The 72,089-nt window shown below is 46.1% G+C and overlaps 2 protein-coding genes across 2 annotated transcripts; both read left to right on the forward strand.

Annotated features, from left to right (window-relative positions):
• The first annotated feature begins 2,135 nt into the window (after positions 1 to 2,135).
• On the forward strand, positions 2,136 to 3,268 carry LOC130298349 (uncharacterized). Its single transcript, XM_056551277.1, has 2 exons — positions 2,136 to 2,420; positions 2,507 to 3,268. The coding sequence occupies exons 1-2, from the start codon at positions 2,296 to 2,298 to the stop codon at positions 3,105 to 3,107; spliced, it is 726 nt and encodes a 241-aa protein (XP_056407252.1). The 5' UTR covers positions 2,136 to 2,295; the 3' UTR covers positions 3,108 to 3,268.
• Positions 3,269 to 21,048: 17,780 nt separating this feature from the next.
• LOC130298345 (uncharacterized) lies at positions 21,049 to 22,118 on the forward strand. The gene is made up of 2 exons (XM_056551274.1): positions 21,049 to 21,297; positions 21,384 to 22,118. The coding sequence occupies exons 1-2, from the start codon at positions 21,173 to 21,175 to the stop codon at positions 21,982 to 21,984; spliced, it is 726 nt and encodes a 241-aa protein (XP_056407249.1). The 5' UTR covers positions 21,049 to 21,172; the 3' UTR covers positions 21,985 to 22,118.
• Positions 22,119 to 72,089: the final 49,971 nt, after the last annotated feature.

Genomic DNA, 72,089 nt, shown 5'->3' on the forward strand with positions numbered 1-72,089 from the left:
GAGAGATACTGCACAGGACACGGAAAACATCTAAAGAAGAATAACTGGGGGACTACATATGGTGCCAGTAATCATGACACAATAATATGAGCTGGTGATATTACCTATACAAAAAAAAAAAAATTATAAAAAAATATTGGTGTGTGAAGTGTAATACCTAGTTAGAAAAACAGAATCAAATTCATCATTATAACCCCCCTCTGCATTACCCTGTTTATTATTTTTCAAGCAAGCACTTTGTTCTAATTCGTCCACTCTCTGGCGTGCTCCTTGTATAAGGGGTTTGGGATACCCTTTTTGTTTAAAACGATCCTCCAGGTTCTCTAGTTGTTGTAGGTATTTTTGTGTGGAAGAACAATTCCTTCGGATTCTTTTCATTTGACCGAATGGAATGTTCTTCTTCCATTATTTAAGATGGCAACTGTTAAAGTCGAGGTATCTGTTTGCATTCACCTCCTTAAAATAGTTGGCAGTATGCGAACAGCCATCCTGAATATAGATATTTAAATCCAGGAACTCACATTTTTTGGGGGACTGATGCAGCGCTGCCTTTGGCAATTTCTGGCTCTGCTATAGCGCTTTTTTTGAGGGGGCGTGTCGGCTGCCCCTTCATCTGGCGGTCAACCTGCGCCGCCGGGACGCAGCGCCGCCGGGACCGCCTGGAGGACGTCGCTCGCAACGGGACCACTCGGGACACCGCATGGTCGGGTAAGTGATGCCGGGGGATGGGTAAGGGACACTTAGCAGAGCGGTGTGTGTCCCGATCCCCGTGATCGGGACTTACACACCGCGCTGCTAAATATTCTGATAGCGAAACGCTGCTATTAGCTAGTCAGAGTTGACCAGCTGATAGCAGCGATCGCTGGGGGGGGGGGGGGTGGGGGATGAAACCCCCCGTGGTCGCATGGTAAGATGGCTGGCTATCAGTGATAGCCACCATCTTACCGGGCGCTGCGGGATGCCGCGAGTAGCGGCAAAAATGTTCATGACGTACCTGTATGTCATGGGTCGGGAACACCTTGCCACCCATGACGTACAGGTATGTCATAGGTCGGGAAGGGGTTAATGGTATAGAGAACTGTGTCTAGTGCATTAACTCTGATTTTTTGCCCATTGAAACCAGTAGGCCCATTGTGGTCTATGGGGAAAGCTGCTGAGTTGCCCATAGCAACCAATCAGATCGCTTCTTTCATTTTTGAAAAAGTCTCTGAAAAATGAAGGAAGTAATCTGATTGGTTGCTATGGGCAACTCAGAAACTTTTCCAGGAAAATATGCTGAGTTGCCCATAGCAACCAATCAGATCGCTTCTTTCATTTTGCAAAGGCATTGTGAAAAATGAAAGAAGCAATCTGGTTGCTATGGGCAACTGCACAACTCTTCCTCTACACTGGTCTTAATGAATCTCCCCCATAGAGGGAGATTTATCAAAACCTGCCCAGAGGAAAAGTTTCTGAGTTGCCCATAGCAACCAATCAGATCGCTTCTTTCATTTTTGAAAAAGCCTCTGAAAAATGAAGGATATTTTTGAGATTTTGGAAGCTGGGATACTCACTACACCCATGCATATCTAGATAATTAAGTATGGGGGGAACTTAAATTTATTTTTTAAATCACATGGAGTTTTGACTTTACTTCATTATGGTCGAATAAAGCACTTAAAGAGTTCCTTAAAATTAAAGATTCACTCTTTTGGATGAAAAGGGGCTTATTTATGTAAATCAATTATACGCTTTAGGTCAAATAAAGTCGTTTGAAGAGATAGCCCATAAGTGTGTGGGGGGAAGACAATCACAAACATTGTTTTTTACAAATAAGTAACACAGATCATAAAGCAATAAAAGGAGAGATTGGAGATTTCAGGGATTCTATATATAAGAAAAGTTTAATTAGACTATTTCCTTATGCAAAGTTGCTGTCTGGGCATGCTGGGAGTTGTGGTTCTGCAGCGGTTGGGGGTTCACAGCTTGAAGACCACTGCTATAGAGGGTGCAAATGTATCTGAGCCCTGGAACTCAAATAATGTGAAATATGAGATGATCAAAATGGAGCCCCTGCACTAATTACTTGGGTTCTGAGGTCTGTAAGGTCCATAGTAAAAACATCAGGTTCTGTCTATAGCAGATACTAAATCATGGCAGCTCAAAGAAACAAGCAGTCATTCTGACATGTCACATGTGATGTCATAGACAGCTGGAGGCCTGACATCCCACTGACAGCCGCCCGAGCCTTCAGTCTGTTCCAGTGCGATTAGTGAGAATAGTGAGATTAGCGTCTTCTTTTTCTACTTGTCTGAAATGGAGCTAAAAGGACTGGGGTTCGTCCCCCTCCTGTTGGCGTTTTGGTGTGCGGCCTGGCTTGCCACCAGCTACATCATGACGGTCATCCTCGGCCATGCAGCCTCGCCACTGATGAGCATCAGGTAAGATAAACAAGCAAATGATTCTTATTTCATGGGTTGGGAGTGAGGAAATATCCATAATAACATTGGTTTCTTTTCCTTCACAGTGACGTGGGAAATGTCTTTCCCGAAAGCATATTATTCAGAATTGGATTTATAGGGTCGTCCATTGGCACTTTGGTACTAACCTTTCTTATTTATAAGTATATGGTTATGCATACTGAAGAGTTCAGGGGTCATCAGGTCCTGATCCAGAGGATCCTGCTGGCCATTGTGTGGGCCTCCTGTTTTTCCACAGCTGTTATGCATGTATTGTCCCCCGAAGAATATCCCAGGATACACTTTGTCAGCACGATAATTTCCATTACATGTGAAGCCTTATACTACCTTGGGCAGTCCATCCAGATGTATAAATTACCAGGAGCAAAAAAAGTCATCCACCATAGTAGATGCACCTGCTGTGGCCTGACTTTTGTCTGTGTAGTTTTCTATTTTGGATATGAAACATTAAAGGAATTATTCCATAATGATGAAGACTGGGACGAGATCCGTGAAATCCCCATCATAATCATCGAGTGGGTGATGCTTCTACTGATCCTGATAAACATCGTGACCTATTATTCCACCATGCAGAGGTTATTGTTGACCGTCTCCAGAAACAGCTGCACACTCTCTCTTAGAGTAAAAATTGATGACTTCGGGGTGTAGACCACCACGGGGGCCATCAAGTGGACTTCTGGGAGAGATACTGCACAGGACACGGAAAACATCTAAAGAAGAATAACTGGGGGACTACATATGGTGCCAGTAATCATGACACAATAATATGAGCTGGTGATATTACCTATACAAAAAAAAAATAAAAAAAAATTATAAAAAAATATTGGTGTGTGAAGTGTAATACCTAGTTAGAAAAACAGAATCAAATTCATCATTATAACCCCCCTCTGCATTACCCTGTTTATTATTTTTCAAGCAAGCACTTTGTTCTAATTCGTCCACTCTCTGGCGTGCTCCTTGTATAAGGGGTTTGGGATACCCTTTTTGTTTAAAACGATCCTCCAGGTTCTCTAGTTGTTGTAGGTATTTTTGTGTGGAAGAACAATTCCTTCGGATTCTTTTCATTTGACCGAATGGAATGTTCTTCTTCCATTATTTAAGATGGCAACTGTTAAAGTCGAGGTATCTGTTTGCATTCACCTCCTTAAAATAGTTGGCAGTATGCGAACAGCCATCCTGAATATAGATATTTAAATCCAGGAACTCACATTTTTTGGGGGACTGATGCAGCGCTGCCTTTGGCAATTTCTGGCTCTGCTATAGCGCTTTTTTTGAGGGGGCGTGTCGGCTGCCCCTTCATCTGGCGGTCAACCTGCGCCGCCGGGACGCAGCGCCGCCGGGACCGCCTGGAGGACGTCGCTCGCAACGGGACCACTCGGGACACCGCATGGTCGGGTAAGTGATGCCGGGGGATGGGTAAGGGACACTTAGCAGAGCGGTGTGTGTCCCGATCCCCGTGATCGGGACTTACACACCGCGCTGCTAAATATTCTGATAGCGAAACGCTGCTATTAGCTAGTCAGAGTTGACCAGCTGATAGCAGCGATCGCTGGGGGGGGGGGGGTGGGGGATGAAACCCCCCGTGGTCGCATGGTAAGATGGCTGGCTATCAGTGATAGCCACCATCTTACCGGGCGCTGCGGGATGCCGCGAGTAGCGGCAAAAATGTTCATGACGTACCTGTATGTCATGGGTCGGGAACACCTTGCCACCCATGACGTACAGGTATGTCATAGGTCGGGAAGGGGTTAATGGTATAGAGAACTGTGTCTAGTGCATTAACTCTGATTTTTTGCCCATTGAAACCAGTAGGCCCATTGTGGTCTATGGGGAAAGCTGCTGAGTTGCCCATAGCAACCAATCAGATCGCTTCTTTCATTTTTGAAAAAGTCTCTGAAAAATGAAGGAAGTAATCTGATTGGTTGCTATGGGCAACTCAGAAACTTTTCCAGGAAAATATGCTGAGTTGCCCATAGCAACCAATCAGATCGCTTCTTTCATTTTGCAAAGGCATTGTGAAAAATGAAAGAAGCAATCTGGTTGCTATGGGCAACTGCACAACTCTTCCTCTACACTGGTCTTAATGAATCTCCCCCATAGAGGGAGATTTATCAAAACCTGCCCAGAGGAAAAGTTTCTGAGTTGCCCATAGCAACCAATCAGATCGCTTCTTTCATTTTTGAAAAAGCCTCTGAAAAATGAAGGATATTTTTGAGATTTTGGAAGCTGGGATACTCACTACACCCATGCATATCTAGATAATTAAGTATGGGGGGAACTTAAATTTATTTTTTAAATCACATGGAGTTTTGACTTTACTTCATTATGGTCGAATAAAGCACTTAAAGAGTTCCTTAAAATTAAAGATTCACTCTTTTGGATGAAAAGGGGCTTATTTATGTAAATCAATTATACGCTTTAGGTCAAATAAAGTCGTTTGAAGAGATAGCCCATAAGTGTGTGGGGGGAAGACAATCACAAACATTGTTTTTTACAAATAAGTAACACAGATCATAAAGCAATAAAAGGAGAGATTGGAGATTTCAGGGATTCTATATATAAGAAAAGTTTAATTAGACTATTTCCTTATGCAAAGTTGCTGTCTGGGCATGCTGGGAGTTGTGGTTCTGCAGCGGTTGGGGGTTCACAGCTTGAAGACCACTGCTATAGAGGGTGCAAATGTATCTGAGCCCTGGAACTCAAATAATGTGAAATATGAGATGATCAAAATGGAGCCCCTGCACTAATTACTTGGGTTCTGAGGTCTGTAAGGTCCATAGTAAAAACATCAGGTTCTGTCTATAGCAGATACTAAATCATGGCAGCTCAAAGAAACAAGCAGTCATTCTGACATGTCACATGTGATGTCATAGACAGCTGGAGGCCTGACATCCCACTGACAGCCGCCCGAGCCTTCAGTCTGTTCCAGTGCGATTAGTGAGAATAGTGAGATTAGCGTCTTCTTTTTCTACTTGTCTGAAATGGAGCTAAAAGGACTGGGGTTCGTCCCCCTCCTGTTGGCGTTTTGGTGTGCGGCCTGGCTTGCCACCAGCTACATCATGACGGTCGTCCTCGGCCATGCAGCCTCGCCACTGATGAGCATCAGGTAAGATAAACAAGCAAATGATTCTTATTTCATGGGTTGGGAGTGAGGAAATATCCATAATAACATTGGTTTCTTTTCCTTCACAGTGACGTGGGAAATGTCTTTCCCGAAAGCATATTATTCAGAATTGGATTTATAGGGACGTCCATTGGCACTTTGGTACTAACCTTTCTTATTTATAAGTATATGGTTATGCATACTGAAGAGTTCAGGGGTCATCAGGTCCTGATCCAGAGGATCCTGCTGGCCATTGTGTGGGCCTCCTGTTTTTCCACAGCTGTTATGCATGTATTGTCCCCCGAAGAATATCCCAGGATACACTTTGTCAGCACGATAATTTCCATTACATGTGAAGCCTTATACTACCTTGGGCAGTCCATCCAGATGTATAAATTACCAGGAGCAAAAAAAGTCATCCACCATAGTAGGTGCACCTGCTGTGGCCTGACTTTTGTCTGTGTAGTTTTCTATTTTGGATATGAAACATTAAAGGAATTATTCCATAATGATGAAGACTGGGACGAGATCCGTGAAATCCCCATCATAATCATCGAGTGGGTGATGCTTCTACTGATCCTGATAAACATCGTGACCTATTATTCCACCATGCAGAGGTTATTGTTGACCGTCTCCAGAAACAGCTGCACACTCTCTCTTAGAGTAAAAATTGATGACTTCGGGGTGTAGACCACCACGGGGGCCATCAAGTGGACTTCTGGGAGAGATACTGCACAGGACACGGAAAACATCTAAAGAAGAATAACTGGGGGACTACATATGGTGCCAGTAATCATGACACAATAATATGAGCTGGTGATATTACCTATACAAAAAAAAAATAAAAAAAAATTATAAAAAAATATTGGTGTGTGAAGTGTAATACCTAGTTAGAAAAACAGAATCAAATTCATCATTATAACCCCCCTCTGCATTACCCTGTTTATTATTTTTCAAGCAAGCACTTTGTTCTAATTCGTCCACTCTCTGGCGTGCTCCTTGTATAAGGGGTTTGGGATACCCTTTTTGTTTAAAACGATCCTCCAGGTTCTCTAGTTGTTGTAGGTATTTTTGTGTGGAAGAACAATTCCTTCGGATTCTTTTCATTTGACCGAATGGAATGTTCTTCTTCCATTATTTAAGATGGCAACTGTTAAAGTCGAGGTATCTGTTTGCATTCACCTCCTTAAAATAGTTGGCAGTATGCGAACAGCCATCCTGAATATAGATATTTAAATCCAGGAACTCACATTTTTTGGGGGACTGATGCAGCGCTGCCTTTGGCAATTTCTGGCTCTGCTATAGCGCTTTTTTTGAGGGGGCGTGTCGGCTGCCCCTTCATCTGGCGGTCAACCTGCGCCGCCGGGACGCAGCGCCGCCGGGACCGCCTGGAGGACGTCGCTCGCAACGGGACCACTCGGGACACCGCATGGTCGGGTAAGTGATGCCGGGGGATGGGTAAGGGACACTTAGCAGAGCGGTGTGTGTCCCGATCCCCGTGATCGGGACTTACACACCGCGCTGCTAAATATTCTGATAGCGAAACGCTGCTATTAGCTAGTCAGAGTTGACCAGCTGATAGCAGCGATCGCTGGGGGGGGGGGGGGTGGGGGATGAAACCCCCCGTGGTCGCATGGTAAGATGGCTGGCTATCAGTGATAGCCACCATCTTACCGGGCGCTGCGGGATGCCGCGAGTAGCGGCAAAAATGTTCATGACGTACCTGTATGTCATGGGTCGGGAACACCTTGCCACCCATGACGTACAGGTATGTCATAGGTCGGGAAGGGGTTAATGGTATAGAGAACTGTGTCTAGTGCATTAACTCTGATTTTTTGCCCATTTAAACCAGTAGGCCCATTGTGGTCTATGGGGAAAGCTGCTGAGTTGCCCATAGCAACCAATCAGATCGCTTCTTTCATTTTTGAAAAAGTCTCTGAAAAATGAAGGAAGTAATCTGATTGGTTGCTATGGGCAACTCAGAAACTTTTCCAGGAAAATATGCTGAGTTGCCCATAGCAACCAATCAGATCGCTTCTTTCATTTTGCAAAGGCATTGTGAAAAATGAAAGAAGCAATCTGGTTGCTATGGGCAACTGCACAACTCTTCCTCTACACTGGTCTTAATGAATCTCCCCCATAGAGGGAGATTTATCAAAACCTGCCCAGAGGAAAAGTTTCTGAGTTGCCCATAGCAACCAATCAGATCGCTTCTTTCATTTTTGAAAAAGCCTCTGAAAAATGAAGGATATTTTTGAGATTTTGGAAGCTGGGATACTCACTACACCCATGCATATCTAGATAATTAAGTATGGGGGGAACTTAAATTTATTTTTTAAATCACATGGAGTTTTGACTTTACTTCATTATGGTCGAATAAAGCACTTAAAGAGTTCCTTAAAATTAAAGATTCACTCTTTTGGATGAAAAGGGGCTTATTTATGTAAATCAATTATACGCTTTAGGTCAAATAAAGTCGTTTGAAGAGATAGCCCATAAGTGTGTGGGGGGAAGACAATCACAAACATTGTTTTTTACAAATAAGTAACACAGATCATAAAGCAATAAAAGGAGAGATTGGAGATTTCAGGGATTCTATATATAAGAAAAGTTTAATTAGACTATTTCCTTATGCAAAGTTGCTGTCTGGGCATGCTGGGAGTTGTGGTTCTGCAGCGGTTGGGGGTTCACAGCTTGAAGACCACTGCTATAGAGGGTGCAAATGTATCTGAGCCCTGGAACTCAAATAATGTGAAATATGAGATGATCAAAATGGAGCCCCTGCACTAATTACTTGGGTTCTGAGGTCTGTAAGGTCCATAGTAAAAACATCAGGTTCTGTCTATAGCAGATACTAAATCATGGCAGCTCAAAGAAACAAGCAGTCATTCTGACATGTCACATGTGATGTCATAGACAGCTGGAGGCCTGACATCCCACTGACAGCCGCCCGAGCCTTCAGTCTGTTCCAGTGCGATTAGTGAGAATAGTGAGATTAGCGTCTTCTTTTTCTACTTGTCTGAAATGGAGCTAAAAGGACTGGGGTTCGTCCCCCTCCTGTTGGCGTTTTGGTGTGCGGCCTGGCTTGCCACCAGCTACATCATGACGGTCGTCCTCGGCCATGCAGCCTCGCCACTGATGAGCATCAGGTAAGATAAACAAGCAAATGATTCTTATTTCATGGGTTGGGAGTGAGGAAATATCCATAATAACATTGGTTTCTTTTCCTTCACAGTGACGTGGGAAATGTCTTTCCCGAAAGCATATTATTCAGAATTGGATTTATAGGGACGTCCATTGGCACTTTGGTACTAACCTTTCTTATTTATAAGTATATGGTTATGCATACTGAAGAGTTCAGGGGTCATCAGGTCCTGATCCAGAGGATCCTGCTGGCCATTGTGTGGGCCTCCTGTTTTTCCACAGCTGTTATGCATGTATTGTCCCCCGAAGAATATCCCAGGATACACTTTGTCAGCACGATAATTTCCATTACATGTGAAGCCTTATACTACCTTGGGCAGTCCATCCAGATGTATAAATTACCAGGAGCAAAAAAAGTCATCCACCATAGTAGGTGCACCTGCTGTGGCCTGACTTTTGTCTGTGTAGTTTTCTATTTTGGATATGAAACATTAAAGGAATTATTCCATAATGATGAAGACTGGGACGAGATCCGTGAAATCCCCATCATAATCATCGAGTGGGTGATGCTTCTACTGATCCTGATAAACATCGTGACCTATTATTCCACCATGCAGAGGTTATTGTTGACCGTCTCCAGAAACAGCTGCACACTCTCTCTTAGAGTAAAAATTGATGACTTCGGGGTGTAGACCACCACGGGGGCCATCAAGTGGACTTCTGGGAGAGATACTGCACAGGACACGGAAAACATCTAAAGAAGAATAACTGGGGGACTACATATGGTGCCAGTAATCATGACACAATAATATGAGCTGGTGATATTACCTATACAAAAAAAAAATAAAAAAAAATTATAAAAAAATATTGGTGTGTGAAGTGTAATACCTAGTTAGAAAAACAGAATCAAATTCATCATTATAACCCCCCTCTGCATTACCCTGTTTATTATTTTTCAAGCAAGCACTTTGTTCTAATTCGTCCACTCTCTGGCGTGCTCCTTGTATAAGGGGTTTGGGATACCCTTTTTGTTTAAAACGATCCTCCAGGTTCTCTAGTTGTTGTAGGTATTTTTGTGTGGAAGAACAATTCCTTCGGATTCTTTTCATTTGACCGAATGGAATGTTCTTCTTCCATTATTTAAGATGGCAACTGTTAAAGTCGAGGTATCTGTTTGCATTCACCTCCTTAAAATAGTTGGCAGTATGCGAACAGCCATCCTGAATATAGATATTTAAATCCAGGAACTCACATTTTTTGGGGGACTGATGCAGCGCTGCCTTTGGCAATTTCTGGCTCTGCTATAGCGCTTTTTTTGAGGGGGCGTGTCGGCTGCCCCTTCATCTGGCGGTCAACCTGCGCCGCCGGGACGCAGCGCCGCCGGGACCGCCTGGAGGACGTCGCTCGCAACGGGACCACTCGGGACACCGCATGGTCGGGTAAGTGATGCCGGGGGATGGGTAAGGGACACTTAGCAGAGCGGTGTGTGTCCCGATCCCCGTGATCGGGACTTACACACCGCGCTGCTAAATATTCTGATAGCGAAACGCTGCTATTAGCTAGTCAGAGTTGACCAGCTGATAGCAGCGATCGCTGGGGGGGGGGGGGGTGGGGGATGAAACCCCCCGTGGTCGCATGGTAAGATGGCTGGCTATCAGTGATAGCCACCATCTTACCGGGCGCTGCGGGATGCCGCGAGTAGCGGCAAAAATGTTCATGACGTACCTGTATGTCATGGGTCGGGAACACCTTGCCACCCATGACGTACAGGTATGTCATAGGTCGGGAAGGGGTTAATGGTATAGAGAACTGTGTCTAGTGCATTAACTCTGATTTTTTGCCCATTGAAACCAGTAGGCCCATTGTGGTCTATGGGGAAAGCTGCTGAGTTGCCCATAGCAACCAATCAGATCGCTTCTTTCATTTTTGAAAAAGTCTCTGAAAAATGAAGGAAGTAATCTGATTGGTTGCTATGGGCAACTCAGAAACTTTTCCAGGAAAATATGCTGAGTTGCCCATAGCAACCAATCAGATCGCTTCTTTCATTTTGCAAAGGCATTGTGAAAAATGAAAGAAGCAATCTGGTTGCTATGGGCAACTGCACAACTCTTCCTCTACACTGGTCTTAATGAATCTCCCCCATAGAGGGAGATTTATCAAAACCTGCCCAGAGGAAAAGTTTCTGAGTTGCCCATAGCAACCAATCAGATCGCTTCTTTCATTTTTGAAAAAGCCTCTGAAAAATGAAGGATATTTTTGAGATTTTGGAAGCTGGGATACTCACTACACCCATGCATATCTAGATAATTAAGTATGGGGGGAACTTAAATTTATTTTTTAAATCACATGGAGTTTTGACTTTACTTCATTATGGTCGAATAAAGCACTTAAAGAGTTCCTTAAAATTAAAGATTCACTCTTTTGGATGAAAAGGGGCTTATTTATGTAAATCAATTATACGCTTTAGGTCAAATAAAGTCGTTTGAAGAGATAGCCCATAAGTGTGTGGGGGGAAGACAATCACAAACATTGTTTTTTACAAATAAGTAACACAGATCATAAAGCAATAAAAGGAGAGATTGGAGATTTCAGGGATTCTATATATAAGAAAAGTTTAATTAGACTATTTCCTTATGCAAAGTTGCTGTCTGGGCATGCTGGGAGTTGTGGTTCTGCAGCGGTTGGGGGTTCACAGCTTGAAGACCACTGCTATAGAGGGTGCAAATGTATCTGAGCCCTGGAACTCAAATAATGTGAAATATGAGATGATCAAAATGGAGCCCCTGCACTAATTACTTGGGTTCTGAGGTCTGTAAGGTCCATAGTAAAAACATCAGGTTCTGTCTATAGCAGATACTAAATCATGGCAGCTCAAAGAAACAAGCAGTCATTCTGACATGTCACATGTGATGTCATAGACAGCTGGAGGCCTGACATCCCACTGACAGCCGCCCGAGCCTTCAGTCTGTTCCAGTGCGATTAGTGAGAATAGTGAGATTAGCGTCTTCTTTTTCTACTTGTCTGAAATGGAGCTAAAAGGACTGGGGTTCGTCCCCCTCCTGTTGGCGTTTTGGTGTGCGGCTGGCTTGCCACCAGCTACATCATGACGGTCGTCCTCGGCCATGCAGCCTCGCCACTGATGAGCATCAGGTAAGATAAACAAGCAAATGATTCTTATTTCATGGGTTGGGAGTGAGGAAATATCCATAATAACATTGGTTTCTTTTCCTTCACAGTGACGTGGGAAATGTCTTTCCCGAAAGCATATTATTCAGAATTGGATTTATAGGGACGTCCATTGGCACTTTGGTACTAACCTTTCTTATTTATAAGTATATGGTTATGCATACTGAAGAGTTCAGGGGTCATCAGGTCCTGATCCAGAGGATCCTGCTGGCCATTGTGTGGGCCTCCTGTTTTTCCACAGCTGTTATGCATGTATTGTCCCCCGAAGAATATCCCAGGATACACTTTGTCAGCACGATAATTTCCATTACATGTGAAGCCTTATACTACCTTGGGCAGTCCATCCAGATGTATAAATTACCAGGAGCAAAAAAAGTCATCCACCATAGTAGGTGCACCTGCTGTGGCCTGACTTTTGTCTGTGTAGTTTTCTATTTTGGATATGAAACATTAAAGGAATTATTCCATAATGATGAAGACTGGGACGAGATCCGTGAAATCCCCATCATAATCATCGAGTGGGTGATGCTTCTACTGATCCTGATAAACATCGTGACCTATTATTCCACCATGCAGAGGTTATTGTTGACCGTCTCCAGAAACAGCTGCACACTCTCTCTTAGAGTAAAAATTGATGACTTCGGGGTGTAGACCACCACGGGGGCCATCAAGTGGACTTCTGGGAGAGATACTGCACAGGACACGGAAAACATCTAAAGAAGAATAACTGGGGGACTACATATGGTGCCCAGTAATCATGACACAATAATATGAGCTGGTGATATTACCTATACAAAAAAAAAATAAAAAAAAATTATAAAAAAATATTGGTGTGTGAAGTGTAATACCTAGTTAGAAAAAACAGAATCAAATTCATCATTATAACCCCCCTCTGCATTACCCTGTTTATTATTTTTCAAGCAAGCACTTTGTTCTAATTCGTCCACTCTCTGGCGTGCTCCTTGTATAAGGGGTTTGGGATACCCTTTTTGTTTAAAACGATCCTCCAGGTTCTCTAGTTGTTGTAGGTATTTTTGTGTGGAAGAACAATTCCTTCGGATTCTTTTCATTTGACCGAATGGAATGTTCTTCTTCCATTATTTAAGATGGCAAACTGTTAAAGTCGAGGTATCTGTTTTGCATTCACCTCCTGTAAAATAGTTGGCAGTATGCGAACAGCCATCCTGAATATAGATATTTAAATCCAGGAACTCACATTTTTTGGGGGACTGATGCAGCGCTGCCTTTGGCAATTTCTGGCTCTGCTATAGCGCTTTTTTTGAGGGGGCGTGTCGGCTGCCCCTTCATCTGGCGGTCAACCTGCGCCGCCGGGACGCAGCGCCGCCGGGACCGCCTGGAGGACGTCGCTCGCAACGGGACCACTCGGGACACCGCATGGTCGGGTAAGTGATGCCGGGGGATGGGTAAGGGACACTTAGCAGAGCGGTGTGTGTCCCGATCCCCGTGATCGGGACTTACACACCGCGCTGCTAAATATTCTGATAGCGAAACGCTGCTATTAGCTAGTCAGAGTTGACCAGCTGATAGCAGCGATCGCTGGGGGGGGGGGGGGTGGGGGATGAAACCCCCCGTGGTCGCATGGTAAGATGGCTGGCTATCAGTGATAGCCACCATCTTACCGGGCGCTGCGGGATGCCGCGAGTAGCGGCAAAAATGTTCATGACGTACCTGTATGTCATGGGTCGGGAACACCTTGCCACCCATGACGTACAGGTATGTCATAGGTCGGGAAGGGGTTAATGGTATAGAGAACTGTGTCTAGTGCATTAACTCTGATTTTTTGCCCATTGAAACCAGTAGGCCCATTGTGGTCTATGGGGAAAGCTGCTGAGATTGCCCATAGCAACCAATCAGATCGCTTCTTTCATTTTTGAAAAAGTCTCTGAAAAATGAAGGAAGTAATCTGATTGGTTGCTATGGGCAACTCAGAAACTTTTCCAGGAAAATATGCTGAGTTGCCCATAGCAACCAATCAGATCGCTTCTTTCATTTTGCAAAGGCATTGTGAAAAATGAAAGAAGCAATCTGGTTGCTATGGGCAACTGCACAACTCTTCCTCTACACTGGTCTTAATGAATCTCCCCCATAGAGGGAGATTTATCAAAACCTGCCCAGAGGAAAAGTTTCTGAGTTGCCCATAGCAACCAATCAGATCGCTTCTTTCATTTTGAAAAAGCCTCTGAAAAATGAAGGATATTTTTGAGATTTTGGAAGCTGGGATACTCACTACACCCATGCATATCTAGATAATTAAGTATGGGGGGAACTTAAATTTATTTTTTAAATCACATGGAGTTTTGACTTTACTTCATTATGGTCGAATAAAAGCACTTAAAGAGTTCCTTAAAATTAAAGATTCACTCTTTTGGATGAAAAGGGGCTTATTTATGTAAATCAATTATACGCTTTAGGTCAAATAAAGTCGTTTGAAGAGATAGCCCATAAGTGTGTGGGGGGAAGACAATCACAAACATTGTTTTTTTACAAATAAGTAACACAGATCATAAAGCAATAAAAGGAGAGATTGGAGATTTCAGGGATTCTATATATAAGAAAAGTTTAATTAGACTATTTCCTTATGCAAAGTTGCTGTCTGGGCATGCTGGGAGTTGTGGTTCTGCAGCGGTTGGGGGGTTCACAGCTTGAAGACCACTGCTATAGAGGGTGCAAATGTATCTGAGCCCTGGAACTCAAATAATGTGAAATATGAGATGATCAAAATGGAGCCCCTGCACTAATTACTTGGGTTCTGAGGTCTGTAAGGTCCATAGTAAAAACATCAGGTTCTGTCTATAGCAGATACTAAATCATGGCAGCTCAAAGAAACAAGCAGTCATTCTGACATGTCACATGTGATGTCATAGACAGCTGGAGGCCTGACATCCCACTGACAGCCGCCCGAGCCTTCAGTCTGTTCCAGTGCGATTAGTGAGAATAGTGAGATTAGCGTCTTCTTTTTCTACTTGTCTGAAATGGAGCTAAAAGGACTGGGGTTCGTCCCCCTCCTGTTGGCGTTTTTGGTGTGCGGCCTGGCTTGCCACCAGCTACATCATGACGGTCGTCCTCGGCCATGCAGCCTCGCCACTGATGAGCATCAGTAAGATAAACAAGCAAATGATTCTTATTTCATGGGTTGGGAGTGAGGAAATATCCATAATAACATTGGTTTCTTTTCCTTCACAGTGACGTGGGAAATGTCTTTCCCGAAAGCATATTATTCAGAATTGGATTTATAGGGACGTCCATTGGCACTTTGGTACTAACCTTTTCTTATTTATAAGTATATGGTTATGCATACTGAAGAGTTCAGGGGTCATCAGGTCCTGATCCAGAGGATCCTGCTGGCCATTGTGTGGGCCTCCTGTTTTTCCACAGCTGTTATGCATGTATTGTCCCCCCGAAGAATATCCCAGGATACACTTTGTCAGCACGATAATTTCCATTACATGTGAAGCCTTATACTACCTTGGGCAGTCCATCCAGATGTATAAATTACCAGGAGCAAAAAAAGTCATCCACCATAGTAGATGCACCTGCTGTGGCCTGACTTTTGTCTGTGTAGTTTTCTATTTTGGATATGAAACATTAAAGGAATTATTCCATAATGATGAAGACTGGGACGAGATCCGTGAAATCCCCATCATAATCATCGAGTGGGTGATGCTTCTACTGATCCTGATAAACATCGTGACCTATTATTCCACCATGCAGAGGTTATTGTTGACCGTCTCCAGAAACAGCTGCACACTCTCTCTTAGAGTAAAAATTGATGACTTCGGTGTGTAGACCACCACGGGGGCCATCAAGTGGACTTCTGGGAGAGATACTGCACAGGACACGGGAAAACATCTAAAGAAGAATAACTGGGGGACTACATATGGTGCCAGTAATCATGACACAATAATATGAGCTGGTGATATTACCTATACAAAAAAAAAATAAAAAAAAATTATAAAAAAATATTGGTGTGTGAAGTGTAATACCTAGTTAGAAAAACAGAATCAAATTAATCATTATAACCCCCCTCTGCATTACCCTGTTTATTATTTTTTCAAGCAAGCACTTTGTTCTAATTCGTCCACTCTCTGGCGTGCTCCTTGTATAAGGGGTTTTGGGATACCCTTTTTGTTTAAAACGATCCTCCAGGTTCTCTAGTTGTTGTAGGTATTTTTGTGTGGAAGAACAATTCCTTCGGATTCTTTTCATTTGACCGAATGGAATGTTCTTCTTCCATTATTTAAGATGGCAACTGTTAAAGTCGAGGTATCTGTTTGCATTCACCTCCTTAAAATAGTTGGCAGTATGCGAACAGCCATCCTGAATATAGATATTTAAATCCAGGAACTCACATTTTTTTGGGGGACTGATGGCAATTTCTGGCTCTGCTATAGCGCTTTTTTTGAGGGGGCGTGTCGGCTGCCCCTTCATCTGGCGGTCAACCTGCGCCGCCGGGACGCAGCGCCGCCGGGACCGCCTGGAGGACGTCGCTCGCAACGGGACCACTCGGGACACCGCATGGTCGGGTAAGTGATGCCGGGGGATGGGTAAGGGACACTTAGCAGAGCGGTGTGTGTCCCGATCCCCGTGATCGGGACTTACACACCGCGCTGCTAAATATTCTGATAGCGAAACGCTGCTATTAGCTAGTCAGAGTTGACCAGCTGATAGCAGCGATCGCTGGGGGGGGGGGGGTGGGGGATGAAACCCCCCGTGGTCGCATGGTAAGATGGCTGGCTATCAGTGATAGCCACCATCTTACCGGGCGCTGCGGGATGCCGCGAGTAGCGGCAAAAATGTTCATGACGTACCTGTATGTCATGGGTCGGGAACACCTTGCCACCCATGACGTACAGGTATGTCATAGGTCGGGAAGGGGTTAATGGTATAGAGAACTGTGTCTAGTGCATTAACTCTGATTTTTTGCCCATTGAAACCAGTAGGCCCATTGTGGTCTATGGGGAAAGCTGCTGAGTTGCCCATAGCAACCAATCAGATCGCTTCTTTCATTTTTGAAAAAGTCTCTGAAAAATGAAGGAAGTAATCTGATTGGTTGCTATGGGCAACTCAGAAACTTTTCCAGGAAAATATGCTGAGTTGCCCATAGCAACCAATCAGATCGCTTCTTTCATTTTGCAAAGGCATTGTGAAAAATGAAAGAAGCAATCTGGTTGCTATGGGCAACTGCACAACTCTTCCTCTACACTGGTCTTAATGAATCTCCCCCATAGAGGGAGATTTATCAAAACCTGCCCAGAGGAAAAGTTTCTGAGTTGCCCATAGCAACCAATCAGATCGCTTCTTTCATTTTTGAAAAAGCCTCTGAAAAATGAAGGATATTTTTGAGATTTTGGAAGCTGGGATACTCACTACACCCATGCATATCTAGATAATTAAGTATGGGGGGAACTTAAATTTATTTTTTAAATCACATGGAGTTTTGACTTTACTTCATTATGGTCGAATAAAGCACTTAAAGAGTTCCTTAAAATTAAAGATTCACTCTTTTGGATGAAAAGGGGCTTATTTATGTAAATCAATTATACGCTTTAGGTCAAATAAAGTCGTTTGAAGAGATAGCCCATAAGTGTGTGGGGGGAAGACAATCACAAACATTGTTTTTTACAAATAAGTAACACAGATCATAAAGCAATAAAAGGAGAGATTGGAGATTTCAGGGATTCTATATATAAGAAAAGTTTAATTAGACTATTTCCTTATGCAAAGTTGCTGTCTGGGCATGCTGGGAGTTGTGGTTCTGCAGCGGTTGGGGGTTCACAGCTTGAAGACCACTGCTATAGAGGGTGCAAATGTATCTGAGCCCTGGAACTCAAATAATGTGAAATATGAGATGATCAAAATGGAGCCCCTGCACTAATTACTTGGGTTCTGAGGTCTGTAAGGTCCATAGTAAAAACATCAGGTTCTGTCTATAGCAGATACTAAATCATGGCAGCTCAAAGAAACAAGCAGTCATTCTGACATGTCACATGTGATGTCATAGACAGCTGGAGGCCTGACATCCCACTGACAGCCGCCCGAGCCTTCAGTCTGTTCCAGTGCGATTAGTGAGAATAGTGAGATTAGCGTCTTCTTTTTCTACTTGTCTGAAATGGAGCTAAAAGGACTGGGGTTCGTCCCCCTCCTGTTGGCGTTTTGGTGTGCGGCCTGGCTTGCCACCAGCTACATCATGACGGTCGTCCTCGGCCATGCAGCCTCGCCACTGATGAGCATCAGGTAAGATAAACAAGCAAATGATTCTTATTTCATGGGTTGGGAGTGAGGAAATATCCATAATAACATTGGTTTCTTTTCCTTCACAGTGACGTGGGAAATGTCTTTCCCGAAAGAATATTATTCAGAATTGGATTTATAGGGACGTCCATTGGCACTTTGGTACTAACCTTTCTTATTTATAAGTATATGGTTATGCATACTGAAGAGTTCAGGGGTCATCAGGTCCTGATCCAGAGGATCCTGCTGGCCATTGTGTGGGCCTCCTGTTTTTCCACAGCTGTTATGCATGTATTGTCCCCCGAAGAATATCCCAGGATACACTTTGTCAGCACGATAATTTCCATTACATGTGAAGCCTTATACTACCTTGGGCAGTCCATCCAGATGTATAAATTACCAGGAGCAAAAAAAGTCATCCACCATAGTAGGTGCACCTGCTGTGGCCTGACTTTTGTCTGTGTAGTTTTCTATTTTGGATATGAAACATTAAAGGAATTATTCCATAATGATGAAGACTGGGACGAGATCCGTGAAATCCCCATCATAATCATCGAGTGGGTGATGCTTCTACTGATCCTGATAAACATCGTGACCTATTATTCCACCATGCAGAGGTTATTGTTGACCCTCTCCAGAAACAGCTGCACACTCTCTCTTAGAGTAAAAATTGATGACTTCGGGGTGTAGACCACCACGGGGGCCATCAAGTGGACTTCTGGGAGAGATACTGCACAGGACACGGAAAACATCTAAAGAAGAATAACTGGGGGACTACATATGGTGCCAGTAATCATGACACAATAATATGAGCTGGTGATATTACCTATACAAAAAAAAAATAAAAAAAAATTATAAAAAAATATTGGTGTGTGAAGTGTAATACCTAGTTAGAAAAACAGAATCAAATTCATCATTATAACCCCCCTCTGCATTACCCTGTTTATTATTTTTCAAGCAAGCACTTTGTTCTAATTCGTCCACTCTCTGGCGTGCTCCTTGTATAAGGGGTTTGGGATACCCTTTTTGTTTAAAACGATCCTCCAGGTTCTCTAGTTGTTGTAGGTATTTTTGTGTGGAAGAACAATTCCTTCGGATTCTTTTCATTTGACCGAATGGAATGTTCTTCTTCCATTATTTAAGATGGCAACTGTTAAAGTCGAGGTATCTGTTTGCATTCACCTCCTTAAAATAGTTGGCAGTATGCGAACAGCCATCCTGAATATAGATATTTAAATCCAGGAACTCACATTTTTTGGGGGACTGATGCAGCGCTGCCTTTGGCAATTTCTGGCTCTGCTATAGCGCTTTTTTTGAGGGGGCGTGTCGGCTGCCCCTTCATCTGGCGGTCAACCTGCGCCGCCGGGACGCAGCGCCGCCGGGACCGCCTGGAGGACGTCGCTCGCAACGGGACCACTCGGGACACCGCATGGTCGGGTAAGTGATGCCGGGGGATGGGTAAGGGACACTTAGCAGAGCGGTGTGTGTCCCGATCCCCGTGATCGGGACTTACACACCGCGCTGCTAAATATTCTGATAGCGAAACGCTGCTATTAGCTAGTCAGAGTTGACCAGCTGATAGCAGCGATCGCTGGGGGGGGGGGGGGGGGGTGGGGGATGAAACCCCCCGTGGTCGCATGGTAAGATGGCTGGCTATCAGTGATAGCCACCATCTTACCGGGCGCTGCGGGATGCCGCGAGTAGCGGCAAAAATGTTCATGACGTACCTGTATGTCATGGGTCGGGAACACCTTGCCACCCATGACGTACAGGTATGTCATAGGTCGGGAAGGGGTTAATGGTATAGAGAACTGTGTCTAGTGCATTAACTCTGATTTTTTGCCCATTGAAACCAGTAGGCCCATTGTGGTCTATGGGGAAAGCTGCTGAGTTGCCCATAGCAACCAATCAGATCGCTTCTTTCATTTTTGAAAAAGTCTCTGAAAAATGAAGGAAGTAATCTGATTGGTTGCTATGGGCAACTCAGAAACTTTTCCAGGAAAATATGCTGAGTTGCCCATAGCAACCAATCAGATCGCTTCTTTCATTTTGCAAAGGCATTGTGAAAAATGAAAGAAGCAATCTGGTTGCTATGGGCAACTGCACAACTCTTCCTCTACACTGGTCTTAATGAATCTCCCCCATAGAGGGAGATTTATCAAAACCTGCCCAGAGGAAAAGTTTCTGAGTTGCCCATAGCAACCAATCAGATCGCTTCTTTCATTTTTGAAAAAGCCTCTGAAAAATGAAGGATATTTTTGAGATTTTGGAAGCTGGGATACTCACTACACCCATGCATATCTAGATAATTAAGTATGGGGGGAACTTAAATTTATTTTTTAAATCACATGGAGTTTTGACTTTACTTCATTATGGTCGAATAAAGCACTTAAAGAGTTCCTTAAAATTAAAGATTCACTCTTTTGGATGAAAAGGGGCTTATTTATGTAAATCAATTATACGCTTTAGGTCAAATAAAGTCGTTTGAAGAGATAGCCCATAAGTGTGTGGGGGGAAGACAATCACAAACATTGTTTTTTACAAATAAGTAACACAGATCATAAAGCAATAAAAGGAGAGATTGGAGATTTCAGGGATTCTATATATAAGAAAAGTTTAATTAGACTATTTCCTTATGCAAAGTTGCTGTCTGGGCATGCTGGGAGTTGTGGTTCTGCAGCGGTTGGGGGTTCACAGCTTGAAGACCACTGCTATAGAGGGTGCAAATGTATCTGAGCCCTGGAACTCAAATAATGTGAAATATGAGATGATCAAAATGGAGCCCCTGCACTAATTACTTGGGTTCTGAGGTCTGTAAGGTCCATAGTAAAAACATCAGGTTCTGTCTATAGCAGATACTAAATCATGGCAGCTCAAAGAAACAAGCAGTCATTCTGACATGTCACATGTGATGTCATAGACAGCTGGAGGCCTGACATCCCACTGACAGCCGCCCGAGCCTTCAGTCTGTTCCAGTGCGATTAGTGAGAATAGTGAGATTAGCGTCTTCTTTTTCTACTTGTCTGAAATGGAGCTAAAAGGACTGGGGTTCGTCCCCCTCCTGTTGGCGTTTTGGTGTGCGGCCTGGCTTGCCACCAGCTACATCATGACGGTCGTCCTCGGCCATGCAGCCTCGCCACTGATGAGCATCAGGTAAGATAAACAAGCAAATGATTCTTATTTCATGGGTTGGGAGTGAGGAAATATCCATAATAACATTGGTTTCTTTTCCTTCACAGTGACGTGGGAAATGTCTTTCCCGAAAGCATATTATTCAGAATTGGATTTATAGGGACGTCCATTGGCACTTTGGTACTAACCTTTCTTATTTATAAGTATATGGTTATGCATACTGAAGAGTTCAGGGGTCATCAGGTCCTGATCCAGAGGATCCTGCTGGCCATTGTGTGGGCCTCCTGTTTTTCCACAGCTGTTATGCATGTATTGTCCCCCGAAGAATATCCCAGGATACACTTTGTCAGCACGATAATTTCCATTACATGTGAAGCCTTATACTACCTTGGGCAGTCCATCCAGATGTATAAATTACCAGGAGCAAAAAAAGTCATCCACCATAGTAGATGCACCTGCTGTGGCCTGACTTTTGTCTGTGTAGTTTTCTATTTTGGATATGAAACATTAAAGGAATTATTCCATAATGATGAAGACTGGGACGAGATCCGTGAAATCCCCATCATAATCATCGAGTGGGTGATGCTTCTACTGATCCTGATAAACATCGTGACCTATTATTCCACCATGCAGAGGTTATTGTTGACCGTCTCCAGAAACAGCTGCACACTCTCTCTTAGAGTAAAAATTGATGACTTCGGGGTGTAGACCACCACGGGGGCCATCAAGTGGACTTCTGGGAGAGATACTGCACAGGACACGGAAAACATCTAAAGAAGAATAACTGGGGGACTACATATGGTGCCAGTAATCATGACACAATAATATGAGCTGGTGATATTACCTATACAAAAAAAAAATAAAAAAAAATTATAAAAAAATATTGGTGTGTGAAGTGTAATACCTAGTTAGAAAAACAGAATCAAATTCATCATTATAACCCCCCTCTGCATTACCCTGTTTATTATTTTTCAAGCAAGCACTTTGTTCTAATTCGTCCACTCTCTGGCGTGCTCCTTGTATAAGGGGTTTGGGATACCCTTTTTGTTTAAAACGATCCTCCAGGTTCTCTAGTTGTTGTAGGTATTTTTGTGTGGAAGAACAATTCCTTCGGATTCTTTTCATTTGACCGAATGGAATGTTCTTCTTCCATTATTTAAGATGGCAACTGTTAAAGTCGAGGTATCTGTTTGCATTCACCTCCTTAAAATAGTTGGCAGTATGCGAACAGCCATCCTGAATATAGATATTTAAATCCAGGAACTCACATTTTTTGGGGGACTGATGCAGCGCTGCCTTTGGCAATTTCTGGCTCTGCTATAGCGCTTTTTTTGAGGGGGCGTGTCGGCTGCCCCTTCATCTGGCGGTCAACCTGCGCCGCCGGGACGCAGCGCCGCCGGGACCGCCTGGAGGACGTCGCTCGCAACGGGACCACTCGGGACACCGCATGGTCGGGTAAGTGATGCCGGGGGATGGGTAAGGGACACTTAGCAGAGCGGTGTGTGTCCCGATCCCCGTGATCGGGACTTACACACCGCGCTGCTAAATATTCTGATAGCGAAACGCTGCTATTAGCTAGTCAGAGTTGACCAGCTGATAGCAGCGATCGCTGGGGGGGGGGGGGGGTGGGGGATGAAACCCCCCGTGGTCGCATGGTAAGATGGCTGGCTATCAGTGATAGCCACCATCTTACCGGGCGCTGCGGGATGTCGCGAGTAGCGGCAAAAATGTTCATGACGTACCTGTATGTCATGGGTCGGGAACACCTTGCCACCCATGACGTACAGGTATGTCATAGGTCGGGAAGGGGTTAATGGTATAGAGAACTGTGTCTAGTGCATTAACTCTGATTTTTTGCCCATTGAAACCAGTAGGCCCATTGTGGTCTATGGGGAAAGCTGCTGAGTTGCCCATAGCAACCAATCAGATCGCTTCTTTCATTTTTGAAAAAGTCTCTGAAAAATGAAGGAAGTAATCTGATTGGTTGCTATGGGCAACTCAGAAACTTTTCCAGGAAAATATGCTGAGTTGCCCATAGCAACCAATCAGATCGCTTCTTTCATTTTGCAAAGGCATTGTGAAAAATGAAAGAAGCAATCTGGTTGCTATGGGCAACTGCACAACTCTTCCTCTACACTGGTCTTAATGAATCTCCCCCATAGAGGGAGATTTATCAAAACCTGCCCAGAGGAAAAGTTTCTGAGTTGCCCATAGCAACCAATCAGATCGCTTCTTTCATTTTTGAAAAAGCCTCTGAAAAATGAAGGATATTTTTGAGATTTTGGAAGCTGGGATACTCACTACACCCATGCATATCTAGATAATTAAGTATGGGGGGAACTTAAATTTATTTTTTAAATCACATGGAGTTTTGACTTTACTTCATTATGGTCGAATAAAGCACTTAAAGAGTTCCTTAAAATTAAAGATTCACTCTTTTGGATGAAAAGGGGCTTATTTATGTAAATCAATTATACGCTTTAGGTCAAATAAAGTCGTTTGAAGAGATAGCCCATAAGTGTGTGGGGGGAAGACAATCACAAACATTGTTTTTTACAAATAAGTAACACAGATCATAAAGCAATAAAAGGAGAGATTGGAGATTTCAGGGATTCTATATATAAGAAAAGTTTAATTAGACTATTTCCTTATGCAAAGTTGCTGTCTGGGCATGCTGGGAGTTGTGGTTCTGCAGCGGTTGGGGGTTCACAGCTTGAAGACCACTGCTATAGAGGGTGCAAATGTATCTGAGCCCTGGAACTCAAATAATGTGAAATATGAGATGATCAAAATGGAGCCCCTGCACTAATTACTTGGGTTCTGAGGTCTGTAAGGTCCATAGTAAAAACATCAGGTTCTGTCTATAGCAGATACTAAATCATGGCAGCTCAAAGAAACAAGCAGTCATTCTGACATGTCACATGTGATGTCATAGACAGCTGGAGGCCTGACATCCCACTGACAGCCGCCCGAGCCTTCAGTCTGTTCCAGTGCGATTAGTGAGAATAGTGAGATTAGCGTCTTCTTTTTCTACTTGTCTGAAATGGAGCTAAAAGGACTGGGGTTCGTCCCCCTCCTGTTGGCGTTTTGGTGTGCGGCCTGGCTTGCCACCAGCTACATCATGACGGTCGTCCTCGGCCATGCAGCCTCGCCACTGATGAGCATCAGGTAAGATAAACAAGCAAATGATTCTTATTTCATGGGTTGGGAGTGAGGAAATATCCATAATAACATTGGTTTCTTTTCCTTCACAGTGACGTGGGAAATGTCTTTCCCGAAAGCATATTATTCAGAATTGGATTTATAGGGACGTCCATTGGCACTTTGGTACTAACCTTTCTTATTTATAAGTATATGGTTATGCATACTGAAGAGTTCAGGGGTCATCAGGTCCTGATCCAGAGGATCCTGCTGGCCATTGTGTGGGCCTCCTGTTTTTCCACAGCTGTTATGCATGTATTGTCCCCCGAAGAATATCCCAGGATACACTTTGTCAGCACGATAATTTCCATTACATGTGAAGCCTTATACTACCTTGGGCAGTCCATCCAGATGTATAAATTACCAGGAGCAAAAAAAGTCATCCACCATAGTAGGTGCACCTGCTGTGGCCTGACTTTTGTCTGTGTAGTTTTCTATTTTGGATATGAAACATTAAAGGAATTATTCCATAATGATGAAGACTGGGACGAGATCCGTGAAATCCCCATCATAATCATCGAGTGGGTGATGCTTCTACTGATCCTGATAAACATCGTGACCTATTATTCCACCATGCAGAGGTTATTGTTGACCGTCTCCAGAAACAGCTGCACACTCTCTCTTAGAGTAAAAATTGATGACTTCGGGGTGTAGACCACCACGGGGGCCATCAAGTGGACTTCTGGGAGAGATACTGCACAGGACACGGAAAACATCTAAAGAAGAATAACTGGGGGACTACATATGGTGCCAGTAATCATGACACAATAATATGAGCTGGTGATATTACCTATACAAAAAAAAAATAAAAAAAAATTATAAAAAAATATTGGTGTGTGAAGTGTAATACCTAGTTAGAAAAACAGAATCAAATTCATCATTATAACCCCCCTCTGCATTACCCTGTTTATTATTTTTCAAGCAAGCACTTTGTTCTAATTCGTCCACTCTCTGGCGTGCTCCTTGTATAAGGGGTTTGGGATACCCTTTTTGTTTAAAACGATCCTCCAGGTTCTCTAGTTGTTGTAGGTATTTTTGTGTGGAAGAACAATTCCTTCGGATTCTTTTCATTTGACCGAATGGAATGTTCTTCTTCCATTATTTAAGATGGCAACTGTTAAAGTCGAGGTATCTGTTTGCATTCACCTCCTTAAAATAGTTGGCAGTATGCGAACAGCCATCCTGAATATAGATATTTAAATCCAGGAACTCACATTTTTTGGGGGACTGATGCAGCGCTGCCTTTGGCAATTTCTGGCTCTGCTATAGCGCTTTTTTTGAGGGGGCGTGTCGGCTGCCCCTTCATCTGGCGGTCAACCTGCGCCGCCGGGACGCAGCGCCGCCGGGACCGCCTGGAGGACGTCGCTCGCAACGGGACCACTCGGGACACCGCATGGTCGGGTAAGTGATGCCGGGGGATGGGTAAGGGACACTTAGCAGAGCGGTGTGTGTCCCGATCCCCGTGATCGGGACTTACACACCGCGCTGCTAAATATTCTGATAGCGAAACGCTGCTATTAGCTAGTCAGAGTTGACCAGCTGATAGCAGCGATCGCTGGGGGGGGGGGGGGGGGGGGATGAAACCCCCCGTGGTCGCATGGTAAGATGGCTGGCTATCAGTGATAGCCACCATCTTACCGGGCGCTGCGGGATGCCGCGAGTAGCGGCAAAAATGTTCATGACGTACCTGTATGTCATGGGTCGGGAACACCTTGCCACCCATGACGTACAGGTATGTCATAGGTCGGGAAGGGGTTAATGGTATAGAGAACTGTGTCTAGTGCATTAACTCTGATTTTTTGCCCATTGAAACCAGTAGGCCCATTGTGGTCTATGGGGAAAGCTGCTGAGTTGCCCATAGCAACCAATCAGATCGCTTCTTTCATTTTTGAAAAAGTCTCTGAAAAATGAAGGAAGTAATCTGATTGGTTGCTATGGGCAACTCAGAAACTTTTCCAGGAAAATATGCTGAGTTGCCCATAGCAACCAATCAGATCGCTTCTTTCATTTTGCAAAGGCATTGTGAAAAATGAAAGAAGCAATCTGGTTGCTATGGGCAACTGCACAACTCTTCCTCTACACTGGTCTTAATGAATCTCCCCCATAGAGGGAGATTTATCAAAACCTGCCCAGAGGAAAAGTTTCTGAGTTGCCCATAGCAACCAATCAGATCGCTTCTTTCATTTTTGAAAAAGCCTCTGAAAAATGAAGGATATTTTTGAGATTTTGGAAGCTGGGATACTCACTACACCCATGCATATCTAGATAATTAAGTATGGGGGGAACTTAAATTTATTTTTTAAATCACATGGAGTTTTGACTTTACTTCATTATGGTCGAATAAAGCACTTAAAGAGTTCCTTAAAATTAAAGATTCACTCTTTTGGATGAAAAGGGGCTTATTTATGTAAATCAATTATACGCTTTAGGTCAAATAAAGTCGTTTGAAGAGATAGCCCATAAGTGTGTGGGGGGAAGACAATCACAAACATTGTTTTTTACAAATAAGTAACACAGATCATAAAGCAATAAAAGGAGAGATTGGAGATTTCAGGGATTCTATATATAAGAAAAGTTTAATTAGACTATTTCCTTATGCAAAGTTGCTGTCTGGGCATGCTGGGAGTTGTGGTTCTGCAGCGGTTGGGGGTTCACAGCTTGAAGACCACTGCTATAGAGGGTGCAAATGTATCTGAGCCCTGGAACTCAAATAATGTGAAATATGAGATGATCAAAATGGAGCCCCTGCACTAATTACTTGGGTTCTGAGGTCTGTAAGGTCCATAGTAAAAACATCAGGTTCTGTCTATAGCAGATACTAAATCATGGCAGCTCAAAGAAACAAGCAGTCATTCTGACATGTCACATGTGATGTCATAGACAGCTGGAGGCCTGACATCCCACTGACAGCCGCCCGAGCCTTCAGTCTGTTCCAGTGCGATTAGTGAGAATAGTGAGATTAGCGTCTTCTTTTTCTACTTGTCTGAAATGGAGCTAAAAGGACTGGGGTTCGTCCCCCTCCTGTTGGCGTTTTGGTGTGCGGCCTGGCTTGCCACCAGCTACATCATGACGGTCGTCCTCGGCCATGCAGCCTCGCCACTGATGAGCATCAGGTAAGATAAACAAGCAAATGATTCTTATTTCATGGGTTGGGAGTGAGGAAATATCCATAATAACATTGGTTTCTTTTCCTTCACAGTGACGTGGGAAATGTCTTTCCCGAAAGCATATTATTCAGAATTGGATTTATAGGGACGTCCATTGGCACTTTGGTACTAACCTTTCTTATTTATAAGTATATGGTTATGCATACTGAAGAGTTCAGGGGTCATCAGGTCCTGATCCAGAGGATCCTGCTGGCCATTGTGTGGGCCTCCTGTTTTTCCACAGCTGTTATGCATGTATTGTCCCCCGAAGAATATCCCAGGATACACTTTGTCAGCACGATAATTTCCATTACATGTGAAGCCTTATACTACCTTGGGCAGTCCATCCAGATGTATAAATTACCAGGAGCAAAAAAAGTCATCCACCATAGTAGGTGCACCTGCTGTGGCCTGACTTTTGTCTGTGTAGTTTTCTATTTTGGATATGAAACATTAAAGGAATTATTCCATAATGATGAAGACTGGGACGAGATCCGTGAAATCCCCATCATAATCATCGAGTGGGTGATGCTTCTACTGATCCTGATAAACATCGTGACCTATTATTCCACCATGCAGAGGTTATTGTTGACCGTCTCCAGAAACAGCTGCACACTCTCTCTTAGAGTAAAAATTGATGACTTCGGGGTGTAGACCACCACGGGGGCCATCAAGTGGACTTCTGGGAGAGATACTGCACAGGACACGGAAAACATCTAAAGAAGAATAACTGGGGGACTACATATGGTGCCAGTAATCATGACACAATAATATGAGCTGGTGATATTACCTATACAAAAAAAAAATAAAAAAAAATTATAAAAAAATATTGGTGTGTGAAGTGTAATACCTAGTTAGAAAAACAGAATCAAATTCATCATTATAACCCCCCTCTGCATTACCCTGTTTATTATTTTTCAAGCAAGCACTTTGTTCTAATTCGTCCACTCTCTGGCGTGCTCCTTGTATAAGGGGTTTGGGATACCCTTTTTGTTTAAAACGATCCTCCAGGTTCTCTAGTTGTTGTAGGTATTTTTGTGTGGAAGAACAATTCCTTCGGATTCTTTTCATTTGACCGAATGGAATGTTCTTCTTCCATTATTTAAGATGGCAACTGTTAAAGTCGAGGTATCTGTTTGCATTCACCTCCTTAAAATAGTTGGCAGTATGCGAACAGCCATCCTGAATATAGATATTTAAATCCAGGAACTCACATTTTTTGGGGGACTGATGCAGCGCTGCCTTTGGCAATTTCTGGCTCTGCTATAGCGCTTTTTTTGAGGGGGCGTGTCGGCTGCCCCTTCATCTGGCGGTCAACCTGCGCTATCTGGCCAGCGAGCCAGGGCCCCGTACAGGAGATCACGGGGCCCCCCAGCGGTCGGACCCCCGCAATCTGAAACTTATCCCCTATCCTTGGGACAGGGCCGGACTGGGGATGAAATCCAGCCCTGGAAATTACTGTATACCAGCCCCACAGCATTGTGTCATTGTGCCGGCAAACAGCCACCGAGCACAGGCGTATCACTTTGCGTGGCTATACATATATATATATATCACAGAAGGAATACACCAGTACTTTGCCAAATTTTTCAATAAAGTGGTGTCAGCGACCAAGACCTGATCATAGTCCACCACAAATTCAAAAAGTAAAATGGCACAACACTCCCTTATAATCAGGGCCGGTTTTAGGCTTAGCATGGCCTTAGGCAAAATCAAAAGTGGGGCCCCAAAAGTCATAGTAGTGCACTAACTAGATTTGAACAATTTTGGTCACTTCAAATACTATAAAAAAAATATCTAAAAAGCTATTGAAAAGTCCCATCAAAACAAAAATGGTACCGATAAAAACTACAAATCACAGCGCAAAAAATTACCCTCACATCCCCATATACAGAAAAATAAGAGTTATAGGGATCAAAATAGTACAATTTTATATTTTTGTATAGTTCCCCCCACATTAGGTAAAGAGTATAGCTCCCCCACATTAGGTGTGCAGTATAGTTCCCCCACATTAGGTGCAGTATAGTTCCCCCACATTAGGTGCAGTATAGTCCCCCTCATTAGGTGCAGTATAGTTCTCCCCACATTAGGTGCAGTATAGTTCCCCCACTTCAGGTGCAGTATAGTTCTCCCCACATTAGGTGCAGTATAGTTCCCCCACATTAGGTGCAGTATAGTCCCCCACATTAGGTGCAGTATAGTCCCCCACATTAGGTGCAGTATAGTCCCCCACATTAGGTGCAGTATAGTCCCCCACATAAGGTGCAGTATAGTTCCCCCACTTCAGGTGCTGTATAGTTCCCCCACTTTAGGTGCAGTATAGTTCTAACCACATTAGGTACAGTATAGTTCCCCCACATTAGGTGCAGTATAGTCCGCCACATTAGGTGCAGTATAGTTCTCCCCACATTAGGTGCAGTATAGTTCTCCCCACATTAGGTGCAGTATAGTTCTCCCCACATTAGGTGCAGTATAGTTCTCCCCACATTAGGTGCAGTATAGTTCTCCCCACATTAGGTGCAGTATAGCTCTCCACATTAGGTGCAGTATAGTTCCCCACATTAAGTGCAGTATAGTTCCCCACATTAGGTGCAGTATAGTTCTCCCCACATTAGGTGCAGTATAGTTCCCCCACTTCACGTGCAGTATAGTTCTCCCCACATTAGATACAGTATAGTTCCCCCACATTAGGTGCAGTATAGTTCTCCCCACATTAGGTGCAGTATAGTTCTCCCCACATTAGGTGCAGTATAGTTCTCCCCACATTAGGTGCAGTATAGTTCTCCCCACATTAGGTGCAGTATAGTTCTCCCCACATTAGGTGCAGTATAGTTCTCCCCACATTAGGTGCAGTATAGTTCTCCCCACATTAGGTGCAGTATAGTTCTCCCCACATTAGGTGCAGTATAGTTCTCCCCACACTAGGTGCAGTATAGCTCTCCACATTAGGTGCAGTATAGCTCTCCACATTAGGTGCAGTACAGTTCCCTGCACATTAGGTGCAGTATAGCTCTCCACATTAGGCTGGCATTATAGTTCCCCCACATTAGGTGCAGTATATAATCCCCCCCCCCTCATTAGGTGCAGTATAGTTCCCGCACATTAGATGCAGTATAGTTCACCACATTAGGTACAGTATAGCTCTCCACATTAGGTGCAGTACAGTTCCCTCCACATTAGGTGCAGTATAGCTCCCCACATTAGGTTGGCAGTATAGTTCCCCCACATTAGGTGCAGTATATAGTCCCCCCTCATTAGGTGCAGTATAGTTCCCCCACATTAGGTGCAGTGTAGTTCCCCACATTAGGTGCAGTATAGTTCCCCACATTAGGTGCAGTATAGTTCCCCCACATTAGGTGCAGTATAGCTCTTCACATTAGTTGCAGTATAGTTCTCCCCACATTAGGTGCAGTATAGTCCCCCACATTGGGTGCAGTACAGTCCCCCACATTAGGTGCAGTATAGTTCCCCCACATTAGGTTGGCTGTATAGTTCCCCCACTTCAGGTGCAGTATAGTTCTCCCCATATTAGGTACAGTATAGTTCCCCCACATTAGGTGCAGTATAGTTCTCCCCACATTAGGTGCAGTATAGTCCCCCACATTAGGTGCAGTATAGTTCTCCCCACATTAGGTGCAGTATAGTTCTCCCCACATTAGGTGCAGTATAGTTCCCCCACATTAGGTGCAGTATAGTTCTCCCCACATTAGGTGCAGTATAGTTCTCCCCACATTAGGTGCAGTATAGTTCTCCCCACATTAGGTGCAGTATAGTTCTCCACATTAGGTGCAGTATAGTTCTCCACATTAGTTGCAGTATAGCTCTCCACATTAGGTGCAGTACAGTTCCCTCCACATTAGGTGCAGTATAGATCCCCACATTAGGTTGGCAGTATAGTTCCCCCACATTAGGTGCAATATATAGTCCTCCCCCCCCCCCCTCATTAGGTACAGTATAGCTCCCCACATTAGGTTGACAGTATAGTTCCCCCACATTAGGTGCAGTATATAGTCCCCCCCCCCCTCATTAGGTGCAGTATAGTGCCCCCACATTAGGTGCAGTATAGTTCCCCACATTAGGTACAGTATAGCTCTCCACATTAGGTGCAGTACAGTTCCCTGCACATTAGGTGCAGTATAGCTCTCCACATTAGGCTGGCATTATAGTTCCCCCACATTAGGTGCAGTATATAATCCCCACCCCCCCCCCTCATTAGGTGCAGTATAGTTCCCGCACATTAGATGCAGTATAGTTCACCACATTAGGTACAGTATAGCTCTCCACATTAGGTGCAGTACAGTTCCCTCCACATTAGGTGCAGTATAGCTCCCCACATTAGGTTGGCAGTATAGTTCCCCCACATTAGGTGCAGTATATAGTCCCCCCTCATTAGGTGCAGTATAGTTCCCCCACATTAGGTGCAGTGTAGTTCCCCACATTAGGTGCAGTATAGTTCCCCCACATTAGGTGCAGTATAGCTCTTCACATTAGGTGCAGTATAGTTCTCCCCACATTAGGTGCAGTATAGTCCCCCACATTGGGTGCAGTACAGTCCCCCACATTAGGTGCAGTATAGTTCCCCCACATTAGGTTGGCTGTATAGTTCCCCCACTTCAGGTGCAGTATAGTTCTCCCCATATTAGGTACAGTATAGTTCCCCCACATTAGGTGCAGTATAGTTCTCCCCACATTAGGTGCAGTATAGTCCCCCACATTAGGTGCAGTATAGTTCTCCCCACATTAGGTGCAGTATAGTTCTCCCCACATTAGGTGCAGTATAGTTCTCCCCACATTAGGTGCAGTATAGTTCTCCCCACATTAGGTGCAGTATAGTTCTCCACATTAGGTGCAGTATAGTTCTCCACATTAGTTGCAGTATAGCTCTCCACATTAGGTGCAGTACAGTTCCCTCCACATTAGGTGCAGTATAGATCCCCACATTAGGTTGGCAGTATAGTTCCCCCACATTAGGTGCAATATATAGTCCTCCCCCCCCCCTCATTAGGTACAGTATAGCTCCCCACATTAGGTTGACAGTATAGTTCCCCCACATTAGGTGCAGTATATAGTCCCCCCCCCCTCATTAGGTGCAGTATAGTGCCCCCACATTAGGTGCAGTATAGTTCCCCACATTAGGTACAGTATAGCTCTCCACATTAGGTGCAGTACAGTTCCCTCCACATTAGGTGCAGTATAGTTCTCCCCACATTAGGTGCAGTATAGTTCCCCCACATTAGGTGCAGTATAGATCCCCCACATTAGGTGCAGTATAGTTCTCCCCACATTGGTGCAGTATAGTTCCCCACATTAGGTGCAGTATAGTCCCACACATTGGTGCAGTATAGTTCCCCACATTAGGTGCAGTATAGTTCCCTCCACATTAGGTGCAGTATAGTTCTCCCCACATTAGGTGCAGTATAGTTCTCCCCACATTAGGTGCAGTGTAGTTCCCCCACATTAGGTGCAGTATAGTTCCCCACATTAGGTGCAGTATAGATCCCCCACATTAGGTGCAGTATAGTTCTCCCCACATTGGTGCAGTATAGTTCCCCACATTAGGTGCAGTATAGTTCCCTCCACATTAGGTGCAGTATAGTTCCCCCACATTAGGTGCAGTATAGTTCCCTCCACATTAGGTGCAGTATAGTTCCCCCACATTAGGTGCAGTATAGTTCCCCCACATTAGGTGCAGTATAGTTCCCCACATTAGGTGCAGTATAGTTCCCCACATTAGGTGCAGTATAGTTCCCTCCACATTAGGTGCAGTATAGTTCCCTCCACATTAGGTGCAGTATAGTTCTCCCCACATTAGGTGCAGTATAGTTCCCTCCACATTAGGTGCAGTATAGTTCTCCCCACATTAGGTGCAGTATAGTTCTCCCCACATTAGGTGCAGTATAGTTCCCCCACATTAGGTGCAGTATAGTTCCCCCACATTAGGTGCAGTATAGTTCCCCACATTAGGTGCAGTATAGTCCCACACATTGGTGCAGTATAGTCCCCAGGCCCGTCGCTACCGGACCGGCAAACCAAGCAATTGCTTGGGGCCCCGAGCTGGCTGGGGGGCCCCGAGCAGAGCCGGTGCTTGCCCGTCCTGTAGCGACGGGACACTTCGGGGGGCCCGCACATTTCACCAAAATTACATTTTTGATGGGCGCGGGCCCCTTAAGAAACAAAGCAGGGCCGGCACCGGACAGGTCAGGGGATGATTGGAGTAGAGACGTCACGTGCCCCGCGCAGGCACGCACGTTTACGCCAATCACCTGACCTGTCCCTGCTTGCGTCCCCGCGGGAACCTCCAGCATCCTCCGTGCAGTGACAGGAGCAGCAGCAGACTCCCGCCTCTGCAACGATCCCCGGCAGGGTAAGTAAACTGGCGCGGGGGGCCCGGGGGATTGTATGGTTGTCAGGGGACTGCAATGGTGATGAGAGGTGTTTGTGTGTGTGTGGGGGGGGGGGGGGGGGGGGGGTCATGAGAGATGCAGGAGGGGTGTTATGGGGGTCATGAGAGATGCAGGAGGGGTGTTATGGGGATCATGAGAGATGCAGGAGGGGTGTTATGGGGGTCATGAGAGATGCAGGAGGGGTGTTATGGGGGTCATGAGAGATGCAGGAGGGGTGTTATGGGGGTCATGAGAGATGCAGGAGGGTGTTATGGGGATCATGAGAGATGCAGGAGGTGTTATGGGGATCATGAGAGATGCAGGAGGGGTGTTATGGGGGTCATGAGAGATGCAGGAGGTGTTATGGGGATCATGAGAGATGCAGGGGGGTGTTATGGGGGTCATGAGAGATGCAGGAGGGGTGTTATGGGGGTCATGATAGATATAGGGAGTGTTATGGGGGTCATGAGAGATGCAGTGGGGTGTTATGGGGGTCATGAGAGATGCAGGAGGGGTGTTATGGGGATCATGAGAGATGCAGGAGGGGTGTTATGGGGATCATGAGAGATGCAGGAGGGGTGTTATGGGGGTCGTGAGAGATGCAGGGGGGTGTTATGGGGGTCATGAGAGATGCAGGGGGGTGTTATGGGGATCATGAGAGATGCAGGGGGGGTGTTATGGGGATCATGAGAGATGCAGGAGGGTGTTATGGGGGTCATGAGAGATGCAGGAGGGGTGTTATGGGGGTCATGAGAGATGCAGGGGGGTGTTATGGGGGTCATGAGAGATGCAGGGGGTGTTATGGGGGTCATGAGAGATGCAGGGGGTGTTATGGGGGTCATGAGAGATGCAGGAGGGGTGTTATGGGGGTCATGATAGATATAGGGAGTGTTATGGGGATCATGAGAGATGCAGGGGGTGTTATGGGGATCATGAGAGATGCAGGGGGTGTTATGGGGATCATGAGAGATGCAGGGGGTGTTATGGGGGTCATGAGAGATGCAGGGGGTGTTATGGGGATCATGAGAGATGCAGGAGGGGTGTTATGGGGATCATGAGAGATGCAGGAGGGGTGTTATGGGGATCATGAGAGATGCAGGAGGGGTGTTATGGGGATCATGAGAGATGCAGGAGGGGTGTTATGGGGGTCATGAGAGATGCAGTGGGGTGTTATGGGGATCATGAGAGATGCAGGAGGGGTGTTATGGGGGTCATGAGAGATGCAGGAGGGGTGTTATGGGGGTCATGAGAGATGCAGGGGGGTGTTATGGGGATCATGAGAGATGCAGGGGGGGTGTTATGGGGGTCATGAGAGATGCAGGAGGGGTGTTATGGGGTCATGAGAGATGCAGTGGGGTGTTATGGGGGTCATGAGAGATGCAGGGGTGGTGTTATGGGGGTCATGAGAGATGCAGGAGGGGTGTTATGGGGGTCATGATAGATATAGGGAGTGTTATGGGGGTCATGAGAGATGCAGGAGGTGTGTTATGGGGATCGTGAGAGATGCAGGAGGGGTGTTATGGGGGTCGTGAGAGATGCAGGAGGGTGTTATGGGGGTCGTGAGAGATGCAGGGGGGTGTTATGGGGGTCATGAGAGATGCAGGAGGGGTGTTATGGGGATCGTGAGAGATGCAGGAGGGGTGTTATGGGGGTCGTGAGAGATGCAGGGGGGTGTTATGGGGGTCGTGAGAGATGCAGGGGGGTGTTATGGGGGTCATGAGAGATGCAGGGGGGTGTTATGGGGATCATGAGAGATGCAGGGGGGTGTTATGGGGATCATGAGAGATGCAGGGGGGTGTTATGGGGGTCATGAGAGATGCAGGAGAGGTGTTATGGGGGTCATGAGAGATGCAGGAGAGGTGTTATGGGGGTCATGAGAGATGCAGTGGGGTGTTATGGGGGTCATGAGAGATGCAGGGGGGTGTTATGGGGATCATGAGAGATGCAGTGGAGTGTTATGGGGGTCATGAGAGATGCAGGGGGTGTTATGGGGGTCATGAGAGATGCAGGAGAGGTGTTATGGGGATCGTGAGAGATGCAGGAGGGTGTTATGGGGTCATGAGAGATGCAGGAGGGGTGTTATGGGGGTCATGAGAGATGCAGGAGGGGTGTTATGGGGTCATGAGAGATGCAGGAGGGGTGTTATGGGGGTCATGAGAGATGCAGGAGGGGTGTTATGGGGTTCATGAGAGATGCAGGGGGGTGTTATGGGGGTCATGAGAGATGCAGGGGGTGTTATGGGGGTCATGAGAGATGCAGGGGGTGTTATGGGGGTCATGAGAGATGCAGGGGGTGTTATGGGGGTCATGAGAGATGCAGGGGGTGTTATGGGGGTCATGAGAGATGCAGGGGGTGTTATGGGGATCATGAGAGATGCAGTGGGGGTGTTATGGGGGTCATGAGAGATGCAGTGGGGGTGTTATGGGGGTCATGAGAGATGCAGGGGGTGTTATGGGGGTCATGAGAGATGCAGGGGGTGTTATGGGGGTCATGAGAGATGCAGGGGAGTGTTATGGGGATCATGAGAGATGCAGTGGGGTGTTATGGGGGTCATGAGAGATGCAGGGGGGTGTTATGGGGGTCATGAGAGATGCAGGGGGGTGTTATGGGGGGTCATGAGAGATGCAGGAGGGGTGTTATGGGGGTCATGAGAGATGCAGGGGGGTGTTATGGGGGTCATGAGAGGTGCCCCCCCCCCCTGCACCTCTCCTCATCCCCCCCCCCCCCGGTTATAATAGTGATGAGGAGAGGTGGGGGGGGGGGAGTTATAGTAATAATGAGGAGAGGTATATGTATATATGATGTGTATGCATGTGTGGCAGTATTGTATTCAGTGGATGCAGTGTGGAGCAGCATTATATTCAGGGTACAGGGTGTGGCAGCATTATATTCAGGGGTACAGTGTGTGGCAGTATTATATTCAGGGGTACAGTGTGTGGAAGCATTATATTCAGGGTACAGTGTGTGGCAGTATTATTTTCAGGGTACAGTGTGTGGAAGCATTATATTCAGTGGATACAGTGTGGAGCAGCATTATATTCAGGGTACAGTGTGTGGCAGCATTATATTCAGGGTACAGTGTGTGGCAGAATTATAGTCAGGGTACAGTGTGTGGCAGCATTATAGTCGGTACAGTGTGAGGCAGCATTATATTCAGGGTACAGTGTGTGGAAGCATTATATTCAAGGTACAGTGTGAGGCAGCATTATCTTCAGGGTACAGTGTGGGGCAGTATATTATTTAGAGTACACTTTCTGGCAAGGTTATAATGATTACTGTCTTCATGCAGAGGATGAGGATCTGCTGACAGTGAGGAGCCAATGATGCCTGGATGTCAGACTCTGCAGAGAAGATGGAGCTGGAGGAAGACCTGGTCTCTGGACCAGATGAAGAAGAAAAGATAACAGAGAAGATATCACTCAAGTCAGAAGACGTCACTCAGGTCACTATCATTGTGTATTCTCCTGACTGTCCCATCAGAGCTGTAGTCACTTGTAAGTTCTGCAGTGATGATGGGTAAAACTGTGTCCAATCTGTGGCTCTTCAGCTGTTACAAAACTACAACTCCCATTGCCAGAGGCTCTCCAGAATGATGGGAGTTTTAGCTTTCCAACAGCTGGAGAACCATTTTAACCGAGGTGATCGGTGGGGGTCTCAGCAGTCAAACCCCCACCAAAAAAATGGCCCGGGAGGGGGGGGGGTCTGGACAGCGGGTATGGGTAGGGAACACTGCTGCACCTAATGTGGGGGGAAGACTGCCTACCTAATGTGGGGGGAAGACTGCCTACCTAATGTAGGGGGAACACTGCTGCACCTAATGTGCGTCGTATTGACGTTCGCTCACGTTGCGCTCCCAGAATTCAAGGGTCGGCGTTACTATGGAGGGGGGGGGCCTCCATGTCCATTTTGCTTGGGGCCCCCAAATTCCTTCAAACGGCCCTGATAGTCCCCCACATTAGGTGCAGTATAGTTCCCCACATTAGGTGCAGTATAGTCCCACACATTGGTGCAGTATAGTCCCCCACATTAGGAGCAGTATAGCTCTCCACATTAGGTTCAGTATAGCTCTCCACATTAGGTGCAGTATAGCTCTCCACATTAGGTGCAGTATAGTTCTCCACATTAGGTGCAGTATAGTTCTCCACATTAGGTGCAGTATAGTTCCCCCACATTAGGTTGGCAGTATAGTTCCCCCACATTAGGTTGGCAGTATAGTTCCCCCACATTAGGTTGGCAGTATAGTTCCCCCACATTAGGTTGTCAGTATAGTTCCCCACATTAGGTGCAGTATAATTCCCCACATTAGGTGCAGTATACAGTAGTTCCCCCACATGAGGTGCAGTATAATTCCCCACATTAGGTGCAGTATACAGTAGTTCCCCCACATTAGGTGCAGTATACAGTAGTTCCCCCACATTAGTTGCAGTATACAGTAGTTCCCCCGCATTAGGTGCAGTATAATTCCCCCCATTAGGTGCAGTATACAGTAGTTCCCCACATTAGGTGCAGTATACAGTAGTTCTCCCACATTAGGTGCAGTATACAGTAGTTCCCCCACATTAGGTGCAGTGTAGTTCCCCCACATTAGGTGCAGTATAGTTCCCCACATTAGGTGCAGTATAGTTCCCCCACATTAGGTGCAGTATAGTTCCCCCACATTAGGTGCAGTATAGTTCCCCCACATTAGGTGCAGTATAGTTCCCCCACATTAGGTGCAGTGTAGTTCCCCCACATTAGGTGCAGTGTAGTTCCCCCACATTAGGTGCAGTATAGTTCCCCCACACTAGGTGCAGTATAGTTCTCGACATTAGGTGCAGTATAGTTCTCCACATTAGGTGCACTATAGTTCCCCCACATTAGGTTGGCAGTATAGTTCCCCCACATTAGGTTGGCAGTATAGTTCCCCACATTAGGTGCAGAATAGTTCCCCACATTAGGTGCAGTATAGTCCCTCCACATTAGGTGCAGTATACAGTAGTTCCCCACATTAGGTGCAGTATACAGTAGTTCCCCACATTAGGTGCAGTATACAGTAGTTCCCCACATTAGGTGCAGTATACAGTAGTCCCCCCACATTAGGTGCAGTATACAGTAATCCCCCCACATTAGGTGCAGTATACAGTAGTCCCCCCACATTAGGTGCAGTATACAGTAGTTCCCCCACATTAGGTGCAGTATACAGTAGTTCCCCCACATTAGGTGCAGTATACAGTAATTCCCCCGCATTAGGTGCAGTATAATTCCCCCCATTAGGTGCAGTATACAGTAGTTCACCACATTAGGTGCAGTATACAGTAGTTCCCCCACATTAGGTGCAGTATACAGTAGTTCCCCCACATTAGGTGCAGTATAGTTCCCCACATTAGGTGCAGTATAGTTCCCCACATTAGGTGCAGTATAGTTCCCCACATTAGGTGCAGTATAGTTCCCCACATTAGGTACAGTATAGTTCCCCCACATTAGGTGCAGTGTAGTTCCCCCACATTAGGTGCAGTGTAGTTCCCCCACATTAGGTGCAGTGTAGTTCCCCCACATTAGGTGCAGTGTAGTTCCCCCACATTAGGTGCAGTGTAGTTCCCCCACATTAGGTGCAGTGTAGTTCCCCCACATTAGGTGCAGTGTAGTTCCCCCACATTAGGTGCAGTGTAGTTCCCCCACATTAGGTGCAGTGTAGTTCCCCCACATTAGGTGCAGTGTAGTTCCCCCACATTAGGTGCAGTGTAGTTCCCCCACATTAGGTGCAGTGTAGTTCCCCCACATTAGGTGCAGTGTAGTTCCCCCACATTAGGTGCAGTGTAGTTCCCCCACATTAGGTGCAGTGTAGTTCCCCCACATTAGGTGCAGTGTAGTTCCCCCACATTAGGTGCAGTGTAGTTCCCCCACATTAGGTGCAGTGTAGTTCCCCCACATTAGGTGCAGTGTAGTTCCCCCACATTAGGTGCAGTGTAGTTCCCCCACATTAGGTGCAGTGTAGTTCCCCCACATTAGGTGCAGTGTAGTTCCCCCACATTAGGTGCAGTGTAGTTCCCCCACATTAGGTGCAGTGTAGTTCCCCCACATTAGGTGCAGTGTAGTTCCCCCACATTAGGTGCAGTGTAGTTCCCCCACATTAGGTGCAGTGTAGTTCCCCCACATTAGGTGCAGTATAGTTCCCCCACATTAGGTGCAGTATAATTCCCCACATTAGGTGCAGTATAATTCCCCACATTAGGTCGGCAGTATAGTTCCCCCACATTAGGTCGGCAGTATAGTTCCCCCACATTAGGTCGGCAGTATAGTTCCCCCACATTAGGTCGGCAGTATAGTCTCCCACATTAGGTGCAGTATACAGTAGTCCCTCCACATTAGGTGCAGTATACAGTAGTCCCTCCACATTAGGTGCAGTATACAGTAGTCCCTCCACATTAGGTGCAGTATACAATAGTCCCCCCACATTAGGTGCAGTATACAGTAGTTCCCCACATTAGGTGCAGTATACAGTAGTCCCCCCACATTAGGTGCAGTATACAGTAGTCCCCCCACATTAGGTGCAGTATACAGTAGTCCCCCCCCACATTAGGTGCAGTATACAGTAGTCCCCCCACATTAGGTGCAGTATACAGTAGTTCCCCACATTAGGTGAAGTACAGTAGTCTCCCCACATTAGGTGCAGTATACAGTAGTTGCCCCACATTAGGTGCAGTATACAGTAGTCCTCCCACATTAGGTGCAGTATACAGTAGTTCCCCACATTAGGTGCAGTATACAGTAGTTCCCCACATTAGGTGCAGTATAGTTCCCCCACATTAGGTGCAGTATAGTTCCCTCACATTAGGTGCAGTATAATTCCCCACATTAGGTGCAGTATAGTTCCCCCACATTAGGTGCAGTATAGTTCCCCCACATTAGGTGCACTATAATTCCACCACATTAGGTGCACTATAATTCCACCACATTTGGTGCAGTATAGATCCCCACATTAAGTGACTGCACTTAATGTGGGGGAACTATACTGCACCAAATGTGGTGGAATTATAGTGCAACTAATGTTCCCCTACAGACATACAGCCTTCAGCCATATACAATGTATGGCTGGAGGCTGTATGCCTGTTTACTGCCCCACTTGAGTATTCCGACCACCGCTCCTGGATCACGATCTACTGCTATGGCCTATGGGCCATCCCGGTCACGATCTACTGCTATGGCCTATGGGCCATCCCGGGAGCAGCGGTCGGAACACTGAAGATGACCGCAGGTCACTTACCATACCCGCACGTCCTCCTCACAGCTGCGCTCTGCTGTACTGTTGCTATGGGCGCACGCACGTGACGTCAGTGCCGTCACTGCGTGCGCTTCCTCCCAACGGCCCCAGCGTTTTTAAAGTTAACGCGGGGCCGCTATGAAGTAAACGGGGCATCCTTGTGGCCTGAAAAGATTTTTCGGGACACAGGGATGTCCCGAATGTGACGGGGCCCCCCTGCGGGCACGGGGCCCGGAGCTGATCACTGTTTTAAAGTTGCCCCCCTGCTAATCTTTAACAAGAAGCCAACGCTGCGGCCACTTTAAAACAGTTGCCCCCCCCCCTACTGAGCAGACGGCAGGACCCCTGGGGGATGGGGGCCCTAGGCAATTGCCTGGTTTGCCCCGCCATAACACCGGCCCTGCTTATAATGAAAAATGGCAGCAATGTTTTAAAAAGGCTATATGTGAAAATCCGGTATATTGATAGCAATATTAACAATAATGCCAGTATACAAGGAGAAAAATTATCACCATACATATTACCATGATACTGTTACTGACCAAATCCTGTATGTTGAGAGTAATATTACCAATAATACCAGTATACAAGGAGGAATATTATCCCCATACATATTACCATCATACTGTTACTAGCCAAATCCTGTATACTGAAACCAATATTACCAGTATACAAGGAGGAATATTATGCCCATACATATTACCGTCATACTGTTACTGACCAAATCCTGTGAATTGACATTGAAATTATCAATATCACTATACAAGGGACAAGTAATATCGCCACATCATGACCAGTATCACCGCAGAATGACTAATATCCCCGCACTGCTACTGAAAAAAATCCACTAGGCAAAGACCAAGGTTAACTCCATACAGTGATCATATACAGATAGATACCAACACTACAAAGGTGCCCCCCTTCCCTCTCCCCTTCTTAGCTAAGTAAATGTTCAGCCTTAATATATTAGGTAGGTAGGCAGGCTTCTTCCCACTTCTACCTCCATTCCACATTAGGCTGTATTCACCCCACGATTGTTACATACGGGACCGGATCCGATAGGGATATGTGAAAACCAGGCACTCCCGTATCTCAGCCGGACCCGGCCCCCATCTCATCTCATTTGAATGAGCCGACCGGAGTCAAATAGTGACTCCGGTCGGCTTATTTTTGCCCCATATCCGGTTTTGTGACCAGACTTAAAACCGTGGTATACTACAGTTTTAAGTACGGTCACAAATCTGGATACGGGGCAAAACTGAGCCGACTGGAGTCATTATCTGACTCCGGTCGGCTCCTTCAAACGAGATGTGGTCCGGGTCCGGCTGAGATACGGGAGCGCCTGGTTTTCACATCTCCCAGCCAGATCCGGTTTGTAACAATTGTGGTGTGAATGCAGCCTTAGCTAGATATATCTCTCTCCACCCAGGGCAGAACTGGGGCTAAAAACCAACCCTGAAAAAATGATCATACCAGCCCCACAGCATTGTGTCATTGTGGCAGCCGCCGGCAGCAGGGAAGGGACAGGGAAGCCTGACATTTGATTTGCCAGGCCTCCATAAGAAAGCTATGTTGTGGCAGAAATGTGGTATTAACGCTTGGGGAAGACAGTATAAAAAAACCCTCTCTTCCTTGCTCTTGCGCTACCGCCAGAATCACGAAATTCAGTTCCCAGTGTCCAGCGCTTCTGGGTTAGGTGACGTTACACAGCTGCTCATTCAGTTATGGGCCGAAGCAATGTCCAGCCTCAGCCTCTGATTGGATGGCTAGTTATGACGTCACCTGACCCGGAAGTGCCAGATACCAGGAACACAATTCCAGTAGTAGTGCAGAAGCCAGGAATGTAACTGTATAGGGACTAGGGCTACAAACTGTGGACTGCTAGTTGTTCCAAAAATGGTCTGGGCATGCTGGGAGTTGTAGTTTTGCTGGGAGTTTTAGTTAAGCAACAGCTGGAGGTCCACAGTTTGGAGACCATTGGCATAGGGAGAGATGCGTCACCCGCCCCGCTGGGACCAGCCCCAGGGACTCATTTCCGGGGTTTCAGCAGGATTTTCAATCTAAGATGACTCTGAATGACCGAGTGTCTCAGTGTTTTTCCTGGTGTCCTGGGATCGTGATGTCTGCACCAGTTTTATGCTGCCCGATGTTTAGGCAGAATAACTGATAAAACATTCCCCTTAACTGTAGTTATATATAAAACAATATTTATTATTTTTCATTAACAACTTAAATTGCAATAAAAGAAAACCAAAGTGCCCTCTCTTACAAAGTAGTAACAGCAGGTCTTCTCAGTGGCGTCTCTAGGGGGGGGGGCAGAGGGGGCCACGGCCCCCCCTACATCATGATTGGCCCCCCCTTGTGCCCCCCCTAGCAGCAGTAGGTCACTAGCAGCTCTCATGGCTATCAGGGGGTACAGCTAGTTCACCAGTAAGGGGCCCGAGCCCCCGCCCCCCCGGAGCCATCTTTTTTATATAAACCTTCAGCCTGTAGAGGAGTGTACAGAGGGGTTTAGAGGAGTGTACATGAGTGACAGATGGGTGTACATGGGTGACAGAGGGGTGTAGAGGAGTGTACATGGGTGACAGATGGGTGTACATGGGTGACAGAGGGGTGTAGAGGAGTGTACATGGGTGACAGAGGGGTGTAGAGGAGTGTACATGGGTGACAGAGGGGTGTAGAGGAGTGTACATGGGTGACAGAGGGGTATAGAGGAGTGTACATGGGTGACAGAGGGGTGTAGAGGAGTGTGCACCCTAAAGCACAAACTCATGCCGCACACGCGTGTGTGTGTTTATATAGATATATATATATATATATATATATATATATATATATATATATATATATATATATATATATATATATATATATATATATAAATGTCGAAAAAAATGCAGCACTACTTTACCACAGTAGGCGGGTGCCAGCTCCTCAGGCTCGATCACAGCCAATTGATAACTTCAAAAATGGTGCGGCACTCCAAATATCCAAAAAATAACTATTTATTCCACATGTCAAACAGTGCGACGTTTCAGCCCCTCTTGCTTGCATGCACACATACATAAACAGACCTACACTCATATAAATATCAATACAAACAAAATGAAAAACTTTATTAAAACTTTTTTGGGGATTGGAGGCTTTTTTTTTAGATTGGAGGCTCCATTATACATACACTGTACAGCAATCATACCTCCATTATACATACACTGTACAGCAATCATACCTCCATTATACATACACTGTACAGCAATCATACCTCCATTATACATACACTGTACAGCAATCATACATCCATTATAAATACACTGTGACTGTACAGCAATCATACATCCATTATACATACACTGTGACTGTACAGCAATCATACATTCAGTATACATACACTGTACAGCAATCATACCTCCATTATACATACACTGTACAGCAATCATACCTCCATTATACATACACTGTACAGAAATCATACATTCATTATACATACACTGTACAGCAATCATACCTCCATTATACATACACTGTACAGCAATCATACATCCATTATACATACACTGTACAGCAATCATACATCCATTATACATACACTGTACAGCAACCATACCTCCATTATACATACACTGTACAGCAATCATACATTCATTATACATACACTGTACAGCAATCATACCTCCATTATACATACACTGTACAGCAATCATACATTCATTATACATACACTGTACAGCAATCATACATACATTATACATACACTGTACAGCAAGCATACCTCCATTATACATACACTGTACAGCAATCATACATTCAGTATACATACACTGTACAGCAATCATACATCCATTATACATACACTGTACAGCAAGCATACCTCCATTATACATACACTGTACAGCAAGCATACCTCCATTATACATACACTGTACAGCAAGCATACCTCCATTATACATACACTGTACAGAAATCATACATTCATTATACATAGACTGTACAGCAATCATACCTCCATTATACATACACTGTACAGCAATCATACATCCATTATACATACACTGTACAGCAATCATACATCCATTATACATACACTGTACAGCAATCATACCTCCATTATACATACACTGTACAGCAATCACACATTCATTATACATACACTGTACAGCAATCATACCTCCATTATACATACACTGTACAGCAATCATACATCCATTATACATACACTGTACAGCAAGCATACCTCCATTATACATACACTGTACAGCAATCATACATTCAGTATACATACACTGTACAGCAATCATACATCCATTATACATACACTGTACAGCAAGCATACCTCCATTATACATACACTGTACAGCAAGCATACCTCCATTATACATACACTGTACAGCAATCATACATCCATTATACATACACTGTACAGCAAGCATACCTCCATTATACATACACTGTACAGCAAGCATACATCCATTATACATACACTGTACAGCAATCATACATTCATTATACATACACTGTACAGCAATCGTACCTCTATTATACATACACTGTACAGCAATCGTACCTCTATTATACATACACTGTACAGCAATCATACATCCATTATACATACACTGTACAGCAAGCATACCTCCATTATACATACACTGTACAGCAATCATACATTTATTATACATACACTGTACAGCAATCATACATCCATTATACATACACTGTACAGCAATCATACATCCATAATGCATACACTGTACAGCAATCATACATCCATTATACATACACTGTACAGCAAGCATACCTCCATTATACATACACTGTACAGCAATCATACATTCATTATACATACACTGTACAGCAATCATACATCCATTATACATACACTGTACAGCAATCATACATCCATTATACATACACTGTACAGCAATCATACATCCATTATACATACACTGTACAGCAATCATAAATCCATTATACATACACTGTACAACAATCATACCTCCATTATACATACACTGTACAGCAAGCATACCTCCATTATACATACACTGTACAGCAATCATAAATCCATTATTCATACACTGTACAGCAATCATACATCCATTATACATACACTGTACAGCAATCATACATCCATTATACATACACTGTACAGCAAGCATACATTCATAATACATACACAGTGACTGTACAGCAATCATACATCCATTATACATACACTGTACAGCAATCATACATTCATTATACATACACTGTACAGCAATCATACATTCATTATACATACACTGTGTCTGTACAGCAATCATACATCCATTATACATACACTGTACAGCAAGCATACCTCCATCATACATACACTGTACAGCAATCATACATTCAGTATACATACACTGTACAGCAATCATACATTCATTATACATACACTGTACAGCAAGCATGCCTCCATTATACATACACTGTACAGCAAGCATACCTCCATTATACATACACTGTACAGCAATCATACATCCATTATACATACACTGTACAGCAAGCATACCTCCATTATACATACACTGTACAGCAATCATACATTCATTATACATACACTGTACAGCAATCATACATCCATTATACATACATCGTACAGCAATCATACATCCATTATACATACACTGTACAGCAATCATACATCCATTATACATACACTGTACAGCAAGCATACCTCCATTATACATACACTGTACAGCAATCATACATTCATTATACATACACTGTACAGCAATAATACATCCATTATACATACACTGTACAGCAATCATACATTCATTATACATACACTGTACAGCAATCATACATCCATTATACATACACTGTACAGCAAGCATACCTCCATTATACATACACTGTACAGCAATCATACATTCATTATACATACACTGTACAGCAATCATACATCCATTATACATACACTGTACAGCAATCATACATTCATTATACATACACTGTACAGCAATCATACATCCATTATACATACACTGTACAGCAATCATACATCCATTATACATACACTGTACAGCAATCATACATCCATTATACATACACTGTACAGCAATCATACCTCCATTATACATACACTGTACAGCAAGCATACCTCCATTATACATACACTGTGCAGCAATCATACATCCATTATACATACACTGTACAGCAATCATACATCCATTATACATACACTGTACAGCAAGCGTACCTCCATTATACATACACTGTGACTGTACAGCAATCATACATCCATTATACATACACTGTACAGCAATCATACATCCATTATACATACACTGTACAGCAAGCATACCTCCATTATACATACACTGTACAGCAAGCATACCTCCATTATACATACACTGTACAGCAATCATACATCCATTATACATACACTGACTGTACAGCAATCATACATCCATTATACATACACTGTGACTGTATAGCAATCAAACATCCATTATACATACACTGTACAGCAAGCATACCTCCATTATACATACCCTGTGACTGTACAGCAATCATACATCCATTATACATACACTGTACAGCAATCATACATCCATTATACATACACTGTACAGCAAGCATACCTCCATTATACATACACTGTACAGCAAGCATACCTCCATTATACATACACTGTACAGCAATCATACCTCCATTATACATACACTGTACAGCAATCATACCTCCATTATACATACACTGTACAGCAAGCATACCTCCATTATACATACACTGTACAGCAAGCATACCTCCATTATACATACACTGACTGTACAGCAATCATACATCCATCATACATACACTGTACAGCAAGCATACCTCCATTATACATAAACTGTACAGCAATCATACATCCATTATACATACACTGTGACTGTACAGCAATCATACATCCATTATACATACACTGTGACTGAACAGCAAGCATACCTCCATTATACATACACTGACTGTACAGCAATCATACATCCATTATACATACACTATACAGCAAGCATACCTCCATTATACATACACTGTACAGCAAGCATACCTCCATTATACATACACTGTACAGCAAGCATACCTCCATTATACATACACTGTATAGCAATCATACCTCCATTATACATACACTGTACAGCAAGCATACCTCTATTATACATACACTGTACAGCAATCATACCTCCATTATACATACACTGTGACTGTACAGCAATCATACATCCAATCCATTAATAATGGATTGGATGTATGATTGTTGTACAGTCACAGACACAGTGTATGTATAATGGATGTATGATTGCTGTACAGTGTATGTATAATGGACAGGGCTGTCTTTAATTTTGATTGGACCCTGGGCAAGCAATTTTTTTGGGGGGCCCCCCGGTCCCCCACCCCCATCCCACACACACTCGGGATCAGTACAGGATCAGTAATGTAATGTATGTACACAGTGACCTCACCAGCAGAATAGTGAGTACAGCTCTGGAGAGAAGGTGTGTTCTGCTGAGCTCCAGAGTTTCCCAGAGAAGCAGTGATTTTCTTCCACCCCTCCCCAGGTGTGTGGCAGACACCTGGGTAGGTTTTCCTGCTATGGAGCCCCGGGAAGCTGGGGCTTCATCTTGCACCCCCCCCCCCCCCCCCCCGTTCTCGGCTGGCGGGGTGTGCAAAGGAAAATGCAACAGCCAGTAGTCAGGATGGGGTGAGGAGATCCACCAGGGTCCACAGCCATGTGGGGCCCCCTCCCCGACCTCAGCTGGGAGCTGCAAAGCTTCCAGCAGAAGCTCATCCAGGCAGCGGAGTGGAAAGTCTGCATCATAGTTACATAGTTACAAAGTTACATAGTTAGTATGGTTGAAAAAAGACATACGTCCATCAAGTCCAACCAGGGGATTGAAGGGAAGGATGTAAGGGGATAAGGGAAAGGGATGTAGTTTTATAATTCTGCATAAGCTTTAATGTTATTTTGTTCCAGGAATGTATCTAACCCTGTTTTAAAGCTGTTAATTGTTCCTGCTGTGACCAGTTCCTGAGGTAGACCGTTCCATAAATTCACAGTCCTCACGGTAAAGAAGGCGTGCCGCCCCTTTAGACTAAACCTTTTCTTTTCCAGACGGAGGGAGTGCCCCCTCGTCCTTTGGGGGGGTTTAACCTGGAACAGTTTTTCTCCATATTTTTTGTATGGGCCATTAATATACTTATATACGTTTATCATATCCCCATATCCAGCCTGTTTCCTCAGAACCCCAGCAATGGGGGGTAAAGGGGCCCAAAGAATCCCTGGCCAGCTTTGGGTCCAAAATCCAGGCCAAGATGGCTCAGTATGAACAGCTCGGAAAACAACTAAGAGGCCTCAGAGAGGAGCTGAAGTTTGCAAGACTGTTGAGACCCAATTAGCTCCGAGCAGGCTATAACTACCCCTCCCCCTTACTACAATAATTAATTAAATAATAACTGACACAACAACAATTCAACTTTTCCGTGGGTGGGGATCGGCCACAGCTTTATTTATAAAATTACTTATATAAATAACAATTTAACTGTAACAAAGACACCGATTGGCTTCTTGCCAACCCGAGAGGTGCTGCCACACTATCCTGTGTGGAGGTCTACCCCGGGTTGACCCCGCTTTCACCGTCTTCTTACCGCCAAGCTGTGACTTACAATAAACAGAGATACAAAAAGGGAGGGAGGGAGGGCAAAACTCCGGGTCCTGGGCAGATTGAGGGGGGAAGGGAGGCACCACAGCTATAAATACCCAGGGGAGGGCCTTTGAAAGCCCGGGAAACTATTAGACCCCTGATTGGTGCACTCCTTCCCCCCCACCCATGGGACATACCACTATAGTTAGCAACAAGTTTTTACAGGCGGGGGAGGGGGCTAAAAAACATTGCCTGTATATTTCTTAACCCCTTAACTGCTCACCAGTCAGGGGGCAAGCTAGTTATGCACAGCTTGCCCCTCCAGACTGTTGAGACCCAATTAGCTCCGAGCTGGCTATAACTACCCCTCCCCCTTACTACAATAATTAATTAAATAATAACTGACACAACAACAATTCAACTTTTCCGTGGGTGGGGATCGGCCACAGCTTTATTTATAAAATTACTTATATAAATAACAATTTAACTGTAACAAAGACACCGATTGGCTTCTTGCCAACCCAAGAGGTGCTGCCACACTGTCCTGTGTGGAGGTCTACCCCGGGTTGACCCCGCTTTCACCGTCTTCACCGTCCACCCAAGAGATACTGGATAGCCAACACCTGGGGCCAACTCAGCCCCCCGAACACACCCAACACATTTCCTCTCCAGGAAAGTCGCCCAACACATTTCCTCTCCAGGAAAGTCGCCCAACACATTTCCTCTCCAGGAAATTCTCCCAACACATAACCTCTCCAGGAAATCCGAGGTACCTGCCGCCAGGTCCTATGTTTTTGCATTTTATTTTATTTTTTGTAATTTTTATTTTTTTGGTATTCACTAACTCTTGTGTGAACTCATTTCTCATTTCTCGCCCATACACCGAAGAGTGCCGCAGCACTCGCACCACCTTGCGGAAAGCCGCTCGCAAAACAAAAACACATGTGGGAAACATCAAACTGGGCGAAAATAGCAACGCAACAAGCAGATCGCCCGCGCCCCACGCGCTGCGCTACCCTCTCCGGAAACTGAGCCCTCTCCGCCGACACCGACACAAAAAGAGAGCGAATCCCAAACTCACAACACCCCCTCCTACAAAGAGAAGCCAAAACCCAAAACAGACAATCGAGGGCGGGGAGCATAAAAGAAAAAGAGGTGGGGGGGGAGGCCCCCACCGCAGTCCAATCAACAATAGGACGACAACAGGAAAAAACAGTCATTCGTGGACCCTCATGCAGCACAAGCTGTGTGTCCCAGATCGCCTAAGCAATCTCGGACCGACGGACCTGAAAACGCACAAAATAGGCACCCAAAAAACACATCAGACACCCAAGTGTCATGGAAGGAGACGAGGAGAAAGAAAGTGCCCCATCCACCTAGCCCCGAAAAAAGCCAGCGCAAAACCTCGGATCAGAAAAAACGACGCAAAAGCGACAACCAAAAATCCGACCCACAGCCGCCACCAAGCGACCCAAAAACTGATAGGAAAAAATGGTCGCCGACAGCAAGGCCACCCGCTCACGGGCCCAGCCCCTAGGTATACACCAACATCCCACCAACCGCAAAGCAGAAAAGAAAAATCACCCCCCGTCATGCGGCAACCTCACCCCACTGGATCGCAGCACAGTGGGAAAGCACCCTTTTTTTTTTTTTTTTTTTTTTGCACTGAGTAGTAGGTGATTCACATGAACAGGTGAAGATACCCAGCGTCACATACTAAGAATGTTAATTGGATACATGCAGAATACAGCCCAAATCTCGAACGTCCTTGGATAGGAGACACAGCAGTTAACTTATTTTATCACAGCCTATCAAAACGAAATAGGAAGTCAAACAGCAGAACCTTGTAGGTACAAAAAACAAAACCCCTATCCACAGACACACTTGGAACCTTCGGGACCCTCCTTGACTGTAGACATCCCGGCCTCCACACCAACCCCAACTACTCGCAAGCGCCTCACCGTGAGTGCGACCAAGTCGCAGGAGCCACTAAAGCGGACCAAGAAATACACCAATCTCCACGATGACCCACAGGCCGAAAATTTAACCACAACTGTATCACTCAGTCCTACCCCGGGACCCGAACCCGAGGTGGTCTCCCATTCCACAGCCACATGAGCAAACCTTCCGACTCCACCCGAGGGAGCAACCTCCGGAACCACTGCCAGAGAACGGGACAAAGCGTCAACACCCAATACCGACCCCAGGGAGTACAGCCGCAAAATAAACCTTATCTCCAAACAGCGAAGCACTAGGTGCAACAAGCCGAGCGCAGGAAGAAAGCCGAAAGAAAGAAATAATAACAGTGACAACGCCCCAAATGTCAGACCGACAAAACGCCCCCGATCACTCAAATCACACCCAAAAAAGAAAAGCATCACCAAATTATAGCGCAATCAAGCACAGGGGCCACGCCAACCCACACAGTACCGTTACAATCCTAGAACATGAACTGCTGAAGCAAGCACCCAAAGTCCCACAACCAACACCAAAGGAAAAAGCACAAACAAAAAACCCAAGCATGGCAGAAACCCACTGACTACCAAGACACCCAGTAGTAAACCACCCTGCAGCACCACTGGAAAACCAAAACACCACACCAACAACCAACCAAACCAGCCACACCCGGGAACAGAGCGAGCTCTCCATGAGCTGCAACGGGGGACTGAAAGCAGGCCTGTCCACTGCATCACGCCTGAAAAAAACCCAACCAACCGGAACGTCAGCCCTTAGTGCACCAGGGGCACATATGCGGGGGCACAGATACCACACACCCTCGGCGGCCAGAGACAACCTGCAGGAAAAAACTCCGCCCTGAACCACATTCCACGTGGAACATTCAGTAAACCAGCAAGGACCGGAACCGGGGCACATAGCGAGCCCTGAAGAAACCAAAACAGAGAAAACGCAATTACTCCCTGACCATAGGAAAGCAGCAAACCAAGGCCAACAAGGCATGCGGAAGACATGCTAATCTCCTCAAAATCGTTCCAATTTTAACATACATGCTGCCGAAGCGAGCACAAAATATGGACGCTTCACAAATTTGCATGTCAGCCTTGCAGCAACAAACCACACCCCAACAAGTGTAGAGCACAGGAGAATCACCCTCCGGAATACCACCACGAACAGAAGAAACCACACAGGGAAGACAAACGGAGACACAAGCAAAACCTACCCCCAGAGACTCAAGCGAAACCTACCCTCCGCCACATCAGCCAAAGCACCCAGCACGACATACAGGAGTCCCATGCCTACATGAGATTGGGCGAAACAGGAAAAAACAGCAGACAAATATACTAGGACAATGGAGCAGCGGAGAGAGACTACAACTTAAGATGGAGAGATAAACCAAACAAAGGGGGAGAAAACCCAAAGAAACAAAACCGTGACTGGGTGGCAGCCACCGATTCAGGAAAAGGAACATGCCTACGGGAGCTAAGTCAGCAAAACCCCGGCCACCTAGAGCGTAAGGCCAAAAGACCACACACCCAAGCGCGCACCGCAGAAAATGATACCCTACCAAAGCACCCCGTCAAGAAGAGACGTACCCAACTCACAACCAGAGACCAACACAGATATACACCCATATCCGAGACCCAAACTCAACAAACACACGGGAACAAAAGGACGAACACTACACAGACGTAGCAATAAGCACACAAACCAGGGAAGGGGCAAAGCCCCACATCAGAAGACTCACCAATTCCAGAAAATGGAGAAGCACAACAGAGGGAGGAACCACTTCACCACCGCCGCAGGCGTGGGACAAGGCACGCTGGAGACCGCCGGGTCGCGGGCACTCGGCCGCCGCACGGAACGGCGCCGGAAACCACGCCGGGAAAACAGCAGTAGAGGACTCCGAGGGAGAACCCTGCGGGAAGAACCGAAACACCTACTCCCCGCAGGTGAACAGAAGGCCCAAAAAACACCGCCTGTGCCGCCCCCCAGGACCAGAGCGAGAGCGGCGACAAATACGTCTATGCCCCCATCCGGCCCCAGAGGGGGGAAGAGCAACACGAAATCAGGGGAGCACTCCCTACCCCTCCACGGGGGGCATTGGAGAGGCAGGAGGAAGGAGGACAGCAGTGGCAGCAGTGGGGGAAGGGGGGGGGTTGGGAACTCGGGGCAGAGAGGTGATGGGGAGGCGTGGGGGGGGCGCAATGGATGCAAGAACCATGGGGAGCACTGGAAGAGCACGAGGAAAAAGGGGGAGGGGCAGCAGCAGCAGTGGGCAGGGGGGGAGTGCTAGTGTGGTGGGGGTAAGGAGCCGGGCAATGGAGTGGGGACGGTATGAGTGCTCATATAGTTGGCGTTGTGATCTGAAGCTGTCCGCAGTACCATTGTCGTTTCGATCAGAGTTTGAGATCGCTGTTTTTCATATTTACGGTATAAAAAGGGGTCAAAAATACGCTATTTTGGACTGTGAAATTTATTTATTCAAGTAATATTACTTATTTATGTATTTTATTCATTAATTAATAAATTTGTAATGTTTTTTTTTTTTTTTTTTTATATTATACACGTACGCCATAGACGGAGCGCCTTAAATGACTATATTTATTAATTAATTTATTTATTTTTTTATACTACGGACATGTAGGCACGTGGCGATACCACACGTGTATGTTGTTGTAATATACAGTATTTTATGTATTATTATTTTATTTATAGATTTTAATTTTTTATCATTACTATTATGGTATTTTTCTTTTCTTTTCTTTTTCTTTTTTTTTTTTATTATTAATTTTTATTTTTTATTTTATTTTATGATGTGGAAAAGGGGGGTGATCAAACGTGTAAAATTGCAAGGGTTAAAAGATCTTTATTAACTTAACTATTCAAATACTTCAACAGTTTTTTTTTTTTTTTTTGCAATGCTATAGCTCCCCTAGGAGCTATAACACTGCACACACTGAACCTGACACCGATCACTTGCCATGTAGTAACATGGCAATGATCGGTGTTATCAATGATTGATTGCTCAAGCCTGAATTTCAGGCTTGGAGCAATCAATTGAGGAGCGGACGCGCAGGAGGCAGGTGAGTGACCCTCCTGCTGCGTCCCAGCTGATCGGGACATCGCGATTTTATCGCGATGGTCCCAATCAGCCCGCTGAGCAGCCGGGATGCGTTCAATTACATTTTCAGACGCGGCGATGACTTTGATCGCCGCGTCTGAAAAGGTGATGCCGGACATCTGCCAGATCGGCGATGTCCGGCATTATCAGGGGTCCTGGTCGCTAATAGCAACTGGGACCCAACAGCTATAATGCGCGCTCACTATGTGAGCGCGGATTATAGCTGGGGACGCGCAAATGGACGTTAATAAACGTCCATTTGCGCAAACGTTAAAGGGGGTTAAAACAGCAGCAGCCACCCAGGGGCCGCCACCTCCAGAGCGGAGGGGACAAACAGGCGGGAGGGGGGGTTATGGTAAGGACCGCAACAGGGGGGGGGGGGAGGCAGACGAAGGGGACCGCAACAGGGGGGAAAAAAGAGACGGACGGGGCAAGTAGGTAATCAGAGCCTGCTCCAGGAGCACCCAGGAGAGAGGGATCAAAGTACAGGCAGGGGAGAGGGCAAAAGAACGGGACAGGGCTCAAAGGGATTACAGTGGGAAAGGAGGGCAGGACTGATAAGAGGTCCGCCAGCCTCCTGAACCCGCCAAGGGTGCAACAGGAGGGGAGGCCAGCTCAGCCACAAGGGAGCATGCCAGCCCTCACCCATCTGCTCCATCCAGGCCACAAATAAGGGGCAGACACATACCAGCCAGCAGTCAAAACTCCGGGTCCTGGGCAGATTGAGGGGGAAAGGGAGGCACCACAGCTATAAATACCCAGGGGAGGGCCCCTGAAAGCCCGGGAAACTATTAGACCCCTGATTGGTGCACTCCTTCCCCCCCACCCATGGGACATACCACTATAGTTAGCAACAAGTTTTTACAGGCGGGGGAGGGGGCTAAAAAACATTGCCTGTATATTTCTTAACCCCTTAACTGCTCACCAGTCAGGGGGCAAGCTAGTTATGCACAGCTTGCCCCTCCAGCTACCAAGCAAACAATGCAGCAAAGACCAAGAGGGCAGCATTTTCCACCAAGGTGAGAGCTCTGAAGAAACAGGTGGATGAGATTGTGAGGCTGAGATCGGACATTGTGGAGGGAGGTGGTATACTCAGCGAGAGACTTGTGAACAAGGATAGTTTCTCCAGCATGAAGGTCTCAGGACAAGTGAGTAACCAAGATGACTGCCAGAGTGAGGAGGAAGAGATGGAGGGAGGTGAGGAGGGGGATTAGAGTGAGGGGGATATGGATACTGGACCTGTGTGTACCACCACTACTGTTACCCCAGACCCCCCACTTACCCTCAGTGGGGACTATGTAAACCCGGCTCAGGTGGCCTTACCTCCCTCCAGTGAGGAGGATGATGATGATGATGACGGCAGTGACTGCAGTGATGGAAGCGGCTTGGCAGATGGGGGTCTCCTGCGGGCAATTGTTATGCAGGAGTCCCCCACCCGTCTGGAAAACTTTTCCTTCAGGGATGATTTGGGCCCAGAGGAGAAGGGAAAGAAGAAGAAGAAGAAAGGAAAGGGCAAGAAGAGGAAGAAGACACAAGGAGTTAAGTTTGTCTTTTCTCCCTTCCAGCAGTCTGGGTCGGCTGAAAAGGGTGCTGGGTCCCCCAATCTGCCAGACCCCGTTTCTGTAGTGGAGCGGGGCCAGCATGGGGGATACAGTAGCGCACCCAAAATGGCCGCGGGTGCTATAGAAAAAAAAGGGCACCCTCCTGTGAGGGGGGAGGGTGTCCAGGCACCGGAAAATGGCGGCAGATTCACCCGTTCGGGGGGCGGTCCCCTGGTTGAAGTGGGCGGTACAGGTCCTGGCACCGCAGGGCACTCTCCTGTGAGGGGGGGGGGGGGAGTGTCCGGGCGCTGGACCTTGTTGGTTCAGGGGGCGGTCCCCTAGGTGGCGTGGTTGATACTGGTTCTGGCGCCAGGGGGCACTCCGCTATAAAGTGGGAGGTTCCCTGCACATCAGCTGTAGCGGGAGTTAGTCCGGAGGGACAGTCTTTTTGTGAGGGGGAGTGGCCACCCATTTCAGAGGCGGAGCCTGTGTCTGCACCCAAAGACACAGGAAGAAAGAACTATGCAGCACCAATCCTGAAACCGGCAACCCTTAAACATGAAGCAAAAGACCCAGCCAGCCCAGTCTGTAACACTCCAAGGGAGAGTGAACGCAAGAGTGAAAGTGAAAGGAAAAATGTGAATAAAAATGGTAATGTGCAGAATGTGAGTTATAGTGGTGTGCATGGGAGGAGTTGTGGTAGCAGTGTTGATGAGGGGGGTGCAAGTAGTGTGCAAGAGAGGGGTGCAAGTAGTGTGCAAGAGAGGGGTGCAAGAGGAGTGCAAGAGAGGGGTGCAAGTGTAGTCCAAGAGAGGGGTGCTAGTGAAATACAGGTGAGGAGTGGTAGTGGAATGACAGAGAGAGGTGTTATGGCTGTTAAGAATAAGGGTCCAGGTTTGGCCTCTGGGTCAGTTCCTGGTTCGACTGCCCCCCCGGTAGTGGCTGCTTCTCAGAGAAGCTATGCCAGCGTCACTGCCGGGGGATCAGGGGGATCCCCATCTCCGTCTGGCTCTGGGGGTCACTTGCAACAGCGCCTCCTGGAGGCTCTACGTAGGGGAGACAGGTCAATCCATGTAGAGGGGAGGGGTGAGGTTGACCTGTCTTTTTGGATAGAAAGACATGGCTTAGGCGCCTTCCGAGAACAAAACGGGGAGGTGGTCTGGTCCCTCCCGACATCCGGCCAGGAAAGTGGCCGTAGGAATGTGGTCCGTTTAGTGTGGAGGGGCGAAGATGCGCGTCCGCCTCGGGGTAAGGTGGTTGAGCTCCTCCTCCGGATGGAATTCAGGGCAAGTGACATCTTTGCCCTGATCCACCCCTATGGTACTTCCGAGTTTGACATCAGCTTTGTTCGGCCAGAGGGTCTGGAACTTTTCTGGTCGAATTATGAGGTGGTGAAAAGCGAGCCCGGCTGGCGGGATTTCGCCGTAAAGGCGATATCCCGTCAGAATCTGGCCAAGAAAGTGACCGTTTTGACACGTAACGAGTCACTATCTTGCTATGACATTATGACCTGGCTTAGCCGATATGGGGATGTGACGGACATGCCAAAAAAGAACTATGACGAACATGGGATCTGGTCTGGGGCCTGGACGTTTTCCGTCAAACTGAAGCGTTCGGGGAGCACTGTTGCCCACATCCCATCAGCTGCTTTTCTTGGGAGAGACAGAATCCAAGTTTTCTACCAGGGGCAGCCCAAGGTCTGTCACAGGTGTGGCAGCCCCACTCACTTTAGCGCAGCCTGTACCGTGCAGGTCTGTGCACTGTGCGGTGGGGTAGGTCATCTTGCCGCATCCTGTAGGCAGATCAGGTGTCATCTGTGTGGTGTCTTAGGACACCCTTTCAGCCGTTGTCCTAGCGCCTTTGCCCGTGCGACGGTCACCTTGGCTGGGGAGAGCAGTAACGTTGCCTCAGCTGGGGAGGGCACGGGTGCGGGTGAAGGTGCAACAGGGTCAGTGAAGAGGAAAAGTCCCGCCAGGCTGAGGCGGGAGGCTAATCGGAGAAGGAGCAGGGAACTGGAGAGTTCCCATGTGGCAGGGGTAGCTTCTGGCCCTGCTCCTGAGGTTAGTCCTGAAACTGCTGAGACCCTGGGGGAGAATGTGCTGGAAGAGGAAATGGGGAGAATCTGTAAAGAAGAGGGCAGCAAGGCCGATCTTTCCGATTCCTCCCACTGTGAAAGTGTGGATGAGGAGGGTGAAGAGAGGCCAAAAAAGAAGGGCAGTAAAGGGAGAAAGAAGAGGTCGGAGCCCTCTAGTCCCCGTGCTGCGGACCAGGTCCCAAGCGGAAGCTTACCTGCCCCCCCTCTGATTGATCTGTCTAACCGGTACTCTGTCCTTGAAGACATCTCCTCCCCCTCCTTGAAGGGGGGGGGGTCAGGGATGGGGTGCCTGAAGTGGGGGAGCCTCCAGGGGGAACTGGGCCCTGTCCTGATGGGGCAATTTCCGCAGGGGATGGGGCCAAATCGGAGCCAGGCGGAGATGGGGATTATAAAATGGACCAGTCAGAATCAAAAAAACGGTCCAAAGACAAGGAAGCCTCCTCATCTGGGGATGAGGGGGTAAAGAAGAAACAAAAATGAGGGGGTTAGGGCCGTCTATCTCAATCACCCATGATGGCGGCACTCACCCCATTGACACTGGCATCTATTAACTGTGCCAGTATAAAGTCTGATACGGCTAGATTCGCAGCCTTTGATTTTCTCGGCCGTGTTGAAGCCGATATTTTGTATCTGCAGGAGACCAGGTTGTCAGATCTTGCCTCTCTGGTAAAAGCCAGGAGAGAGTGGAGGCGTGGCCCCTCCCACTGGTCTCTTGCGGCTGAGCCGTATAGTGGGGTGGCGGTCCTTTTTACCGCTCCTGTTGAATGCAGACGGGTTATTGAGTTAGAAATGGGGAGGTGCCTGATCTTAGATGTCCTCATGAAGGGGCAAGAGCTCCGGCTTATTAACATCTACGCCCCACAAACCAAGTGGGGCCGCAAAGATCTCTTTATGAGGATTAAGCCCTTTCTTTTTACAAGCCGACAGGTGATCTTTGGAGGGGATTTCAATACTGTCAAAAGGTCCCAAGATAGGAGAGGCTCCAATGATCGGTTGGCTTATGATAGCATAGCTCTCAATAGCATAGTTAGGGTAGCTCGCCTAGAGGACGCCCACATCCGGAGCCCCTCAGGCCACGCGGGTTTCACCTATCATCGAGGTAGCTGCAGGTCTAGAATAGACAGGTTTTATTTGAAGGAGGAAGCTGTCTCTTCTGCAGTGTCCGTGGTTGAGGTGGAGTTCTCCGATCACTGTATGATTTTGTTTTCCCTGAATGTTTCAGAGACCCCTCGGATGGGTAAAGGTTATTGGAAGCTGAATTCGTCCCTCCTGGAGGAAGCAGAGGTAAGACAGTCCTTTGAGGATTTTCTTCAGAGTCAGGTACCTTTACTGGGCCTATGTAGTAGTAAGTCAGAGTGGTGGGAGATATTCAAGAAGCGGGTTGCGGGGTTCTTCCGCCAGCTCTCGAGCCTCAGGTCCCTGAATAGGTATCGCCTGTATCAGGGACTGAGGAGGAAACTCGAGCTTCTCGTCTCGACTGGAGGTAGCCGGGAGGATATCTCCAGAGTGAAGTCCTTGCTGATGAGGTGTCAGTACGATAGGCACGCATCTTTGGTTTTTGAGAGGGATTTCGGGAAGTACCGCTCGCCCGACCCTTACAGAAACTGTAAGATGTCAGTGAGTAGTAAAGTCATTTCAGGACTGATTGATAGTACAGGATCTCTGAATCGGTCCAGATCAGGGATCTTGGAGGTCGTCAGATCCTTCTACTCGCATCTCTTGGGAAGGAAGGATCTAGATCGAGACGGGATGTCGGCTTTCCTGGCTGAAACCATTCCTGAGCCAGGGGTAGACCCCTCTCTTGATGTTTTGGCAAAAAAAATCAGGGAAGAGGAAGTGAGACTGGCGATTGAGGGGCTTGCCCCCAAAAAGTCACCAGGTCCGGATGGCTTAACATCCGAGTGGTACAAGACCTTTAAGGAGTCTTTAGCTCCCCTCTTGACTGAGGTATTCAATGAGTGTCTCTCCTCGGGCACTCTGCCGAAGTCAATGAGGAGGTCAGCCCTGATTCTTCTCTCAAAGGGTAAAGATCCCAGCCATATTGAGAATTGGAGGCCCATAGCTCTTCTCAATACGGACAGGAAGCTTCTGGCAGAGATACTGTTTAATCGGCTGGTGAAGTTTGCACCCCGGCTCCTTTCGGGGGCCCAGCACTGCTCTGTTCCAGGCCAAAGCACCTTAAGTGCTGTTCTCGGTGTCCGGGAGGCAGTGGAGCGGAGTAGTGCAGGTCTCTGGAAGGGGTACTTGCTGTCCCTGGATCAGGCCAAAGCATTTGATCGGGTGAACCACGAGTACCTCTGGTCCGTCCTCCTGAGATATGGCTTACCGTGTGCTTTTATTAATTGGCTTAAGACCTTATATGCAGGGGCAGAGAGTTTCCCGCTGGTGAACGGGTGGTCTGGCCGCTCTTTTGAGGTGGGGTCCGGAGTCCGTCAGGGTTGTCCTTTGAGCCCGCTTTTATACGTGTTCGCAATTGATCCCTACGTCCGGAGGGTAGATTGTGGGCCGTTGGCGGGAGTCGGGATGAGTCTGGCGGAACTGGATGTCGCCCAGAGAGTGGTGGCGTACGCTGATGATGTCACCATTTTCGTGTCCTCGAGAGAGGAGGTCGATGTGGTGATGCCGGAGGTGGAACGCTACTCGGAGGCATCCGGGTCTAAGATCAACCGGGATAAGTGTGAAAGTCTCTGGCTGGGAGGGGGAGATCCCACTTTTGATCTCCCGGACACCCTCCCAGGGCCCCAAGACTCAGCAAAAATTCAGGGCATCACATTCGGCCAGGATGATTATCCCACCAAAAACTGGGATGGTAAGCTACAGGATGCCACTCATAGGGTGGATCAGTGGAAGGGTTGGTCTATGACCCTCAGGGAAAGGGTACACCTGATCAAATCGTATCCTGCTCCCCTTGTTTATCTATCTTGGCAGTGTATGTATCTTGCCAGATGCCTACTACACTAGGATCTACAGCCTGTTTTTCCAACTGTTATGGGGGAACAGGATGAACCTAGTCAAGAGAGAGGTTCCGTACCGCACAAGGAGACTAGGGGGTTTATCTATGGTAAACCCTGTGGTGTTCTTAACAAACACCTTCTTGAAAGCTAACATTTCAAACCTCTGGTCAGAGAGGGCTCCTCCGTGGGTACTCTCCTGCAGGGAATGGTTTCGGCCTTTCTTCCAGGAATGGGAGACAGGAGGGCAAGTGAAGGACCTCCGTACGCCCCATGGGCATCTTCCGGCTTACGCTACCCCGACTCTGAAGGCGATACGTCGGTGGGGTCTGGGAGTGTGGGAGATCAGGACCCAGTCAAGGCAGTTCCTTGACAAACGGGTTCTGTTGACCCACTTCCAGAAGCCTCTGGCGCTCAGGGACTGCACAGGTCGGGATCTGAGGGTGGGGTTGTATCTCTTAAATATGAAAAGGATCCCCCAGAAGTTTTGGGACTTGGCCTGGCGCTGCTTTCAGGGGAAGCTATATGTGAGGGACAATTTGAAGTGCAGGAGATCTGATGACCGGGGATGTCCCCGAGAAGAGTGCGGGGACATGCTGGAAAGCATGGACCATTTCCTGCTTCATTGTCCCTTTAATATAAGGGTCTACAACCGGGTGGGCGCTTCCATCGGCTGGAGTCAACTAGGGTCAGTTTATCTTTAGGGATAATGGTAGGGTGAGAGGTAGGGTGCAGTTAGGGAAAGAATATACATTTTGTATGTATCAGGATTGCCTTCCTTCTTCCTGGTGGTGGGCTAATGCATGTGCACCCTAGCTTTTTGTTTTGTTTTCAGATGCTATGGTTATGAAGGGCTTACAGGCACCGAACTTGGGCCTAAAGTGGGTTGTATTGTTTGCTTATGTATGTTAAAGCTGGTAATGGTTAAGTTGGTTGGGAGGAGTTCTAGGTTGGGAGGGTATATTTGTGGGTGGTGGTGGTCTTTTCTTTTGGTGGACCTGGCATGGGTCAGTTGTGGACTGGACATTGAGGACTATGAACTGTATGGAAAAAACTCTGACCCATGTACAGGAGGGCGGGTGGTGTGGGTGAAGGGTCAGTTTAGTGTAGAATGTTCTTTTATATTTGTAGGTGTGTTTTCTGTTTATTTATAGGTGTATATAGTTTGTGTATAGTATTGTACATAGTAGTGTATATAGTTAGTTATGTATATAGTATGTATAATGTTATATTATTATAAAAAAAAATTATTTTTTTTTTTTTTTTTTAAGTATATAGTATTTATAGTAGAGATAGACATGGCAGTCGAACCAGTTTTGTTTTTGTAGTAATGTTTCTTTAGTATCCCGTTGTGGATTTATTTTCTTTGGTTTATATATGTAGTATGTAGTAAAGATGTGTGTAAGCATGTGTGTATTGTGTTTTCTGTGATATTTTCCCGAGTTTGGGTATTTTGAGTTGAATTTAATTTATTTATTTATTTATTTTTGGTTTCTTGGTTAAATGTAGTTAATATATGGATATATATGTGTGCATGTGTGAGTGTGGTATAGTGTTGTTATTATTATTATAATTATTATTATTATTTAAAAAAAAAAACATGGTGTGCAGTGTGAGTGCTTGTTGTGTTTTCTATTTGTAATGTATGATTTTTCCCGAGTTTGGGTGTTTTGAGTTAAAGCGAAATAGTGCTATATTTATGTTTCTTATGAGTGTGTTGTTTGGCTATGAAAGGTGTAGTTATAATATTTCTAGTTCTAGTAGGAAAGCTGGGCTGGCCGGTTAGGCAGGATTTTTGTTCTTTTATTTAAATGTAAAGTTTGGGTTTGTTATTTCATGTTGTTGTTTTCCGTTATGGCAAAGTTGTGCTGGTTTATGTTTTGTTATGATTTGTATTTTTCTAATAAAAGATTTACAGGATATAACTCAGGATCAGTACAGGATAAGTAATGTATGTACACAGTGACCTCACCAGCAGAATAGTGAGTACAGCTCTTTAGAATAATACAGGATATAACTCAGGATCAGTACAGGATAAGTAATGTAATATATGTACATAGTGACCTCACCAGCAGAATAGTGAGTACAGCTCTTTAGAATAATACAGGATATAACTCAGGATCAGTACAGGATACGTACGGGGGAGGGGATTATCAGATTATGCAAGTGAGGGGAGGATACCCCCGGCGGTGGGTCCCTTGCTGCGGCCTTGATCCTGGAAGCGGCCGTGTGGGGACTGAGAGGAGCGGGAGACTCTCTATGCTCCGCTCTTCTCTATGATGCCGCCCGTGACGTTGCACCACACGTCACGTCACGTGACCATCTCCCAGACAGCCATTGCGGTACTGGCTGCCTGGGAATGAGTGACGGCGGCGGCGAACATAAAAAGGTAGCGTGCGGCGCAAACCCGCCCCCCCGCCCACTCCTACTAACATTTTGGCCGGGCCCCTGACGCCTGGCCCGCCAGCCTTTATCAGCTTTATGGGGCAAAAGGGGAGAGCTGCTTTTGGGCCCCCAGGAATTACAGGGCCCGGTGCAGCTGCCCCTTTTGCTCCACACCCGGCACACCCTGTGCGCACGCCTATGAGTGTACATGGGTGACAGAGGGGTATAGAGGAGTGTACATGGGTGACAGATGGGTGTACATGGGTGACAGAGGGTTGTAGAGAAGTGTAAATGGGTGACAGAGGGGTGTAGAGAGGTGTACAAGGGTGATAGATGGGTGTAGAAGAGTGAACATGGGTGACGGGGGCATAGGGGTGACAGAGGGGTGGACAGGGGGTGGACATGGGTGACAGGAGGGTGGAGAGGGGAGACGGGGTCAGAGGGGTGGACAAGGGGGTAATAGAGGGACAGGAGTGACAGAGGGGTGGACTGGGGTAACAAAGGGACAGATGGGTGAACAGGAGGGTGGACATGGGTGACAGAGTGGGGGTGGACATGGGTGACGGGGGGTGGACATGGGTGACGGGGAGGATTACATGGGTGACGGGGGAGGGATTACATGGGTGACGGGGGAGGGATTACATGGGTGACGGGGGAGGGATTACATGGGTGACGGGGGAGGGATTACATGGGTGACGGGGGAGGGTGGACATGGGTGACAGGGAGGGTGGACATGGGTGACAGGGAGGGTGGACATGGGTGACAGGGAGGGTGGACATGGGTGACAGGGAGGGTGGACATGGGTGACAGGGAGGGTGGACATGGGTGACAGGGAGGGTGGACATGGGTGACAGGGAGGGATTACATGGGTGACAGGGAGGGATTACATGGGTGACAGGGAGGGATTACATGGGTGACTGAGGGGGTGGACATGGGTGACAGGGGGGGTGGACATGGGTGACAGAGGGGTGTACATGGGTGACAGGTGTGTAGAGGAGTGTACATGGGTGGCAGAGGGGTACAGAGTAGTGTACATGGGTGACAGATGGGTGTACATGGGTGACAGAGGGTTGTAGAGAAGTGTAAATGGGTGTCAGAGGGGTGTAGAGAGGTGTACAAGGGTGATAGATGGGTGTAGAAGAGTGAACATGGGTGACGGGGGCATAGGGGTGACAGAGGGGTGGACAGGGGGTGGACATGGGTGACAGGAGGGTGGGGAGGGGAGACAGGGGGTCAGAGGGGTGGACAAGGGGGTAAAAGAGGGACAGGAGTGACAGAGAAGGGTGGACTGGGGTAACAAAGGGACAGATGGGTGAACAGGAGGGTGGACATGGGTGACAGAGTGGGGGTGGACATGGGTGACAGGGGGTGGACATGGGTGACGGGGGGGATTACATGGGTGACGGGGGAGGGATTACATGGGTGACGGGGGAGGGATTACATGGGTGACAGGGAGGGATTACATGGGTGACAGGGAGGGTGGACATGGGTGACAGGGAGGGTGGACATGGGTGACAGGGAGGAAGGACATGGGTGACAGGGGGGGTGGACATGGGTGATAGGGGGGGTGGACATGGGTGACAGGGGGGGTGGATATGGGTGACGGGGGGTGGACATGGGTGACGGGGGGTGGACATGGGTGACAGGGGGGTGGACATGGGTGACAGGGAGGGATTACATGGGTGACGGGGAGGGATTACATGGGTGACAGGGAGGGATTACATGGGTGACAGGGAGGGATTACATGGGTGACTGAGGGGGTGGACATGGGTGACTGAGGGGGTGGACATGGGTGACAGGGGGGATTACATGGGTGACAGGGAGGGATTACATGGGTGACAGGGAGGGATTACATGGGTGACGGGGGGGTGGACATGGGTGACTGGGGGGGTGGACATGGGTGACTGGGGGGGTGGACATGGGTGACTGGGGGGGTGGATATGGGTGACAGGGAGGGTGGACATGGGTGACAGGGAGGGTGGAAATGGGTGACAGGGAGGGTGGAAATGGGTGACGGGGGGTGGACATGGGTGACAGGGGGGGTGGACATGGGTGACTGGGGGGGTGGACATGGGTGACTTGGGGGGTGGACATGGGTGACTGGGGGGGTGCACATGGGTGACTGGAGGGTGGACATGGGTGACAGGGAGGGTGGACATGGATGACAGGGGGGGATTACATGGGTGACATGGAGGGATTACATGGGTGACAGGGAGGGATTACATGGGTGATAGAGATGGACAGGGAGGTAAACAAGGCAGATATGGCTGACAGGGGGGGGTGGACATGGGTGATAGAGATGGACAGGGAGGTAAACAAGGCAGACGTGGCTGACAGGGGGGGTGGACATGAGTGACGGGGTCGGGGGGGAGGGGTAGAGTGTGGACCTGGGTGACGGTGGGGGGATTTAGACAGGGTTGAGAAGGTGAACAGAGGGGTGGAAAGGGTACGGTACCTTAAGCAAGCCGGCCCGCACAGCTTGCAGTTCCACAGGAGGCACGGGAGTACGGCGCTGGTGCAGCTCGTTCCGCCCCAGGGCACCATATCCGGCTCACTGCGCCGCAAGGGAGAGGGGGACGGAGGGGGACACAGGAGACGGAGAGTGAAGGAGGGGGATGCGGGGGACACAGGGAACAGATGGGGAAGGAGGGGAACACGGGTCACGCGGCAGACGCAGGGGACGGAGGGGAACACAGGAAACGCAGGAGATAGAGGGGGACGCTGTGTGCGCAGTGCGCACGCAGACTTCCCTTCCCCCCTGCGCCGTCAGGCCGGGGCGGGACATTTAAAAAAAAATAATAGTAAAAAATAAAAAAAATCACGGCAAAATCCAGCGGCACCACGGGCAGTGCTGAACGGCACACACGTGTGCCGCGGCACCGCGGTTGGGAATCACTGCTATATACTGACCCCCATATATATGAATGTATACTATATTCTGACCACATATATATGAATGTATACTATATACTGACCCCCGTATATATGAATGTATACTATATACTGACCCCCATATATGAATGTATACTATATACTGACCCCCATATATATGAATGTATACTATATACTGACCCCCATATATATGAATGTATATTATATACTGAAACCCCATATATATGAATGTATACTATATACTGACCCCCATATATATGAATGTATATTATATACTGACCACATATATATGAATGTATACTATATACTGACCCCCGTATATATGAATGTATATTATATACTGAAACCCCATATATATGAATGTATACTATATACTGACCCCCATATATATGAATGTATATTATATACTGACCACATATATATGAATGTATACTATATACTGACCCCCATATATATGAATGTATATTATATACTGAAACCCCATATATATGAATGTATACTATATACTGACCCCCATATATATGAATGTATATTATATACTGACCACATATATATGAATGTATACTATATACTGACCCCCGTATATATGAATGTATACTATATACTGACCCCCATATATGAATGTATATTATATACTGACCCCTATATATATGAATGTATACTATATACTGACCACATATATATGAATGTATACTATATACTGACCCCATATATATGAATGTATACTATATACTAACCCCCATATATGAATGTATACTATATACTGACCCCCATATATATGAATGTATACTTTATACTGACCCCATATATATGAATGTATACTATATACTGACCCCCATATATATGAATGTTTACTATATACTGACCACACATATGAATGTATACTATATACTGACCCCCATATATATGAATGTATACTATATACTGACCCCCATATATATGAATGTATACTATATACTGACCCCCATATATGAATGTATACTATATACTGACCACACATATGAATGTATACTATATACTGACCCCCATATATATGAATGTATACTATATACTGACCCCCATATATATGAATGTATACTATATACTGACCCCCATATATATGAATGTATACTATATATTGACCACATATATGAATGTTTACTATATACTTAGCAACCAATCAGATCGCTTCTTTCATTTTTGAATAGGCCTCTGAAAAATGAAAGAAGCAATTTGATTGGTTGCTATGGGCAACTCAGCAGCTTTTCCAGGAAAGTAAAGTTTAACCACAACACTGTAACACTGTCCACCCTGGGACTCGAACCAGTGACGGTTTCCCATCCCACTGTACTGCCGAGACGGTCCTGCTTATCTTACATGCAGTGAGATCCCCATAGACCACAATTAGCCTATTGGTTTTATTGGGCAAAAAATCACAGAGTTGATGCACTAGTCACAGTTCTCTATACCATTAATGAAGGGAGGGCTCAATATTCGCAAATTTGCGCATATGCGCACAAATTTTCACATATGCGCAAAAAAAGCGAATATTCGTAATTATGAATATATAGTGCTATATTTGCAATATTCGCAAATTCGCGAATATGCTATATTCGCGATTAAAATTTGAATTGCGAATATTCGTGAGCAACACTAGTCGCTGCAAATACAGTGAAGGAGTTTAAACATGCATGGGATAGGCATAAGGCTATCCTTCATATAAGATAGGGCCAGGGACTATTGATAGGATTCAGATTATTGGGCAGACTAGATGGGCCAATTGGTTCTTATCTGCCGACACATTCTATGTTTCTATACTGTATGGATATCAGAAAAATGGTTCCAAGCTCTTATTTCTTTATTAAATTCACTACTTTGGGGCAGGAAAGCACGAGAATGAAATATGTTTCTTTAACGTTAGCTGAGCACGATGGGGGTTGGGCACTTTTTTTTTTTTTTAGGTACTTTTTAGCACTAAAATTGCAGACTATTATGAGAAGGAGGGAAAATGTAGTCCTATTTTTTCTCTCTAAGGGTATGTTCACACTACGGAATTCCCGCGGAAATCCACCGGCGGAATTCCGCAAGCCGAATTCCACGGGCGGAACTCCGAGAGCCGAATTCCGCGGTGTGAACTTAACATTAATGTGAATGGGTTTCCGCGAGAGCCGTTCACACTGCGGAATTTCAGCGCCACTGAAATTGTTCCGCCCAAAGAAAGAACATGTTCATTCTTTGCACGGAAGTCCGCGAGCACTGCATAGCTGTCAATAGTGACGGCTCAGTGCCGCCCGGTCCTACCGCCACCGCCGGCTGCCAGTCTGAATCTTCGCTCACTGAATTCAGCGAGCGGAGATTCCATTCACACACTGTAGTGTGAACATACCCTAATGGGTCGTTATAAGGATATTTTTGAGATTTTGGAAGCTGGGATACTCACTACACCCATGCATATCTAGATAATTAAGTATGGGAGGAACTTAAAAAATGTTTAAAATCACATGGAGATTTGACTTTACTTCATTATGGTCGAATAAAGCACTTAAAGAATTCCTTAAAATTAAAGATTCACTCTTTTGGATGAAAAGGGGCTTATTTATGTAAATCAATTATACGCTTTAGGTCAAATAAAGTCGTTTGAAGAGATAGCCCATAAGTGTGTGGGGGGAAGACAATCAGAAACATTGTTTTTAACAAATAAGTAACACAGATCATAAACCAATAAAAGGAGAGATTGGAGATTTCAGGGATTCTATATATAAGAAAAGTTTAATTAGACTATTTCCTTATGCGAAGTTGCTGTCTCGGCATGCTGGGAGTTGTGGTTCTGCAGCGGTTGGGGGTTCACAGCTTGAAGACCACTGCTATAGAGGGTGCAAATGTATCTGAGCCCTGGAACTCAAATAATGTGAAATATGAGATGATCAAAATGGAGCCCCTGCACTAATTACTTGGGTTCTGAGGTCTGTAAGGTCCATAGTAAAAACATCAGGTTCTGTCTATAGCAGATACTAAATCATGGCAGCTCAAAGAAACAAGCAGTCATTCTGACATGTCACATGTGATGTCATAGACAGCTGGAGGCCTGACATTCCACTGACAGCCGCCCGAGCCTTCAGTCAGTTCCAGTGCGATTAGTGAGAATAGTGAGATTAGCGTCTTCTTCTTCTACTTGTCTGAAATGGAGCTAAAAGGACTGGGGTTCGTCCCCCTCCTGTTGGCGTTTTGGTGTGCGGCCTGGCTTGCCACCAGCTACATCATGACGGTCGTCCTCGGCCATGCAGCCTCGCCACTGATGAGCATCAGGTAAGATAAACAAGCACATGATTCTTATTTCATGGGTTGGGAGTGAGGAAATATCCATAATAACATTGGTTTCTTTTCCTTCACAGTGACGTGGGAAATGTCTTTCCCGAAAGCATATTATTCAGAATTGGATTCATAGGGATGTCCATTGGCACTTTGGTACTAACCTTTCTTATTTATAAGTATATGGTTATGCATACTGAAGAGTTCAGGGGTCATCAGGTCCTGATCCAGAGGATCCTGCTGGCCATTGTGTGGGCCTCCTGTTTTTCCACAGCTGTTATGCATGTATTGTCCCCCGAAGAATATCCCAGGATACACTTTGTCAGCACGATAATTTCCATTACATGTGAAGCCTTATACTACCTTGGGCAGTCCATCCAGATGTATAAATTACCAGGAGCAAAAAAAGTCATCCACCATAGTAGATGCACCTGCTGTGGCCTGACTTTTGTCTGTGTAGTTTTCTATTTTGGATATGAAACATTAAAGGAATTATTCCATAATGATGAAGACTGGGACGAGATCCGTGAAATCCCCATCATAATCATCGAGTGGGTGATGCTTCTACTGATCCTGATAAACATCGTGACCTATTATTCCACCATGCAGAAGTTATTGTTGACCGTCTCCAGAAACAGCTGCACACTCTCTCTTAGAGTAAAAATTGATGACTTCGGGGTGTAGACCACCACGGGGGCCATCAAGTGGACTTCTGGGAGAGATACTGCACAGGACACGGAAAACATCTAAAGAAGAATAACTGGGGGACTACATATGGTGCCAGTAATCATGACACAATAATATGAGCTGGTGATATTACCTATACAAAAAAAAATAAAAAAAATAATAAAAAAATATTGGTGTGTGAAGTGTAATACCTAGTTAGAAAAACAGAATCAAATTCATCATTATAACCCCCCTCTGCATTACCCTGTTTATTATTTTTCAAGCAAGCACTTTGTTCTAATTCGTCCACTCTCTGGCGTGCTCCTTGTATAAGGGGTTTGGGATACCCTTTTTGTTTAAAACGATCCTCCAGGTTCTCTAGTTGTTGTAGGTATTTTTGTGTGGAAGAACAATTCCTTCGGATTCTTTTCATTTGACCTAATGGAATGTTCTTCTTCCATTATTTAAGATGGCAACTGTTAAAGTCGAGGTATCTGTTTGCATCCACCTCCTTAAAATAGTTGGCAGTATGCGAACAGCCATCCTGAATATAGATATTTAAATCCAGGAACTCACATTTTTTGGGGGACTGATGCAGCGCTGCCTTTGGATATCTCTGGCTCTGCCATAGCGCTTTTTTTGAGGGGGCGTGTCGGCTGCCCCTTCGTCTGGTGGTCAACACTAGTGTTGCTCGCAAATATTCGCAATGCGCGAATTCGCGAATATTCGCCAATATAGCACTATATATTCGAAATTACGAATATTGTTTTTTTTTTTTTCACAATACACATCACAGTGATCATCCCTCTCTGCTTCCAGCTTGTGTGGTGTAAAGAAGGCTCTAATACTACTGTGTGAGACTGGCGTATGAATTTTCGCATATGGGAAAATTTGCTTATGCACATTTTCATTTATGCAAATTTTCGCATATGCAAAAATATTACGCGAATATTACGAATATGCGAATTTAGCGAATATATGACGAATATTTGTCCATATATACGCGAAATATCACGAATTCGAATATGGCCTATGCTGCTCAACACTAGTCAACACGCGCTATCTGGCCAGCGAGCCAGGGCCCCGTACAGGAGATCACGGGGCCCCCCAGCAGTCGGACACCCCACAATCTGAAATGTATCCCCTATCCTTGGGATAGGGGATGTTTTTCAACACTGCACTACTCCTTTAATGGCCTCCAAAATGAAGTTCCTCTGATGTATGGGCATCAAGGGATCTTCCACTAAAAAAGATCACACAGCTTCCACTCCTCTGTCATGTGGGATGTTACTATATA

This window comes from Hyla sarda (genome assembly GCF_029499605.1).
Source record: "Hyla sarda isolate aHylSar1 chromosome 2 unlocalized genomic scaffold, aHylSar1.hap1 SUPER_2_unloc_14, whole genome shotgun sequence".
Taxonomy (NCBI): Eukaryota; Metazoa; Chordata; class Amphibia; order Anura; family Hylidae; genus Hyla; species Hyla sarda.

What these genes read in the sequence shown, in the direction of transcription:
- LOC130298349 (XM_056551277.1), top strand. Translation starts at nt 2,296, where the DNA reads ATGGAGCTAAAAGGACTGGGGTTCGTCCCCCTCCTGTTGGCGTTTTGG. An exon ending in TCGCCACTGATGAGCATCAG is followed by an intron (nt 2,421 to 2,506) that starts GTAAGATAAACA and finishes TTTCCTTCACAG; the next exon opens with TGACGTGGGAAATGTCTTTC.
- LOC130298345 (XM_056551274.1), top strand. Translation starts at nt 21,173, where the DNA reads ATGGAGCTAAAAGGACTGGGGTTCGTCCCCCTCCTGTTGGCGTTTTGG. An exon ending in TCGCCACTGATGAGCATCAG is followed by an intron (nt 21,298 to 21,383) that starts GTAAGATAAACA and finishes TTTCCTTCACAG; the next exon opens with TGACGTGGGAAATGTCTTTC.